The sequence below is a fragment of the Nothobranchius furzeri genome, chromosome 3 (assembly GCF_043380555.1).
Source record: "Nothobranchius furzeri strain GRZ-AD chromosome 3, NfurGRZ-RIMD1, whole genome shotgun sequence".
NCBI classification, from domain to species: Eukaryota; Metazoa; Chordata; class Actinopteri; order Cyprinodontiformes; family Nothobranchiidae; genus Nothobranchius; species Nothobranchius furzeri.
The window spans coordinates 49327063-49382846 of record NC_091743.1 but is presented as its reverse complement, the minus strand read 5'-3'; the positions used below and the strand labels follow the sequence as shown (position 1 = coordinate 49382846).

The 55784-nt window shown below is 39.6% G+C and overlaps 4 protein-coding genes and 1 long non-coding RNA gene across 49 annotated transcripts in view; 2 read left to right on the top strand and 3 right to left on the bottom strand.

Moving 5' to 3' along the window:
• Positions 1 to 789: 789 nt before the first annotated feature.
• calcoco1b (calcium binding and coiled-coil domain 1b) lies at positions 790 to 12084 on the bottom strand. Of its 4 annotated transcripts, XM_015959646.3 has the most exons (14): positions 11959 to 12084; positions 11362 to 11510; positions 9042 to 9144; positions 7510 to 7712; positions 7207 to 7419; positions 6969 to 7117; positions 6823 to 6892; positions 6499 to 6753; positions 6312 to 6425; positions 5968 to 6063; positions 3471 to 3537; positions 3246 to 3394; positions 2120 to 2202; positions 790 to 1564 (listed from the first exon to the last, which is right to left on the bottom strand). In XM_015959646.3, the coding sequence occupies exons 2-14, from the start codon at positions 11491 to 11493 to the stop codon at positions 1537 to 1539; spliced, it is 1662 nt and encodes a 553-aa protein (XP_015815132.3). In that variant the 5' UTR covers positions 11494 to 11510; positions 11959 to 12084; the 3' UTR covers positions 790 to 1536. The 4 variants fall into 4 exon arrangements, with proteins under 4 accessions (XP_015815132.3, XP_070405367.1, XP_054605846.2 ...); XM_070549266.1 differs by having other exon boundaries at positions 7207 to 7712; XM_054749871.2 differs by having other exon boundaries at positions 6499 to 6892.
• A 2324-nt stretch (positions 12085 to 14408) lies between these two features.
• smug1 (single-strand-selective monofunctional uracil-DNA glycosylase 1) lies at positions 14409 to 17856 on the bottom strand. Its single transcript, XM_015959650.3, has 2 exons — positions 17415 to 17856; positions 14409 to 15114 (listed from the first exon to the last, which is right to left on the bottom strand). Exons 1-2 carry the CDS (start codon positions 17715 to 17717, stop codon positions 14584 to 14586), a joined length of 834 nt encoding a protein of 277 aa, XP_015815136.3. The 5' UTR covers positions 17718 to 17856; the 3' UTR covers positions 14409 to 14583.
• Positions 17857 to 18091: 235 nt separating this feature from the next.
• LOC139068983 (uncharacterized) lies at positions 18092 to 20406 on the top strand. The gene is made up of 3 exons (XR_011520211.1): positions 18092 to 18229; positions 19992 to 20111; positions 20194 to 20406. It is a non-coding gene; the product is annotated as an uncharacterized lncRNA (long non-coding RNA).
• Positions 20407 to 30770: 10364 nt separating this feature from the next.
• znf740a (zinc finger protein 740a) lies at positions 30771 to 52085 on the bottom strand. Of its 41 annotated transcripts, none has more exons than XM_015959651.3 (22): positions 51870 to 52085; positions 49660 to 49821; positions 49268 to 49450; positions 48820 to 48966; positions 48246 to 48366; positions 47910 to 47993; positions 46488 to 46571; positions 45805 to 45888; positions 43762 to 43845; positions 43242 to 43328; positions 42851 to 42934; positions 42171 to 42254; positions 38986 to 39069; positions 38617 to 38700; positions 38051 to 38134; positions 37574 to 37657; positions 36597 to 36680; positions 34049 to 34132; positions 33555 to 33638; positions 31777 to 31860; positions 31270 to 31388; positions 30771 to 31177 (listed from the first exon to the last, which is right to left on the bottom strand). In XM_015959651.3, exons 2-22 carry the CDS (start codon positions 49807 to 49809, stop codon positions 31004 to 31006), a joined length of 2157 nt encoding a protein of 718 aa, XP_015815137.1. In that variant the 5' UTR covers positions 49810 to 49821; positions 51870 to 52085; the 3' UTR covers positions 30771 to 31003. The 41 variants fall into 41 exon arrangements, with proteins under 41 accessions (XP_015815137.1, XP_015815139.1, XP_015815140.1 ...); XM_015959653.3 differs by having other exon boundaries at positions 43245 to 43328; XM_015959654.3 differs by having other exon boundaries at positions 48850 to 48966.
• Positions 52086 to 55011: 2926 nt separating this feature from the next.
• The window catches only part of LOC107385643 (LIM domain and actin-binding protein 1), a 15359-nt gene continuing 14586 nt past the window's right edge, over positions 55012 to 55784 (top strand). Inside the window, exon 1 of one of the 2 annotated variants that reach the window (XM_015959679.3) lies at positions 55012 to 55118. The gene's annotated coding sequence lies outside the window, so the exon portion shown is untranslated. The remainder of the gene's footprint in view (positions 55119 to 55784) is intronic. The other variant, XM_015959680.3, reaches the window with a different exon arrangement.

The following is a 55784-nucleotide window of genomic DNA, read 5'->3' as shown; positions in this document are numbered from 1 at the left end:
GAAAAACAGATGTTTGTAACATTTCTCTACTTCTGGTATTAATGCTGTGGACATTTTTATAAATCTCATTTGGTTTCCATGATGGACTTGAATGAATGTGCTTCGTTACATCACCTGTTCACAACTACAGTTTAAAACTAAAGATGTGGAACATTTGAACATTAGGAAGTCATTTGAAGGGACATAAAACAGAGGTTTTCGTTTTATTTTAAAAAATGATTACAGGAGATAAACTGATAAATATCAATCCATGTTGTCATCACTCTTAATTAAAAGGCCTGTCAGTTTGGTTGTGGGTCCGCAGATCCCAGCGTGTGAGCTCAGTGAGCGGTGCTGTAACAAAACTAGAGATTATATCGTTTTTATAGAAAGATTACACAAAAACAAGCTTGAACACGTAAAATATGTCTAGTTTAAAATCATTTTTGGGTCAAGTCTGCGTTTTACTTTCATCCAACCCAAAAAGTTTTAGTTTTTGTGGAACTTAAAAGTCTCAGCCTTCGTCTGTCTCACTTGTAATTTTCAGCTCTTTTCTGCTCTTAATGTCAAATATTTAGCGAAGTTTCGACATCACACAATAATCAGGATATTTGTAATGAATCTGTTTGTTTTTCTGAACTTGACTTGGTGCAATAAATGAATCAGCCATAAAAAGAGGTCGCCGAGGCCTCTGCTCTTTACACGTGAACATAAAAAATACATAATTAAAAGACCAAAGACAGAGTCTGACGCTGAGGAGCTCCTGATTTATGATCCATTTTTCTTCATATTTTGCTGGATTATTTTTTTTGTGTGTGTTAAAATGATGAAGCAGAACTTTATTTTTTTTTCTCCACTTTTTACTGCAAACACTTTGTCTCCATGTTCAGGGATGTCTTCATAGATCCTCTAATAAAACACCTTTGATGCTCTCGGCTGCACAAAGAAGCTGGGTCCACGTGTTCTGGTTACATTTTTATAAGAAGCTAAAAGGACGTTTGCTTTTTTACCGTTTGCTTTTATGTTTTGTTGTTGGTTCTTGTATTTTGATAAAAGCTCTTTTTGTTCTCAGACCTTTTGGTGTCTCTTTTGTTTTGCACGTCGTTTCTCTTTAGGATGAACTCTGCTCCTAACAAAGGGCTCTAATAGAAGGAGAAGTATTCCTGACAAACATCCGTGTTCTCCCAGTCCCACATGCAGCTCTGAGAGCTGAAACAGATCAGTTCACACTTGACCGTGATCACACACACCCACACATTTGACACGGTTACAGGAGTCACGCGCTCATGCAAAAAACTCTGGAGCCAAAATTGCACCGAAACGGCACGAAGCATGTCAACATTGGGCCAAACGAACATTTCTCACGTTACTGTATGATCTACAGGGATTAAGACAACAGCGACTGAAAATAAAACCATAGATGCTTCTAGAAACTGTCAGCTACAGTTTAAAAAAAAATGTAAAGTGCATTTTTCACCAAACAAAGGAATTTTCATTCCTGCAAACCAAAGAAACTATGGAGGTCTGACAGCACCCTGCAGCAGGTCTGTTCCAGTGTCACCACATCGGAGAGTCGGCCAGCTCGCTGCAAAGGGGGGAAGATCAAAGTGTCACAAACACGTGTAGAACACTAAATCTTATGTGGACCTTGTGGTGAAGTTTGCATGCCATCCACAGATTGTTGCACATCTACAGCAAAGTAAGTGCAAACGTCCTAACCAACACTGATTCTTTTCAGATTTTGTTTCCAAACAGCAGGTTTTCTTAAAATCTACATGGGCCTAACCCTTTGCAGAAGATATTTGGGTTTTCCGTAAGATTTTTCTTTGACTTGAGCTTTTGATTCAAATTGTGTCCATGGCAGCTCAGTGTGCAGTCAGATGGGGGCAACACAATGGGCCTATAGTGTCCTATGGCAGCATGACTCATGATAACATGTCTGGATCTGATTAAAATCATCACATGATCATTTTTAAGAGAGGGCGCTCTGTGTGTGTGTGTGTGTGTGTGTGTGTGTGTGTGTGTGTGTGTGTGTGTGTGTGTGTGTGTGTGTGTGTGTGTGTGTGTGTGTGTGTGTGTGTGTGTGTGTGTGTGTGTGTGTGTGTGTGTGTGTGTGTGTGTGTGTGTGTGTGTGTGTTACCTCAGAACAGGATTGACAAGTTCAGGCAGGATCAGCTGTTTCCCGTCCCCAGCAGGATTTTTACTGATCTGCGTCGTCTCGTCCTGATTTCATACAAAAAATGTTTGAGTGACACTGAGCCCCTTTTCCAAATAACTTAAATATACATAATATTGCGTGTCAGTTTTGCTTAATTGTGTGTTCCTACATGTAATCTGAATCATTTACACATTGTTTTCACCAGCTGTCGCTCATTAAACAGAGACTTCTCCCAACAGATATCACTCCTGGGGCGCTGGGGAAAACGCTCGTGAACTGCAGCTAATCACAATTGGTTGCTAGGGGGTACTGGATCATTTTGAGGCAATCAGCATCACTGAATGGGCGACAGCGCCCCTGCTACGGCTAAATAGCTGGCTAGAAGGTGCTGGATCTCCTATCCATTCCCTCATTCACACAAACACACTGGTGGGTTACATAGACGGAGCTTAAATCAGCTGCAACAAAATGTGCTTATTTGTTCTCATTTTATGTTGCATGTTGTGGTAAAACTGAGTTTTGTGTTTTCAGGTGCGCATGCTTAGCCTAGTGAACTAGATCAAATTCTTGCTTTGCAAAGTAAATACTACATTTATTTAGTCTGGCTTGCCAGGCTAGTGCATGCTGGCACACAGGCTGGAAAACAAACTGCTGTCAAAATAAAAAGTGAATGAAAACAAAACTGAACATTATGGACTGCAGTTGCTCTTGAACAATTGGAAGAAAAGCGTACACAGTAGGCTTGTGTATGTATATGAGTAAAATTCAGGTCTAATTTCACTTTAAATCTGATAGTTGGCTTTATCCGTCAAACCGCTGATTTGGAGATGGGAAATAAATGATTGTTGTAGAATTGTAGTCATTTTCCAACTGTAGGTTTGAATATTTAAAATGCACTAAGAGGGAGAGTTCTTTTGCAAATGACCCCGACAAGATTTGTTTTTGCCAGCCAGCCAGCCACTACTGCTCTGCCCGGACCTGTTCCTGCAGCAGCACCGTCCCAGGTGTTCAACAATAGAACCGGGACAGCAAAGTGATGAATCTGAAATTGGTCAAATATTTAGCTTCTTGGATTGTTTTGGAACCAAGTGCAGGTGCGCCTGAATACCTGCGAGTCCAAGGCCGGCTCGTCGCCTCTGCTCAGGCTCTGAGTCTCAGATCTGTCCTCCAGGTGAGCGGGCAGGAAGAGTGGTGAGGAAACTGATCTGGAGGAAGCTGCTGGAGCATCCTCGTCTTTCTCAGAGGAAGGGTGGGCAGCTGTTCAAGGAGACGAGTCAATTTGATGCTTATTAACAGAAGAAACAAATGACTGGGAGATTTTCTCTGTTCTTACAGATGCTGTTGGATTTAGTTTCAGCCTTCAACTTCTGCTCCAACAGATGAATGTAGTTCAGCAGATCCTGGAGGTTTAAAGAAGAGAGAACAAAAATCTTTTCTTGTAAAATTCTAATAAAATAACTAAAAAAACTCATTTTAGAATCAGACTAAAATAGTCTGAGTAAATACAAAGTACATTTACAAATGATGATGATGATGATGATGATGCAGTCATGCATTTATGCTAATGAGTCTCTCATCACTGTGGAGGAGTTTTGTACAACTCGTCTTCACAGATTGTTATATTTCAGACACACCAGAGGGTTTTCCCGCAAAAATGTCCTGTTCAAGGTCAAAGGTCAGATATTCTCCTACAAAGCAGAATTCATGATACCATCAAAGTCCTCAGATTCCTTTTAGAAATGACCACACAACAAGTTGGAGGAATTTGTTATCAGTACAGCATGGCATGCTCACGTCTCTCACATCAGTTACAGCAGCCAAGCGGTCCAAGACCATCACACTGCCACCACCATGTCTGACTGTCAGGATGATATTCCAATTCTTAAGCGTGTGTGTGTGTTATTTTTACACCAGATGCAACAGGACACACACCCTCCACTATTGTCTTGACAGTCCAGAGAATATCCTCCCAAAGATCTTGAGGATCATCAAGATGCTTGTTTTGTTTTTTGATAAATGCAAGATAATCCTCGTTATTTTTGTTAGTTGTAATGGAAGTTTTATACCTTTAAAATGCATTTGCCTTCGAATAAATGATGCAAAAGACAGAATGTTCTCTCTTTATTGTGTTTCCAATCAGTTCAGGTGAATATTTTCTACAACATAGGTCAGAGGAGTTCATGAGCTCTGACCTTAAAGGGGAAGTAGGCAGTTTTGGCTTGCTTTTAGCACCCCCTAGTGTCCATTCAGTACAATCGAATGCAAAACGTATCTCTTTGCTGTGTGTTTGTCTTTTTAACACCTTAATCTAACAGCTGAAAAGTCTCCCCAGCCTTCATTAGTGTCTACAGGAGTGATTCATCACTAAATTAAACCAATCAGTTGTGTTCATGATCTAAAATAAGCAACAAACATGCTGGAAGAAGGCTGCAGCACCAGGTATGTCAGCTCCATTTTTTTCTTCTGGACCGATGTAGGTCCAGGATCTGCTCGGCCTCCCAGATTGCCTCGAGGTCCTGCGCCTGCCGATGAAGTCACACTACGGCAAATCCACTCGGCTTTCACACAGAAGTTTTGGAAAGAGTTTTGTGAAATTCTTGTTTCTTACCGCCTAAACGTTTTCTTCATAACTGTAGCTTTGTAATAAAACACCATATTGTCTTTGTAGAGAATGTGAAACTACATAAAACCAACATCAGACTGCCGAAAGAGCACGGCAGTTCTTATATGTGAGCAATTTTAAATGTAATGTGCAGAATTAGCAGCCATTTCCATTTGTATAAATGTGGAATTCTTCAGTATGTTTCCTTAGTCCTTATGTAAATGAATCCATTCATTCATCCAAAATGTTGCTTGCTATTTGTTCAATAAAGTTATTTTATTTTGTTTTGCCCCATTTCATCAAAATCGAGAGCTGCTGAGAGTCAGTTGATATTTTTACTTTTATTTTACGTTTCCTTTGGCAATGCAAACATTTTCCCCAGAAAAGTGTGTTTTGGACTACAACCGCAAATTTATTCGGACCTATCAAAATCTTCAGTGTCAACATGCTAACATAACTTTTACGAACGCGGTATCATAACTTGCGTGAGTTCTACATTCAACCAATCATCTACCACTGGCAGGCGCAGGACCCCGAGCCGATCCGGTGCCTACACTGGCACTCTGAAGTTGCAAATGCCGTACTCTGGCCAAAGAGGGCGGTGGGGGTCTGAGTGACATTTCATTAACAACATAAAAGGGTCATTTTAGCACATATTGGCTCACGAAAATGATTTGAAAATATGAAAAAGTTGCAAAGTATACCTTTAACCTTAGCTAAGACAGAGGTTTAGTGCTTAACGGGGTGTTTTTGAGCTTGAGATTCTTAAGACAGGGCCAGATCTTTGAGATCTTTTTTGCTGCTTAGGTCATTTCTTGCTTCTACAGGTTTGAACTCATAATTTATTACTTAATAAAGCGGGATTACTTGCTGCTGCAGCTACAGATTTCTTTTTGTTTTTGTTTTGTTTTTTGTAGAAATGAGGACTCTTATGAACATTTTGAAGGACTTACTTGTTAAAAGGGAGTTGTCCTCTCCACTGTCGCTTTTTGCTTGCTTAGTGTGAGGATTGCTGTATAGTCACTGACACTAGTCAGTGACTTGATGCAATTTGCTGGGTTCCTTATATAGGAAACATTATGTCTGATTGGCTTAATGAACTGACCTGAATTGGAATGTTTATTATGTGAAGTGCCTTGAGACGACTCTTGTCGTGATTTGGCGCTATATAAATAAACTTGAATTGAATTGAACTTGTTGTTTACCTGCTCTAATGCCAACAACTTGCCTGTGTGTGCAGTTGTTCCTCCTCTCTCTCCTTCTGGAGCTTTCTGAGTGCAGCCATCAGATCCTGCAGCTCTCGCTTGGCGTCACTCAGCAGCACCTGCAGGAGGCCGTAACTTTACACTTTCCTACATCGTGACCTCCTCCTCCTCCTCCTCCTCCCTGCTGGTCACATGCTGATGTGAGGAAATGTTTACTCACTGTTCATGGAAGCGTGTCTATTTGTGCCAGCGTGTGAGTAAAAACAGCGCTGGGCTGGACTTCTCCAGTTTCCAAAAACATATCCTGAAGCTAAATAGAGTCTGGAGCTGAAGGTGTTTGCGCGTTAAATAGATGATGATAACCTACCTTCTCCTTCCCGAGCTCTGCCTCCAGGGCGTCTCTCTCTGTCTTCTCCTCCTGCAGCCACTCCTCCTTCTTTTTTAGCTCACAGCTCAAATCTTGTATTTTCTTTTTATCCGTCTGCACAGAAACACGGTGAAAGAGGATCAGGATGAGTTTGCATCAACATCCCAGGTTCTTGTCGGATCCTCACTTCTGCTGCCTGTCTGCACGCCTCTCTCTCCAGAGCTGAGTTGGCCCGCTCCTCTCTGAGGAGCAGGTCCTGGTCGGACAGCTGCAGGGTGAGCTGGGCTACCTGCAGCCTGGCTTGGTGCAGCTCGGCATGGGTGTGGCTCTGCCTGGTGCCCAGCTCTCTCAGCTCTCGACGCAGACTTTCAGTTATATGGTTGCTGGTCTCCAGACGCTCCTGCAGCCCTCTCGCCTCTGCTGCTGAGGCCTCCACCTCCACCTGCAGGTTTAAAGGTTTGGTTGAATGACTCGATGGACCCTGAGACGTGAGTTTTGTGACATCATCTACCCGCAGAGACTTCCTCTTCTCCTCGTCATGCTGCATCTGACTGGACATCTTCTTCACTCTGTCTTTCAGCCTGTTACAACAAAGATCAGCTCAGTTTCAGGCCCAAGAAGCGACACAAAGTAAAGTCGTTGTTCAGTCCTTGCCACCTCTCCAGGTCCTTGTTTGCTTCCATCTCTCTGTCCACCAGGACCTGGATGTCCTCCTCCAGCTCTTTGACCTGCTGCTGCTTCTCATCCTTTTCAGCCATGAGTTTGCTCAGCTCAGAGTTCAGATTCTCCTGACTGTATTTCACATCCTGTCATTGTTCCAAACAAAAACAAGATGGTGTTTTCTGCATTTTGGAGTGGCCAGTCCTGGGTTACTCAGGCCCACCTGATCACTAACCTTGTGTTTTCCCTCCAGTTTCTTCAGACCCTCGCAGCTTTGTCTCAGGTTGTCTCTGAGCTCCGCGATCTCCTCATTCATTGCATTTCGTTCACTCTCCCACTCCATCCTAGCTCTCCTGCAGCCCTCCTTTTCAGCCTCTGCCTCCTTCTTTGCTGCCTCTAAAGCTTGCTTTAGGTCTGCTTGTTTGTTGAAGCTCTCCTCCAGTCGGCTCTGCTTGAGAAGCAAAAATATTAGCAGGAGGTTTTTTTTTTTCAGGACAGCTTTAATGATGTGTGTGTGTACTGATGTTGCTTCCCTGACCTGGAGCAGCTGAGCCCTGGGGATGACCAGGAGGAGCTCCTCTCCTCCATCCTCCTCATCTTCTACTTCCTTCAGCGTCTCCAGCTCCTCCAGAGGTTTGGGAGTGCAGAAAGTAAAAGAGCGACTGCGGGCGCACACGTCTCCTGTCTTATCCACGTAAACAAACTGGTACTCTGCAGCACTGGGCCGAGGCAAGTAGGACGCTGTGGAGGAACACTTACCAAGTTTGATTTCTGCAGCTATTAGAAGTCTTTCACTTTAGGTTTAAAGAGCAACTTTTTTGCTGATAAACTTTATAAATAAGTGTCTAATTGTGCTGTGTAATTAATAATTTGGCACTTTGGTGCATCTTAGTTAATATTTAAATATTCTGCCTAAAACTGTCAGTGTAGTGCCCTCTTCAGGTAAAAACACTGCACTGCATTTGAATTTAAATCTGCCATTGCTATTGGCTAAGAGGTACCCTTTGATGTTAGCTGGGACCATATGATGTCACAATGCCACTGTGAGCCTCTGTGTGTGTGTGTGTGTGTGTGTGTGTGTGTGTGTGTGTGTGTGTGTGTGTGTGTGTGTGTGTGTTTGTGTGTGTTACATTTAGTTTTTTTGCTCAGTCATGGTTATCTCGCCCATAATACAGCAAAACTGGTTCATCGTTATCATTACACAACCACCACCGTGTTTCACAGAGACAAAAGAATATTTATAGACTGAGCATCAACGACCCTCTTCCCTGAGGTTTTATTGTAATTTGTTCACAACTTGACGCACTTTCATAAAAATGTGATAAGACTTTGTAGACTTTGTAGACTTTGTAGCTTATGTATAGCCGATTGTCTGATTTAATGCAATCTTTAAATTTCACCTTAAAAAGTAACAATTACATTTACAGAAATCTAACAAAATTAGCTTGTTTTTGCAGAAAGAATGTGACTCTGTAGATAAATGATCATAAATCATAACAATGAGGAAGAAAAGAGTTATTCATTGTTTATTTTTATGATTTTTTTATAAATCTGATGACAAAGTCTGAGATAAAGCAGAAATCTCGAAAAGTGTGTAGTACATTTGTAATTAAGCTGTAATTAGATGTTATCATGACAGCTTACAAAAGAATTGTAATATTGAATTAAAAGAATTGGATTAAAGCAGCTTTTGGGATCCTTCATGCTGTTTGTGTTATTTAGACTTTACAGGGAAAACATTAAAAAATAAACAACAGAAAACACCAGGAGTTACTTACAGGAGGACTCCAGAGTCTAGAGCAGTGCTTCTCCATCCTGGTCCCGGAGGGTCGGTATCCAGCATGTTTCCATTGTTTCTCTGCTCCAGCACACTTGATTCAGTGGTTGAATCACTTGTGCAGCAGCTCTTGCAGAAGCCTGGAAATCACCTGCTGATTGACATCAGGTGTGTTGAAGCAGGGTTGAAGCTTAAACATGCTGGATACCGGCCCTCCAGGACAAGGATCAAGAACCACGTAGTGTTCCAGCGTGTTTCTGGTCTGGTTGGGTGGTATCAGACTGAGTTCTTACCCTGAAAACCTGCACAACCATCCACACTGGTCCCCTCAGTGTAACCCTCAGGAACGAGAGCCCATGTGTACGTGTGGTACTGTTTGAGTGAAGACCAGCCTATCTGTGGCAGAGAACAAAAACATTGTCTGGGTTTCTCTCAGATCCCTCCAGAATGCAGACAATACACACCCACACTCTGATCCACACATTAGACACGTGTCTACTAAACAGTGAGCTGTTTTTGAACTTGTCACATTTTTCCCAGAGCTTTTGCACGCAGACTGTTTGATGCTTAACTTGGAGATTAAAATAAAAGGCAATAAAAGACAAATCTGGGATTATGGGACCATAACGGTTCACTGGTGGTTACTATGGCGACCATAATGAGCCACTGGTTGATACTATGGTGACCATAACGGGCCACTAGTGGTTACTATGGTGACCACAACGGGCCATTGGTGGTTACTATGGTGACTGTGATGAGCCACTGGTGGTTACTATGGTGACCACAACGGGCCATTGGTGGTTACTGTGGTGACTGTAATGAGCCACTGGTGGTTACTATGGTGACTGTGATGAGCCACTGGTGGTTACTATGGTGACCATAATGGGCCACTGGTGGTTACTATGGTGACTGTAATGAGCCACTGGTGGTTACTATGGTGACCATAACGGGCCACTGGTAGTAGTTACTACGGTGACCATAATGAGCCACTGGTGGTTACTATGGTGACCATACCAGGCCACTGGTGGTCACAATGACCATAACGACCCACTGACGGTTACTATGGTGACCATAATGGCCCACTGGTAGTAGTTACTACGGTGACCATAATGAGCCACTGGTGGTTACTATGGTGACCATACCAGGCCACTGGTGGTCACAATGACCATAACGACCCACTGACGGTTACTATGGTGACCATAACGAGCCACTGATGGTAACTGTAGTGATCATAATAAGACAATGGTGATCATGACAAAAAAAACTGGTGGTTACCGCGATGACCTTGATGACTACTTGGTGACTGTAACAACCCACTGATGGCTACTATAGTGACTGTAATGAGCCACTGGTGGCTACTATAGTGACTGTAATGAGCCACTGGTGGTAACTATAGTGACTGTAATGAGCCACTGGTGGTTACTATGGTGACCACAACGGGCCATTGGTGGTTACTGTGGTGACTGTGATGAGCCACTGGTGGTTACTATGGTGACTGTAATGAGCCACTGGTGGTTACTATGGTGACCATAACGGGCCACTGGTGGTTACTATGGTGACCATAATGGCCCACTGGTAGTAGTTACTATGGTGACCATAATGAGCCACTGGTGGTTACTATGGTGACCATACCAGGCCACTGGTGGTCACAATGACCATAACGACCCACTGACGGTTACTATGGTGACCATAACGAGCCACTGATGGTAACTGTAGTGATCATAATAAGACAATGGTGATCATGACAAAAAAAACTGGTGGTTACCGCGATGACCTTGATGACTACTTGGTGACTGTAACAACCCACTGATGGCTACTATAGTGACTGTAATGAGCCACTGGTGGTTACTATAGTGACTGTAATGAGCCACTGGTGGTTACTATAGTGACTGTAATGAGCCACTGGTGGTTACTATAGTGAATGTAATGAGCCACTGGTGGTAACTATAGTGACTGTAATGAGCCACTGGTGGTAACTATAGTGACTGTAATGAGCCACTGGTAGTTACTATGGTGAACATAATGAGCCACTGGTGGTTACTATGTGACCATATTGGGTCACTGGTGGTCACTATGACCATAACAACCCACTGATGGTTACTATGGTGACCATAACGAGCCACTAATGGTAACTGTAGTGATCACAATAAGACAATGGTGATCATGACAAAAAAACTGGTGGTTACCGCAATGACCATAGTGACTACTTGGTGACTGTAACAAGCCACTGGTGGTTACTATAGTGACTGTAATGAGCCACTGTTGGTAACTATAGTGATCATAACGAGACACTGGTTACTATGCTGACCCTAGTGTTGCACTGGTGATTATTAAAGTGGCCATCAGAAACCAATGAGGATCACTATGGTGACCTTAATTAGCAAGTGGCAACAGCATTAACATTTCTGTTTGTATGTATGTCGATGGTTTATACTTACATGTCGTACAGTTAATGCATCACTCTATAAATTATTAAAACTTGTTCCAAATTATTGTTGGGGCTTATTGAAGAAAGTAGACAAATGTACGTAGTCGCTTCATTAACATCCCTCAATATTTCCACATATATGAAGTCATCTTTGTTTAGTAGGGTTCTAACGTGGTTTATTCTACCTCAAAAATCCCAATCCAGTCACTGCTGCTCCACTGATGCTCTGACGTCAGACTGTAATGACACTCCACCCGAGTTTGGGGGAAGTACAGTTGCCCCACATTTCGAAACATGACCGTGGACTGTTTATCCATCGTAATAGGAAGCTTTGCTGTTGAAGAGGAAAACACACAGATCTAGTTGGCATGTGCCTGTTCCTTTCTGGATGAGAACAGCTGGTGAAAGGTGACAGCAGGGCTGCAGGCTTATGACATACAGCTCAGTAGTGGGATTAAAAACAAGGCACTCACTGACCGCTGAAACACAGATGGAAATATGAAAAAGAGAAGCTTTGATTGTGAAGATGAACCCAACTAAAATGGCAATGCAATTAATGCAAAAATGAAGACGTTATTTGTATTTAAAATGTGCCTCGGATGGAAAAATCCCTTTGAGGAAGAAGAACATGGCAATAATCAGATTAAGATTAATTTTAATTTTTAAACCAATATTATTAATGCTCATATATAAATAATCTAGATCTAGATCTAAAGTCAGCTTCAAATCAACCTGTGCAGTTAAGTAACCTCATCTTGAATCTTCTGTTGGGTGAATCATACCTTAATCCGATGAGGGATAAATCTTTCCAGCTACCCCGAGAAAGCTGTGGGTGTTTCTGCTGAAAGCGATGAGAACCCCTGTCAGGTGCAAAAGTTTCAAAACATCTCCTGGACCATGTGGACTCCTAGAAACATGGAGATGCACAAAGGCTCATGGGAAATGTAGTTCATGAACTCAAAGCTCATCACCCTGAAAACAAGACCTCAAGACTTCAACTCCCAAGGAAAGCACAACCTGTGTGTGTGTGTGTGTGTGTGTGTGTGTGTGTGTGTGTGTGTGTGTGTGTGTGTGTGTGTGTGTGTGTGTGTGTGTGTGTGTGTGTGTGTGTGTGTGTGTGTGTGTGTGTGTGTGTGTGTGTGTGTGTGTGTTGGGGGGGGCTACCTTTAGTTACCGAATGTTGCAACTCACAGCTGGGCTGCCAACATTTACAAAAGTCTTGGAGTGGGATTTTCTTTACAGTGATTTTTATTTCTTTGTGTGTGTGTGTGTGTGTGTTTGTGTGTGTGTGTGTGTGTGTGTGTGTGTGTGTGTGTGTGTGTGTGTGTGTGTGTGTGTGTGTGTTTTGGCAAAAACAAAACATTATTCTGGCAGAGACAAAAAGGGATGTTTAGGCTGAGCCAAAACGAATGCTGTAATCATTGTTTGCTATGTAAGAACAAGGGTAATTGATTATGAGCAAAACACATCACATACATTGAAAAACTGTGGAAAAAAACAGTGAGTGCAGAACAGTTATGTCACATTTGTACTTTAAATCAGTAGGCTTATAGCACACAGGTGGCCAATTCCTGCAGAAAATATATTTAGCTACATTCAGGATTAAATACTGTCTGTATTTATGTCAGCGAGCTAGCTAAATACATCATCTATTGGAAGATTACTAAAGATTTGCAGACAATATAAGTGATTTGGATAAGTGTTTCCTCTACCTTCAGTTGTGATTTAAAAATCTAGTTAATTCTTACTTGTTTTAAATTTTGCTCTTTAAACCATATAATCATAATATATTGAAAATACTTAAAATGTTTCTTTTATCTGATTAAACAGGTTTTCAAATTAAAGAGCAAGTTAGCCACAAACAATCTTTTTTTTTACTGATAAACTGTATAAATGAGGGTCTAACTGTGCTGTAGACACATGTAATAATTTGGCACTAAAGTTCGTCTTCGTTAAAATGTAAATATTCTGCCTAAAACTGTCAGTGTTGCACCGTCGTCAGGTAAAAACTCTGCACTACCATCGCTATTGGCTAAGAGGTACACAATGACATTAACTGGTACATTATGATGTCACAATATCGTTGTGAGCCTGTGTTCGTGAAAATGTTAGCGGCTCCGCCCTCTTGGTTTGCCAGGCAACAGCATTTGTTGCCTTTATCAATCAGGAAGTGGGAGTGAAATAAGACTCTGGTGACTTGCTCTTTAAATAAGATGTGATGAAATATACTGTAGGATGTTTATTTGATGCAGTCAGGTATTACAGGCCCAGACTTTAGTTCTAGAATTTCTCCACTAGAGGGCATCATTTCCCCACTTCTTGTTCATTTTAAGGTAAATTTAAAACAGAACTTATAGCGCTGTCACTCCGGGTGTTTGTGCGTGTGTTTATGTTTATGTTTATTCATTTTGCAGACGCCTTTATCCAAAGCGACGTACAATTGTGTGTGTGTGTGTGTGTGTGTGTGTGTGTGTGTGTGTGTGTGTGTGTGTGTGTGTGTGTGTGTGTGTGTGTGTGTGTACAGTAGCGCAACGCGGTGTGTAGTCCAGATAGATTACCTATTTTTCAGCACAAGAATTTGGGGGTGTGGCGTGCGTGAGAGCGCGTGAAGACGGCCGTGTCTCACGCTCATTGCTGATCACAGTTGGGGAGGGGTCATTGTGGGGGTGGCACCACCGATGATTCAAAGAATAACAAATGATATAAAACTGCTAAATCTGATTAGTTTAATCTGAATGCTGAAAAGTCTCCATGTGAGAGAAAATATATGAAGTTTAATGTTCAGAATAAAAAAAAGCACATCTCATCTCAGGCTCAAGCGACCTATCCCATCTTTAGACACTAGATGGCAGTGTAGCACCAGCCCTCAAATGATCAGAATGTTCGGTTCTTGTTTCTGATGTAATCTTATAAACCAAAGTCATGACTGATTTCTTTTGAAAAAATGACTCAGGTTGAAACATTTATTTAAACAGGAGTTTTTTTTATTTCAAAAGTATAAACCCTGAGCAACAAAAGAGCTGGCAAGACATTGTGTACAAAAAATTATAATAATAATAAAATGTATGCAAAAGGGAGAGTTGTATATTAAGCTGTACATTCATGTTGTTGTTGGATTATTTACAAGTTGAGAAGTTTCTAAACTTCAGTATAATCTGAGTTGAAGGTGAGAGGTAGAGAATATAATTTTACCAACATGTGAAACATGATAAAAAGCTGGAAAAGACTAGATGTTAATAATGTTTAGCATTCAGTAAAGGGTCAGTATAAATGCAGCATGTTTCTTGAGCGTCTCAGCTAACTGACTCAGACTTCAGACACTCATCAGCTGATAAATGACGAGCCTGGTTGGAAAAATCAGGTTTAACTGTTGAATAAATAAGAAATCATCGTTACACACAGGTTCATTAGCTGCTACTCAGCAGAGAGAGAACACCCAGTTCCTCCAGTTTGGCTCTAGCTACTCCTTCCCAGCCCTTATTGGCCAGCGGGTTTCTGGGTGATGGATGCATGATGCCTTCCACTCGCACATCCACACCTGCAGCAGACAGAGCTCGTCGCGCCCGCTGCTCAGCCACCCTCCCCACACCGATCACCATGGAAACGTTCAGGGCCTGCACAACCTGACACAGAGCGGAGTCACACAAGGACAGCAGGGCTTCTCGCTCAGCTGCAGGCAGCTCGGGCGGGGTCAGGTTCTTCCCAGTGGCGCTCATGAAAATCAGCGGGCACAGATTGTGAACGAAGCAGTGCTGGAAGAATCGTGTGGGTTCACCGCAGAGTTTTCTAAAGAACCCCCAAAAACGTGCCCCGCTCACTTCACTCTGAGTGCAGCTGAGGCCCGTGATCCGCCGCTTTGGGTGCTCTTCATCAGGACGACCCACCTCTCCCAAGATCTTCAGCCAGTCGACCACAGACCTGACCTCACCAAACGGGACCTTGTGGAGCAGAAAAGGGATGTTTAACACAGATTTAATCTAAACTGAAATCATAGTAACACAGGAAAAAAATTACATTAAAATGATTATTCTGCTTTACAATATGACTACCTTTATAATCAAATAATAAAAGTTATTAGTACACGTATTAATAAAGCTGTAAACGTGTTATAAATATCTCGGTGACTTGTTCGTGAGTGAGGGAAAGCTAGATCGGGAGACTGATTTGAGATTGACTCTCGATTTACCGGCCGATCTACGTTCCTATATCCTCACCTATGGCCACGAGCTTTGGGTAGTGACTGAACGAACGAGATTGCGGAAACATCGGCCAAAATTAGTTTTCTCCGCAAGGTGTCTGGGCTCTCCCTTAGAGATAGGGTGAGAAGCTCGGTCATCTAGGAGGAGCTCGGAGTAGATCCGCTGCTCCTCCACATGGAGAGGAGCCAGTTCAGGTGGCTCTGGCATCTGATTAGGATGTCTCCTTGGTGAAGTTTACTGAGTACGTCCAACCGGGAGGAGACCTAAAGGGAGATCCAGGCCACGTTGGAGAGCCTGTGTCTCGCGGCTGGCCAGGGAACACCTTAGGATCCTCCCAGAGGAGCTGGAGCTGGGGGGAGGAGGAGGAGGAGGAGGAGGAGGAGGAGGAGGAGGAGGAGGAGGAGAAGAAGAAGAAGAAGAAGAAGAAGAAGAAGAAGAAGAAGAAGAAGAAGAAAACATCATTTCTATAGCGCCTCTCAAGATAAAAATCACGAGGCGCTTCACAAAAACAAAAACAAAAGTAAAAATATAAAAAAGCATTTAGAAAATGTTTAAAAATATATTTAAAATGAGCAAAAATAGGCAATTGGGATTTTTAAAAAATGTTAAGAAAGAGAGAGAGTGAATAGGAAAGAGGGAAATCAGTGGATCCTGAGGAAGGTGGAATAGGTGGGGAGAGCAGAATAAAGAGAGAGTGGTGAAGAAGGTCATACAAAAGCCAGCTTGAACAAGTGAGTCTTCAGCTGCTTTTTGAAGGAGACCACTGAGTCCACTGATCTCAGGCTCAGGGGGAGAGAGTTCCAGAGTCTGGGGGCCACAGCAGCAAATGATCTGTCACCTTTGGTCTTTAGCCTGGTGCTGCACAATCAGTAGGCTTTGATCACTGGACCTCAGGGACCTGCTGGGGGTGTAGGGACTAAGAAGATCACCAATGTAAGATGGTGCTTGTCCATGTAAGGCCCTATAGACCAGAACCAGGATCTTGAAATGAACCCTGAAGTTGACTGGCAGCCAGTGAAGCTGGAGAAGAAGCGGGGTGATGTGGGTGTGTTTGGAGGACTTGTCAGAAGCCGAGCACAGGCATTCTGAACCACCTGTAGACGGTTCAGGGAGGTTCTGCTCAGACACGTGAAAAGAGAGTTACAGTAGTCTAAGCGTGAGGAGATGAAGGTGTGGAGAACAGTCTCAAGTTCAGAGCGAGACAGAATGGGACTCAGCTTAGCAATGTTCCTGAGATGGAAGAAGGAAGAGCGAACAAGAGAACTGACATGAGAATCCAGGGTGAGAGCTGGGTCAAAGGTCACACCAAGATTCCTGACAGAAGGTTTGGTGTGGGAAGCAAGCTGACCAAGAGAGTCTCTGACTTTGGGAACCAGCTTGTCTGGGGCACAGATGAGGATCTCAGTCTTATCTTCATTCAGCTGAAGAAAGCTCCCAGCCATCCAGGTTTTGATAGAGTCTAAGCAGGTGTGTAACAGCTGCAGCTTAGACATCTCATGGGGCTTAAAGGAGATGTACAGTTGGATGTAATCTGCATAAAGATGGTAGGAGATTCCTTTGAAGGAGCTCAGGATGTGCTGAAGAGGAAGCAGGTAGAGGAGGAAGAGCAGAGGCCCCAGCACAGAACCTTGTGGGACACCACAGGTAAGAGAGAGAAGTCTGGGCCTCCCTGCTTAGGCTGCTGCCTACGCAACCTGACTCTGGATAAGTGGAAGAGAATGGATAGATGGATGTTATCATGGATGTAATTTTTTGGGGGGACAGGGGGGTCATGTCCCCTCCACTTTTTACAAAGTCAAGTTTGGACCCCTGCACTCTTTACCATCCAAAAACAATATTATGATATATTAACTAGATACTGGTTGAGCACTAGGATCAAGCGGGAAACAACCGTTTGTGTTGAGCCTGTTTCCCATTAGAATGCACTGTAAATACACCTTCTGACAGCAGAGGATTGTGATGCATTAGGTATCCGATGCATCATTTATTTTAAATGTTTTATGAGTTTGTTTGAGAAGAGTAATCCCACTGCGGCTCACCCCGGTCTGCGCCATGCCGAACGGTCCAGGATTCATCCCCAAAAACAGGACCCTCTGTCCGGGCAGACAGTACTTCTCCACGTAGCAACGGTGGGTGTCCCAGGCGTAGTCCAGCGGGTTGTAAACGTAGCGGACCGGTTCGCTGAATGAGAGCCGGCGGAGGTGGGCGTTTAGCTCCAGCTCAGCCTGCAGGAACCGGGAGGCGGGGGTCCCGTTTGCAGCGTTGGAGACCAGACCCGGTTCTGGTTCTCCTCCAGCGAGTCCCTCCGTAAACGCAGCAGGGTTAGCTAACATAGCGAACATTTTCCAGAGTAAATAGGCTTTTCTTTGTTCAATTAACCCGCAACATTAAGTTACGTTTTAACAGCGTTTCTTTCTTTCATCGGATGTGTTCTTTATTTTCTGTTTTTTTAACCGAACCCAAACGGAGTAATTTCTTCTTCTATCCTGCATTCTGACGCTTGGAGGCCTCTGCTGCCCCCTGCTGCAACATCAGTGTAATTACAGCCAGTGACAAGAGTCAGGGCTGCCTCAAAGCATTGGCGGTTCTAGGGGCGGGGCCACAGGGGCACTGGCCCCTGCTGAAATATGATTGGCCCCTGTAGTGCCCCTGTCCTGTCACTCATCTGTCCTTTGTGCGGTGATGAGATTATAGGTGGATGCAATTCCGAGTCTAAACACTAGTGGCCGTGTGGCGCTAAGGAGCAAAATAGTGTGTGAAATCCAACAGAAGAAGATTTGAAAGATTCCAAGAAGGGAGAACTTTTCAACCGACATCGGATCTGATGAGAGTCCACGTTATGAGGAATTTGTTGGTAAGTCACGAATCACTGTTTACTCACAGTTGCCATGTAAGTCAAGTCTGACAATAAGTCCAATGGAAAGCAATGCCGACATTAGTTAAAGGTAATGTTAAAAAGGGCTTGTGAAAAAACGTTAGCCCTTGCTAATCCATGTACTTCTTTTGTAATCTGCATTTCGTGTGTTAATAGTTGGCACTGTCTGATAGAGAACATGAAAAGAAAGGGTCAGATACAGGCGGGAATTCTGCAGTTTTTTCCCAAGAGAGTGAGTGTGTCAGCTGGTGAAAACGAGCATGGAGAAATCAGAGAGAGAGCAGCAGGAGGCAGTAGACCAGAGGCTGGAACAGGGCAAGGGACCTCCATTCCCCCTTTATCAGGTCAGAAAGAATATAATCTTTATTGTGCAACAGTCATGTCAGATAAACACGAGAGACAGCCTCTTGTAGGACATACCATGCTGGGAAATCAGCGTACGTGTAATATAAACGCGCCGTGGCGGCATGGTGTTGCGGGAATTTTGTGGCATTCGTGCTGCCACGGTTGATACTAATATCACCGCAACGCCGGACTTGTGAATGCATATTACAACTTGGCGCAACAGAAGGGGGTATCATGATCACGTGGGCAGTTACTGCCGAGCTCCGGCCGGCAACTATATTGAAAATGAAAGTAAACATGGGCCGTAAGTTTGGCTTTTCTAAACAGAATCAGCTGAGATGATGGCCGGGGAGCCTCTCCGTAAGAGTTGAAGCTCAGATCACCAGAGACTGCACGGGGACAGACACCTTCTGGAGCGGCTTGTTAAAAAAGCTTAATGAGTGTGGCTTTGATCGCAATAAAAAGCAAGTTATGTCCAAGATAAACTGAAGTCCGTGGCAGCGCAGAGACCGCCCCCAAGCTCCCTTTTCACCGCCATCGCATAATCTTTTGTAAAAAGATCATGATTGCACCACATTATCCAGCAGGACGGACTGACCACTTATAAACGACCTAATGCTGCCCAGTGTGTTCTGCTTATAATTGAGGATAACCTTTTCCCATTTTATCTTGGAGCTGATCCAGTTAATGTGGAGTCATTTTCTTGCACAGAAAATTTGCATTGAGCTTTTTATATTTATCAGTAATAATTGGGTCAGTTATTCCAAGCACCAAAAATAAAGGATTATTGTTTAAATTGATAGAAGTTGTTAATCGTGACAAATCATTAGTGGCAAAGTTGCTTCCCTTTAGTAAATGATTTTACGTTTCTCAAAGCATCTTTCCATTCATCATCAGTAATGTTGCAGTTAAGTTTCCTTTCCCACAATTCCTTCAAGGTTTCCCTAAATTGTGACATTTTGATGTATTGTAAAATGTGTGGGAAAAGTCCTTGTTTGAAACACTGAATTTTCTAATTGGTTGATTAAGTAAGGTCAAGGTTAAGTTTTCCAAAGAGATTTTGTGTTTTGGATATTCCTTTGTTAGTCCAACTTTTCCTGCCATTATTCTAGGTAAAAATAAAAAATCACCATTATCTCAAATTTGTTAAATGATGTTATCTTGTACTAATGGCACATATGTTTACTGAATTCTTCCGCTTCATGGTGATGTGATTTACTATAACATTAACATAATGGATTTAAATTGTATTGGTTTCTTTGTCTACATCTACCACATCTCATCTTTATAGTCCAATCTTTGAAGTCTTCAATTTCAAATAAATAAAAATGTGGTCTCATAGAAAACAAAGTTTTGGCTGGATTTAGCTGGAGTTTGACATATATTTGTATTTTAGCTGCAAACTGGGACAAGACTCTCTCCAATTCAGACAACCAGAGTGAAGTTAATGACTCAACCTTCCATCCTGCTGGGCCACCAGAGTCACCAATCAATACTAATCCTGCAGGATCAAATGGTAAACATTGATCTTTGAAAGTAATAAATGCTTGTGTATGTATTTGGCTTATGTTAGATAATTTCTCATTTGCTGTTTTCAGACATCTTCCAGTGTGATGCACAGAATCCTGCGCAGACATCAGAACGGTGTTCTGTTCCAGTAGGACCTGGTGGTGTGCTTCTCATTTTGTAAAGGCTCTTTAAATTTAATTGAATTTTGCAGTCAGTCACTTGCAGATTCTGAATGCCATGAATGTTAAAGGTTGAGAGATATAAGCAACTGACTCAGACTTATTTAATTGACTTCCCACCAGACATTTCCCAGTCAAGAGCAGAAGGTCCTGTGATATTCTTCTGGTGTTTTTTCCACACACAAACATATTTTAACCTGATATTTGTGGCTTTGCAAAATAAATTGAATGCTAAAATTTCTCAAATGCTGTGTGTGGTTGTATTTTGTCAATGTACAGTAAAAATTGATGTACAATTGCATTGATGTTTTTCAACATGGTGTTGGGGTAAACTGTATCTACCATACAAAAACTGGGAATAGTATGCAAGTATGTTGGACTGTACGTGGCCCCTCTATAAATATTGTGGCCCCTTGATGGCCCCACCCTCAGAAAAATCCTAGATCCGCCACTGCCTCAAAGCAATGAGCGTGAGACACACGCATTTGACTGTCTTCACCCCAGCGATCTGTGTTTAACAGGATCAGGGGACTCTTTAACCTACCATGCCCAGAAAAATAAAGGGAACATTTAAACGACACAATGTATCTCCCAAGTCCATCACACTTAAATCAACTGTCCACTTAAGAAAATTGATTGACAATCAATTAAGTAGCAAGACATCCTTAATAAAGGAGTAGTTCTGCAGGTGGAGCCCACAGACCACTTCTCAGTTCCTGTGTTTTCTGACTGATTTTTTATTCACTTTTGAATGCTGCCGGTGCTTTTGCGTTAGTGGTAGCATGAGATGGAGTCTACAATGCACACAAGTGGCTCAAGTGCAGCTCAGGATGGCACAACAGTGTGAGCTGTGGTAAGGTTTGCTGTGTCAGTGTAGTGTCCAGGTCCGCCATGTTGCACTACAGACCGACAAGGTCCAGATTACCATCCACCACCTCATCACGACACGTCCAGGCGTTGTAGGGAGGTCATACAGGCATGTGGAGACCACACAGTACTGAGCCTCCTTCTAACTTGATTCAAGGACATTACATCAACATAAGATCAGCCTGTACTGTTATTCCAGTTTAACTTTGAGCATGACTCCAAATCCAGCCCTGCACAGGTTGATAAATTTGATTTCCATTTTGTGGTTTTGTTGTCAGCATTCAACTATGTCGTGAACAAAGGTATTTAAAAATATTTCTTTCACTCAGATCTAGGATGACCTTTTTCGTGTTCCCTTTATATTTTTTGTGCGTTGTAATTTAAAATACAATTTCATGAAATGTAACTTTTTAATATTCTATCCACAAGTACATTAAAGCCTGAATACACTCCACTAGGGACACTGGTATCGGTAAAAGGTTAACCGATACCAATGCAGCTGCCTGAAAGTGGCTTCACTGTAACTTGTCATTTCTGTTCACCTAATATTTTAGTTTTGTGATCATTTCTATTATATTTTTTATCCACCTCAGACTTTTCCTGATGAAAGCAGAGAAGAAAATTAAACCTGGATTCCAATTCATTGCTTTTTGTGTGTGTGTGTGGTAGAAGCATCGGTATCGGCGAGTACACAGATCCAAGTAATAGTATTGGGTCGGAAAAAAGTGGTATAGGTGCATGTCTACACTCCACAATTACATGAGTAACACACGACTATAAATATTTGAAAATGATTTGAAATATTTGAAAATATCAGATATATGTCCCACTACATTCTCAAAGACCATCGTTTGACAAATTACTGAATTGTCTAAAAGATGTTAAAAACGGGCCACAATTGAACCTTCTCACTTTAAATGACAAAAAGATGGAAATTGTCCTTTTTGGGGACCCTGGGCTGTTGCACGGGGTAAACAGTGTATTTGGCCCTTTAGGATCCTTTTGCGTGTCTCAGGCAAGAAATCTGGGTTTTCATTGATGGCCATTTTAAACTTGATAAACAGATAAGTTCTGTGGTCCAGAGTGTGTTCTTTCATTTGCGTGTTCTTAGTAAAGTCAAGCCCTATTTACCACTCAAAGACTTTGAAAAGGTTATACACCTGCTAATCGTGTCGAGATTAGACTACTGCAACTCTCTATATCATGGACTGGAGCAGTCGTCGATTCATCGCTTGCAGGTGGCTCAGAATGGGGCAGCCCGCTTGCTGACAGGTAGGAGGCGCAGGGATCACATAACACCAGTCTTACAGGCTCTTCGCTGGCTCCCGATCACTTACAGGATTCAATTTAAAATGCTACTGTAGCATCATCAAGGTTCTCTAATTTGTGGCAAAGGTCACATTTACCCAGTTGGGTCAAGCTGGGTCAAGCAGTACTTTTAAATCCAAAGATTAACCAAGGAGCGATGATGTCTGGAAGAACATATCACCTATCTGCTGCTGTTCCGTCCCAGGAGGAGGACACTTCAAGTTCAGGATGATAATAATTAAATGATAATATTAATAAAATATATTTGATTTTAGTACTGTTTATGAAAATCATCATAAATGATCACTTGGTTCAGTATATGTATTTTAATTACATGAAATGAATTTATGCGTTGGGTATAATAATGATTAAGATGATTATGGTTGATGGCAGTAAAAGATGTGTTCAGCAAAGAAGGTCAGTTTCACCTTATCCATCTAACACAGAGTCCAGATAAACGATAACTGCATCACATGTTTTGGACGCATGACCAAGCTTTCTTGCTGAGAGAGCAGGAGTGTCCTGAGAGCTATTGTAAACTAACCATCACAGCTTCACGTTCAGTTCTTGAACCAACATCACGGAGGAAGGGAACGCCGTCCCTAAACCTCTACCTGCTGTTTTGTCACGCCGTCAAGAATAGCTAAGAATAAACGAAACTTTAACCAGCTGACGAAAAAACTCCTGACAGAGTTATTGCTTTCTGAGTTAAGTTAAGACGAAAAACTCCTTCAGAGTTACGGACTTTGAGACGCCAATAGTTCATCAGTCGTGTGACCCACAGAGACAACCCAGGACTGATTTGGTCGCATAGAGGTCCTTCTACCATCCTCGTGCCCGGAGGACATCATCTCCACTTGACATCTCGGATCCAAAAGGGGGTCTCCGGAAACTGGGTGAGGTAGACACTATAATCGACAGATGACGTCCGATGCTGTTCTCTCTAAATAACTCAGTTAGCCGCAAAACATCATTTCCATCCAGAACGCTTCTTCTCTCTCTGAAAGAAATCTTCTGATAATTCCATTCACGCATCCAAACTCGTATTTCCAATTTAGCTTCCATCCAGCTGCAGGTTTGTTCTTTTAAAACAAGTTTAATATCAAAGCTGTTAAAAATTGTCATCCATGAATTGTCGTTTCAAATCGTAAAGTTTAAAATTGTTAGTAATAACATTTCTTCATTTTTAAACTTGCCTCATTATTGAAACGAAACAGAAAAGGTATAATATTTCTGGTTATTGAAAAGCAAAGATTCCTAGCTTCTGATTCAAAAATAAACTTTTGCTATTAAATTTAATTATTTAAATTAAACATTGATCCTTGGATTAAAATTAGACCAAACAGGTTGGTGTTTGAACTTAGATCGACTATATAAGTATCTGGGATATTTATACACGATCTAAGCCTTATAGGTTAATCTGATTGGTCATTCTCAGAATCTAACAACTGATAGCAAACAGTGTTGATTCTAGTGTGTAGTAATCTCTACACTCTGGGACGTAATTTTGGGGGGGGACGGGTGGGACATGTCCCCCCCACTTTTTCAAAAGGCAGTTTTGGTCCCCTGCACTTTTTTCCGTCCAAAAACAATGTTACGCTCCATTAAATGGATTTGGTTGAGCACTAGGACCGACACGGAAACCGGTTTACTATTAGACCCGCCCAAAAGCTAATCTATTGGCTCTGCTGATACTTGCTAACGTATTATTGGCTGTTGCTGCTGTCACTCAAGTTGGAAACAGTCAGAACGTGCTCACGTTGTTTTGCTAGTTTGGAGCCGCTAGAGAACACCGGTACTGAGTCACATCGTCAACTAGACGCTGTGAAATATCAGAGCTCAGCTCAGCTTCCATTACATAACATTTGAATAAGTGTTCATTTGTGAGTCTTTGGTAGTTAGGCACAGCCAGGAGGCAGCATGTCAAGAAAACGAAAAGTGGATATAAGAGACTTCTTTCAAAGTCAAAACGTAAGTTGGAACATGTGACAGACCTGCATTAAGCTCAGACTCACCTCCTCCTTCACACACATACTCAAAACTAACTTTTACAAACTCATCTCCTCCACATAACTGACTCCTCAGACACATTTTGTTCGTATTATTATAATAATTATTTTTTTATTGTTACTATTATCATCATAATTATTATTACTAGTAGTAGTAGAAGTGTAACTTCAAAACTTTTATCATTTAACTTTATTGTAAACTTATCTATTGCAATGTATATTTTCACATTAAAAAGCTCTGAAAAATGAACAGTATCATCATCGTCAACAGATTTTTTTAAGCTTAATGTCAAAGATGTACACTTTTCATTAGATTTATCTTATTTTTTCCATTTATTTTTTGTGTGTTGAAATGCAACAACTGTTTACACACTTTTAAGGGGAAAAACATATTTAATATGTTTTTATACACTCAAATGTTAGGGTGATGATCATGTGTAAAACATTAGTTCAGCATGTCCTCTAACACAGCAAATGAACAAACGGCCAGATCTCAGGAGGGACCGTTTATGTATAAATAATTTTTATACTTTTGAGTAGGCCTGGGAATGTAACAAATTTTGCTGGACGATATTTTGTCCAACAAATTGTTGATGATAAACGATATTGTCAACATTATCTAGACCAAAATAACCACTAATATAATGTTAATATATCATAATAATGCAAGTACACCCTTTAAAATGCAACAAATAAACCTTCATTTAACATTGAAATGTCCAGAACCAGAACTTCTAAATGAATAAAAATAACAAACAAAAATTGAATAAAAAAGGAATCTCACTCCCTGTTAGAAAATGTTGCACCAAAAACAATAAAAAAAACCCAAAACAATAAATACAATGGCCTATCCATTGTCAACAGCCAAAACTGCACTTCAATAATGAATGAATGAATGAATGAATGAATGAATGAATGATCAATTTATTCAGTCAGTTATCTTAAGATAATGTACATTAACATGTCATACAATTAGATACAAATACCATTTCTCACTAACATATGCCTTGTTTTTTATATGGTGTCTATTTGGTATATCATGACTGAATAGGTTTAGGCAGAAGCAATAGCTTATATAATTGCCTAACCTACTTACAAAACATTTTTTTAATTTCCCGCAATGAACCAACAACCCAAATAAAAGTAAAACACAAATCCATCCATCAACATCAAATTAATACTCTTCAAAAATATTTTTACTGATAAGTTTTTTAAGAACTGAAAGAGAAGTTGCTAATTTTAATTCTATTTTAGCCTCATTCCAAAATTTTACTCCCATTAGAGATACATCTCCTTTTCATGCCCTTTTTGGCTTTTTGTAGAACAAACATACATACACCTCTTAAATCATATTTACTTTCCCTCTTTACAAAGAACATTAGTATATTTTTTGGCAGAGCTGTTAATTTTACTCTAAACATAAATTGCATTATTTTATAATAATATAGATCTTCTAATTTCATAATCTGTGATTTTAAAAACAACGGGTCAGTATGAGCATAATAATTGCTCTTGTTCATAACTCGAATAGATTTCTTTTGTATAGATTTTATTTCATGTATATACGTTTTAAAAGTTGAACCCCATATTTCTATACAATATGCCATGTATGGTTGTATTAGTGAACAGTATATTAGACGTAAGGCCTTATGGTTTAGTATGTCCTTCAGCTTATATAATAGACCCAAAGATTTGGCAATTTTTCCTTTTATGTAATTTTAATGATGCTTCCAGGATAAGTTAGAGTCAATCACAACACCAAGAAATTTTATTTCAGACACTCTTTCACTTTCAGTATCTGAAATTGTTAATTTAAAGTCCCCATTTTTTACCTTCTTATTTCCAAAAATCATAAATTTAGTCTTTTTTATATTCAGTGATAGTTTATTTACATCAAACCAAGATTTGAGGATATTTAACTCTTTTTCGGCCTTCTTTAAAAGTTCTTTTATATCTTTACCTGAACAAACTAAATTTGTATCATCTGCAAACATTATAAATTTGAAAAAATCTGCCACGTTACATATGTCATTTATATATAAAGTAAATAATATAGGACCTATTACTGAACCTTGTGGAACTCCACAACTTATTTCTCTAAATCCAGATTTTATATCTTTAATTTGTACATACTGTTGTCTGTCTTGTAAGTAACTCTCTATCCAGGACTTCGCTATTCCTCGTAGGCCATAATTTTCCATCTTTTTCAATAATCTCCTGTGGTCAATGGTGTCAAAAGCCTTCTTTAAATCAACAAATATGCTAATAGAGAGTTCTTCGCTTTCACTTGCTTGGGCTATTTCTTCTACCATCTGCATTATCGCATAGGTAGTGGTTCTGTTTTTTCTAAATCCATATTGACTGTCACTTAATAATTTATTTTTAGTAATATATACGTCTAGCTGGTTCACAAATAATTTCTCGAGTATTTTTGAAAATTGTGGAATAATTGCTATTGGCCTATAGTTTTCCATAGAATGCTTATTTCCAGTTTTAAATGTTGGGATCACTTTTGTTATCTTCATAGTTTTAGGAAAATGACCTTTTTGTAGTGATAGGTTATATATATATGTCAATGGTCTCACAATAGAGAATATAACTTATTTTATAATTCCCATATCAATTTCATTTATATCTGTGGATTTTTTGTTTTTAAATTTTCTTACTGTATTCACAACGTCAGTCTCACTTATCTCATGTAGAAACATTGAGTTGATATTACTATTTATCAGATTATTAAATGTATCTGCATCAGGTGGGACTGCTATCTCATTTGCTAATGAGGGCCCGACGCTTACAAAAAATTTGTTAAATTCTTCCACTATATTTATTAGATCATTTACTTTATGATTTGAACTATTTAGAAAGTAGTTTGGCCATTCCAAAGTTGTCATCCTTTTTTGAATTATATTATTTAATATTTTCCACGTCCTACGAGTATCGTTTCTGTTTTTATCTAAAATTTCATCATAATATTGCTTCTTTCTGATCCTAATAGCTGTAGTTAATTTATTCTTATATTTTTTGTAATTGTCTTCATTTTCACTTGTCCTATGTTTGATGAATTTTTCATATAATACCATTTTCTTTTTACATGCCTTTAACAGACCTTCTGTCATCCACAGCTTTCTTTTATAATTTTTCTTTGATAATAAATAAAAATAATAATAGAGTTGTACATTTTTTAACTTTGATATATATATATATATATATATATATATATATATATATATAGAGAGAGAGAGAGAGAGAGAGAGAGAGAGAGAGTGAGAGAGTGAGAGAGAGAGAGAGAGGATGGAAAAATTATTGAGATGGGCACGTGACGTGTCAAGGGGTCTTTACATAACACCCCCCACCCCAAATCCGCACAAGCCTGCTGTGTCCCCCCCACTTCTGAAATCAAAATTTCGTCCCTGTCTACACTACTGATGTTTTAAGGCACAACACAATTTGGCCCCTCCTTATCTGTCAGAACTTTTAAACACTCGTGTCCCCAAACGAAACCTCCGATCATCCGCTCTACATCTACTATCTGTTCCCAAGTCTAGGCTGAAGTCTAGAGGCGACAGAGCCTTTTCTGTGGCCGCTCTGGAACAGCTTTCCCCTACAGATTAGGTCTGCTAACAGCCTTTCTGCTTTTAAGTCTCTTAAAAACCCTACCTTTTTACCCTTGCTTTTAACTGATTTTATCGTTAAGTACTTTTTGGGTCTACTGGATGGTTCTCAGTGTTTTATCATTTTATTTTAACTGCTTGTCTGTGTACAGCAATTTGTGCAGTCTCTGATTGTTGGAAATGTGCTATATAAATAAACTTGACATTGACTATTATATGCTGTTAAAAACATCCAGAGGGTGTCAACAAGGCTACCTTAGGTTTGGAGAAGCTCCTTTGAAGTAATAACTAATGCAGGTTGATATACTCAGTTGTCTGAGCAGCTTTTGAACCTTTTATTTTCCAGGGACGGTGCTTTGGTCCATCATGTTGCCAGAGATGAAATCAGATGTCAGCAAACGTTAACACGAGTTTACCCGTTGACATGAATGATCTCTTTTCAAAATACTTAACAAAAACAAGGACATCATTTGACCTGAAAATTGATTTTTTAATCAACATTTTAATTTTAAATCACATTTTTCTGTCACATTTTTGTTAGAAAAAAAAACATACAAGTCTTTTACAAATTCTTTATTTTAGCATAATAGTAAGAAGCCTCTCTCCAGATTTTCATACAGTTGAAACTAATTGGATCACAATGGTACATATTAGTAAGCCCATTTTACAATAATCAGTAACATCTTTAGGAAGTTATTCTTATGCACTCTTTTTCCTACACAAAATAATCAATATCAAGATCCCATCTTAACTGAGGACCATAACTCCGCATGCAAGACTAATAAAAGAAAACAACTAATCTGTGATAGCTACTGTTATGCTGCTGTTCATCTAATACCATTATCAATATAATTTACTACAAATACCAGGGACTGTATAAGATAACAGAACATTTTCCTGTGGTAATACATCCCATAATGTCAAAAATTACAGAACATACCGGGCTCCCAACTGTACTGATCCAAACTGTCCCATTCACCTTCTGGGTAAAGCTGAGCAGAACAAAGGCTTTGTCTAAAACTAAAATCTAGATTAAAGGGGGGAGGGAAAAAATCCTAATTTTCTCTCATCTTCTTCCTTTCACTCCAGTGTAGTTTAATCAGAATAACAAAAAAGGTCCTTGAAACAATCATTCATATGAGATTTGTCTGAAAACAAAACAAATTTTTTATAAACATGATTTCTATTGCATTTTAACAAAAGTGATACTAAAAATAATAAATGACAAACAGGTTTTACTAAGAGACAGTTACTATATACGGTATTGCCCTTTTGCCTTTTTCTCCCTGCATGTGCACACACTGGAGACGTCCCTTCCAGAGTGGGAATAGTGTTTCCTAAACTTCTCTGTTGGGACGTGAAACCCGTCACAAAACCCTCCCAGCACAGCTCTGGTCTGCTATCAAATCATCATGAGATGTAATGAAGAATGCAGATCCTCCCCCAGAGGCAGAAGACATGTGGACGCTGCAGGTTTGTGATGAAAGTGCTCATCTTCATCAGCATTGGTTTGATGGGTTAGTGGATTGCTCCACATCTTTAACTCTGCAGCAGAACCCACCCTTACCTCCACCTGTGATAACGAGCTCATCAGAAACCAAAGGAGTCACGTTTGAAGCAGCTCTTGTGGGCTCTCTGACCGGAGAGGGATCTCCACTCAGGGTCATCGTTACAGCGATCGCTCCTTAAGGCCACCGTTAGTGTGCAGCAGACCCAAACTCAACGTGGGAGGCCTTTGGGACGACACGCTGCTGCTGTTAGCAGTGACATTAACTTTAAATATTCGCTTTCCCATCAAGTCCACCTCTCAACAGGAGAAAGCAGTTCAGCACCGCCGTAGCCGTCAACATTCACAAACCTCGACAGCTTTAAGGAAAACAAAAGCACGAGTAAAAAGGCTCGTTGACTCGTCTGATTCGCAGTAATAAAACAGCCAGAAAAAGGCAACAAAATAAAGAAGAAACTGGGAAAAAGGAACATACTAAGGCCACAAGATTTTGTACTGTTGCTAATCTCACAATGTGACAACCTGTACAAACGACAAAGTGGCCGACCTGCATCATATCCACCAGGAGTTCACCAGAAACACTGGAAGTGATGTTTTTTTTTTCCTGCAACAGCAGAGGAGACCTCTGGTATTTACAGAATGGACAGCAGCGAGTAGAACTCCTAACACACTGAGGTCAGAGCAGGAACCTCCGGTTTACATATATGGAGTTTATTTTTTATGACAGAAACTCAGGTTCCCTCAGGTCTCAACAGCAACAGTGGTAACAAAATATATTTGAACCTTTGACCCATTTTGTGCACATAACTATCAGCCAAGTTATAGTTTAGCCATAGTTTTTTTTATATTTACACAAAAACATGATTACATCTGAACTCCCTCTGATCAGACACAGTCTCAGGTCAATTTCTGCCCTTCAGCCAGAGGAAAAGGTCAGTTTTAATCCATTTAACTTGACTGACAGATTTATGAGTCAAAATGGATCATTTAGGAAAAGAATGATGGAGCAGCTCAAATGATTTCTTCATCCAAATTTTCACAAAGACATTAGGACGAACAATAGCCAGTTCTTTTCCCGAGTACCACTAAATGACAATATTTTTATTCTTTACCAGTAAAAACTCTTACTTTGAAATAAGAAAACAAAGGATTTAGTAAAAAAAAAAAAAAAGGGGGACCACTGTTCATCACAGAAATGTTTCTTCTTTAAAAAGAAAAAAGGAAGAAAGGGGAACACAGTAAAAAAGTTGACAAAAACACACAAATGTCCGACTGTCGTTACAAATCCCAAACCTGGAGCTGCGAGATCAGTTTGTGCTAGAATGCGGCGCCACTGTGCACAGAGGTGGGAGGAGAAAACCCTGCACGGCTTGTCCCGTCTCCGCTGGAGCTGTGGATGCAGAGAAGGCGGGATGTCAGACAGCCAGCCGCCCCGGGGGAGGGTGCAGGGGGCTCCAGGTGGGGGGTGCAGGTGGGGGCTCCTGGGGATACGGGCGTGGCTCGCAGCAGGGCTGATTCTCCACTTTGGCTACGCCGCGGCCCTGGCACAACCGCCGGTGTCTCAGCAGCCGGTCTGTGCGTGAAAAGTTCTTCAACAGACAAAAACCAGGAAGACAAATGAACACCAAATCATTTTAAAACACCAATAATCTTAATTCTGTGAACCAATCTGAGTCCACACCTGCTGGCACCTTTCGCACTGGTAAGGCTTCTCCCCACTGTGGACACGCTTGTGTCTCTCCAGGTGGTAGCGCTGAATAAACCTCATATCACACATGTCACATGCAAATGGCTTCTCTCCTAAAAGAGCACACAGATACAGTCAATGCATCAATTTTAGAGTCGCACGACAACAGCTTCCATCAAATTATCTTCCTTTCAATAAATACATGTCCAACAGTTACAAATCAGCTGGAAAAGCCACTGATCTATCAGGGTTCAAGCATCAGTGCGCTCAGAAGCCTCGTCATCAACTCAGTATGTGTAGATCAGAGTGGAATTCATTCATTTTCTCACGGGCCAGATCTTTGCAACATAGCAGCCCAACAAAACGGGGCAAATTTGTAGTTTTTAGGCTGGTTCAACATCCCATCAACTGACTTGACAATCCAAACTCGAGTTTGTTGCAATCCTTCGAGCAGCGCTGCCTGTTCGGAGTAACACAAGGGTACGGTAGAGGAACGCATACCCGTATGAGTGAGGCTGTGTCTCTCCAGGTGGTTACGCTGAATAAACCTCATGTCACACATGGAACAAGCATACGGCTTCACCCCTACACACACAGAGCAACATATTAGCCCTAACACCCACAAGAGCAACACACACAAGTTTTAGGCTCAAGCTAGCCCTAGCGCACAGCTACCTGACAGAATAATTAGTTATGTGCATGTTCTCGTTTAGAAACGGTGCGGATGTGACCAAAGATGCAGATAAGTGTATTTATATCCAGTGCTGTGCTGCAGTCTTGGGTCACCCCGTATAATTATGATCCTCCTTAAAACAAAACACATGCTGGGTTTTTATTAAATATTATTTTAACTATTTAAGTCACAAATATGTTTTTTATTTGCAATTTCAACTTTTTCAAGGTTTGAGAGAGAAAAAGATGTCTTCCTCCATCTTTTGAGCCAATTTTCTCAGAGGCTTAAATGAACACTAATAACTGCATAAAAAATAAAGGATGACATTCCTGGATCACATAATACCCCCTTATGATGACATTTTTATCCCATCTTCTCGGACTTTTCCTAACGTGCACTAAAATTTTAGACTGAAGCACTTAGAAAACATGTTAAAAGTACATCATGCCCAAAATGATAAACTTTAAAAGCGATTCATTTCAGATGGGGGTTAAGCAGCCTAATAATAATAATAATACATTTTATTTACAATGCGCTTTACATTACAGAAGTAATCTCAAAGTGCTAATAAACAGAAGGACTTAAATAAAAATGAAATATATATTAAAATAGACAAAACCTAGGCAGCCTTTATTTGACTTTGCATAGACTAATTAGGGGGCTTGCGACTTTGGCACAGCACTGAGAATGAGCAGGAAACACAAAAAAAGATATATTTAAAGTCACACTAAGATGTGTTTTTTCTCATGTCTCTCAGGGGTAGAAGTCAGAATATGTACATGTATGATCAAAATTTAACCTTTTTGTTGTTTTTTCTTTTCCAGATTTGATATAAGGCCACAACACAAGCAGAGGCCAAAATAAATGGAAAGAAATAATAATAAAAAAAGACAGATCTGCAGAGTTTTTAGGCTGATTTATAAAATTCAATGTTAATTTTTACTCTTGATGCATTAAAAACAGGGGAATTTAATGATTTTTAATGATTTAGTAATGACTTATACCTGAAGTTTTAAGGATAAATGACAAGAAAAGGTAAACAGCTAAAAGGACTGGAATTGTCTCAATTGTTCTTTACTTGGTGAAGGTTGTAGAAATTACAAAAATTATACTAAACAAAATTAAAGCAGACCTTTTCAGTCCTATAGGATTAACAAACTAAGATGACGACGTGTGTTTGTAAACAAATGGTTGTTAAAAATATTTCTGTTGATAAAATTTGACTGTTCTTTCCATCATTTGTCAGAATCAGCTAATCTCCATGTAGAAAAATAAAGCACACAAAAGGATTTACAGTACTGTGAAAAAGCTTCAACGATCTGAATTATCACACGTCATTTGGCCCAACAGCTGGTAATACAAAAGGTTCTCCTTTCTGCATTATGAGACAGGCCAGGTTCAATCTAAAGTATTTGTTCCAAACTGACCTGAAAACAATCCTGACATTAAACAGGGAGCTATGCTCTGTCTAATAAATCTCAAGAGTTTGGTCAGTTTTCCTGAGACTGTGTTAATAGCTCCTCCACTTAATGAAATCAGTCTACTTTTACACATTTTAGTGAGTAAAACCTTTGCACAGTACTGTTTATGATGCAGGTGGGCGTACCCGTATGCGTGAGGCTGTGTCTCGCCAGGTGGTACCGCTGAATGAACCTCATGTCACACATGGTACAAGCAAACGGTTTCACACCTGAACGCAGAGCATCAATATGTTAATACCAGGAGCTGAACTTTTGACTCACAATCCATCAATCACTTGTGTCGTGAACTTCCATTAACAATTGATGGGTTGCTAACCTTTTTATTTATGTGATAAAATGTTTAAAACATAGCCATTAACAATCTGGTGCTCTCTAAAAGCAGTTAAATAGTCAAATCTCCCAAACTGTGACTCCACATCTAGACATCTCATGAGCTGATGATATTTCAATACCAGATTTACATTATATTTATTGTTTTACACACCATGCATGGTGGCTGGATATAAGTATGCATCTCAGTTTGTAAAAGCAAGAATGGCCTTTGAGAAATAAAGCAGCATCTGTAATGATGTGAGAACAGCTGATTTCGGTGACATGGGTAAGGTGGGCGGACGCATACCCATATGAATGAGGCTGTGTCTCGCCAGGTGGTAGCGCTGAAAAAACCTCTTGTCACACATGGTGCAAGCATAAGGTTTCACACCTAAATACAAAGTATTATTATTACACCACTTCAGCTCAATTTCTCCATTATTTAACAAAAACACCCTAAATAATTGGTTATTAACCACACATTGGCCACGTCATGCAAAAGAAGAGCAAATGCCAACTTAATATACGATGTGGTAGATCAAATGTGCTTTCGATGCACATTATTATACATCAGAATTAGCTTGATTTTTATCTGCTGTCCCTAAAACACTACAGAAATAACCAGGCTTAATTCACCAATCAAATCCTTCTCAGAGCTAATCTAGTACCACTGATCATGTATGTAGGTTGGGACACAGGTTTATTAACCAACACATTCTAAAGATCATGATAATGGATGCACGACATGTTTTATCTAGTATAATCAAGCAGCTACTTGGCACTAGCAGTAGCCCAATTTTATGAAGATTTTGATGGAAAAAACTTTAAGAGGTTTTAAAAGTGTTTTAAATAAAAAGGAAGCGCAACAGGAGCTACTCAAGGCACTACAAAGTTGTTAATGAGGCATGTCAGTTCCTAACTTAAAGAGGTCCAAGAACAATTATTTTCTTTTTGCATTTTGAAACTGTTCTAGAGTCTGTATATAACATATGAAACTTTGTTGAAGCCCAAAATAACCCAGGAGCCCCGATAAATGGCCAAGCACAAGCCCATAATAAAGGCCTACAATGGAAAGAAGGGTTGACTCCGCCCACTCAACCAGGACATGATTAAATGAGCTGTGTGCTGACTGGCTGGTTTACCACGATGGCTCCATCATGCTGCCTAAAGCTACACATGCTGTGTACAGCTGTATACAGTACAGGACAACGAATTGGACAAGCTATTGATCCATCTGGCATTCACTCAGTCTGAATATTCCCAGTTCATCCTGGAGATCCTGTTACATGTGTGCTTCGTCCTTCTCCTTAGTTGTTTTTCTCTCTAGCTGAACAAGAACTTTATCAGTATCTTGGGCTAGAATTAGCGGTAGCTCTGGCTAGCATTAGTAGTAGTTCAAGCTAGGACTGGCAGCAGCTCAGGCTATCATTGCAGTTAGCATTGCCATCAACAAAGAAGTGGGTTGGGACATGCTAATTGAAGGTGGTGTGTCTAAGCTTATGTAATAAACCAGCTTTACCCAGAATGAATTGCTTCTCTGTGGTCATTTCATCACTGCTAAAGCCGTTTTTTTAAAACAATGCCGTCAATTTGTCGCAAGGCCACGGCGACATGAGGGAGCCATAGGTCATTTTAAAGTGGTCAAACCACGGCGGTAATGTTGCACAATTGTGTCCTTTTTTTATAAAAGATTAGGCGATGGCAGCATGAACAGGGTATGGGGGCTGTAATCGTTCATTTTCAATATAGTTGCTGGTTGGAGCTTGGCAGTAACTCCCAGGTCAAGGCGCAATCGCCGTTTATAAGACAGACAATTACAATTACAGCTATATTACTATCAAGTGAGGCAGAAGGAATGCCGCAAAATTTGTGCATCGCCATGCTGGCATGTCGCGATTAGAGACAGACCATTGTGCTAATATTACACTGATTTGCTGACAGTGTAATTTGTAAAATTGGATTAATGCAGATTAACGCATAAAAATGCAGGTTGGAGACATCGGACGTTTTGGTATGCTACATAAAGCACACCAATCTAACAACATTCAACAACAACAACAAAATAAATGTGGCTTTAAATTCTAGGACCCCTTTTTATATATTTTGTTTACAGAAAAGCTACCTCGAACAGAATAACATTCAAGCTAACTTTGCACGTACTGTCATATAAAAGTAGAAACGGAGTTATTTACCGTTTCCTTTAATACGCTGTAAAATGTCATCATTTAGCAAAAAACAGTTACGACGTCAATACATGATTTTTTTATTCATCCCAAACATTATATTACAGATTTATACCATTTTTATTTTAGACCCAGAGATTGTAGATAAGGGTTTTCCTGTTCCATTTATCATTTTAATGTATTTAAAAAGAAAAAAATATCTTGTTCAACAGTCTTAACCTGCATTTTTTTAAAGATTTTTCCAGACAGATTAAATGTTAAATAAGATATTATGTAAAAGTTTATTATAAACTTATTTTTAATTAACCCAGATTTTAGATAAATTATGAATATTAGATTAACATGCAATTCTACTTTTTAATAATTTAGAAACCTCCAAACAGGCAAATCAGAACAATGCAAAAATAAGACTGTGGAATTATCAACTAAAACTACAGTCAGTGCTAAAACTATGTCTTTCAGGATAAACAAAAAAGTGAAAATAATTTAGACACAATGAATTATACCAATAGTGAAAGTTACAGCAACGGGATAAAATATTTTTTATTGAACCCGTAGAATTTGTTTTATCAAGTTATATTTAGACTTCATGTTAGCTGGTCAGCTGCCGCTCCAGGTGCTGATTGAACAGAGATCTGTATATTGTGAGAGGGTGAGTGCACTGAGGCGTACCCGTATGAGTGAGGCTGTGTCTCGCCAGGTGGTAACGCTGAACAAACCTCATGTCACACATGGTACAAGCATAAGGTTTCACACCTAAACGCAGAGCATTAATCGTTACATTCAAACTTTTAGAGGAGGATGTGTTTACAATCCATCAATAGTCAACTAACTGCAGCTAAGTGAAATCGATGGGTTGTTAACCACAATAAAAATAATACAATTTTGGGTTTTGGGGTGAAAATAATCCAAATCCAAGTTTATGAACCAATTTAAATCCACACTTTTAACACATCACGTGAGCTGATGATGTAGTTTGCAAGGGTATCTGCAGGTTTAAGGGAGCCAAATTTAAGACTTTTAAGACCTTTTTTTAAGGCCACTTTGACCAAATTTAAGCTATTTTTTAAAATTTCATTTAAGCTATAATTTCCAGCTATTGCTTGAAACCGGTGCTAACCACGTCGCGAACGTGGGATTAACCATCCAGTTACCATTAAACTTGCACTTCCCCATGGCGCAAGCTCCCACTAGCTTAACCAGCTAACGTCCTCACTTAAAATAGCCCCCTTTCACAACCAACTGAATGAGTACAGTTCCGCTTATGAAAATATGATACACATAAAATGCTGAACACTAACTAGAAATTCACGAAAATTTTATAGAAATAAAAATTTCTTGTTTATTGGGTCTTTGGTCATTTAAGACCTTTGGAAACTGTATTTAAGGATTATTTGTCATTTTTAAGGATTTTTAAGGCCTTAAATTTGGAAAAGCAAATTTAAGACTTTTTAAGGACCCGCGGATACCCCGAGTTTGTTGTGTTAATTTAAGCGTAACATTTCTGCATGTAATGTATGTCGGATCAGTCCTGTAGCTAGTTTGAGACATTACTGACAGCTACCCCAGACTAATGTACCTTCTATCTAATAGAAATGCATGAATACAGTTTGATTTTTGTGACATGGGTAAGGTGGGCGGACGCATACCCATATGAGTGAGGCTGTGTCTCGCCAGGTGGTAGCGCTGAAAAAACCTCTTGTCACACATGGTACAAGCATAAGGTTTCACACCTAAACGCAGAGCATTAATCATTACATTCAAACTTTTAGAGGAGGATGTGTTTACAATCCATCAAAAGTCAACTAACTGCAGCTAAGTGAAATTGATGGGTTGTTAACCACAATAAAAATAATACAATTTTGGGTTTTTGGGTGAAAAATAATCCAAATCCAAGTTTATGAACCAATTTAAATCCACACTTTAACACATCACGTGAGCTGATGATGTAGTTTGTTGTGTTAATTTAAGCGTAACATTTCTGCATGTAATGTATGTCGGATCAGTCCTGTAGCTAGTTTGAGACATTACTGACAGCTACCCCAGACTAATGCACCTTATATCTAATAGAAATGCATGAATACAGTTTGATTTTTGTGACATGGGTAAGGTGGGCGGACGCATACCCATATGAGTGAGGCTGTGTCTCGCCAGGTGGTAGCGCTGAAAAAACCTCTTGTCACACATGGTGCAAGCATAAGGTTTCACACCTAAATGCAAAGTAACAATATCATATTACTTTGCCTGAAATTTCACTGTTTACTATATTAAAAAAATATACAGTATTGGTTATTAACCACACACAATTGCCAATTCCTATTAAAAAAAGTTTTTTTTTTTAGAATGTTCTCCTAATAAAGCCTTTATTAACATCATGTTAAAGTTAGCCCAGTATCTAACTGGGCTGCCACTGCTGGAGACTAGTTAGAAACAAAAAGTTGGAAGAAAACATGCAAATCCAGAGTCCCGAGACTCGTTCGATTAAAGAAAGAACCCTCGGAAATGCTTGAAGATAATAAATCATAATAAGATCATAATTTGTGGCCCACCGCCACTACCCGATGAGTTAAGGACATAAACAATCAAAAAACTAATTCATTCATCTTATTTTGACTAACAATGCCTGACACGAACTAGATAAGTAAAGGAGGCCTAACAATGAATGTCATGGGTACGATGTGCGGACCCATACCCGTATGAGTGAGGCAGTGTCTCGCCAGGTGGTAACGATGAAAAAACTTCATGTCACACATGGTGCAAGCAAAAGGTTTCACACCTAAATGCAGATCATTTAAGAGAATTATTGTAGATAAAAATGATCTAGAATCCCATCAAAAAGCCAATATGAAACGGTTTTCTGTGGTTAATAACCAATGTCAAACTGTGCAATATGGGTTCAACGCTGATTTTAGATTACAAAATGAGGGCCACTGTACAACAAAATAAAATCTAATGGTAATTACACTATCTGATAGTCTATAAATACATATATATTATGACTAGGTCAAGCATACTGTAACATCCTAATCTCGTGACTGGTTTAAGATTGGCAGACGCATACCCATATGAGTGAGGCTGTGTCTCGCCAGGTGGTAGCGCTGAAAAAACCTCTTGTCACACATGGTGCAAGCGTACGGCTTCACCCCTATGCACACAAAGTACCAACTTTAGCATAAAAAATTAACTCAACTGCCAAAAATGATCGACATTAAACTTTACTAATTGCTTTAGTAAAGTTCGGCTGCACTCATCAGCGCTTTGTTTGAACTGGAAATTCCAGCATGCTTCCGCAATCTGCTATTCCAATTAGGATTTGGTTTTCCATCTCTGTTATATCTGTGACTGCTGATTGTCTTGGGCTAAAGTGTACACTGAATTATAAACTAAAATTCTCCCAGGTAGAAAGCAAAATTGTCTCATTACAAACCAAAAGCCACCAGTCAAGCAACTGAGGCCCAATGGGCCCATGCCAACTAGCACAACATGCCAATAAATGCTTATCCTGATTCCAACACTCACCAAGAAAATCTTTAATTGTTCTAAATTATTTTTGTCACGCTGATCGCAGTAGTAAAGACAATTTTAGGCAGTTGGCAAACAACCACGTTGAACACAAGTTTACATTTGCAAGCAATAGTCGGGCTTTCACAGGATATTACAAGTAAGACGGATTTGGGTTTTTGTTTGAGCAAAATTAAACCATGTCATTGTTAAATAAAAAATAAATTATTAAACATAAGAACCAACTGACAAAACATCAAACATCCTGTAAAGACTTAGATTAAAAACAGGAGAAGAGCCATTTCCGACCATACCTTTGAATGTGAAATGACACACGACAAAGTTGTGAGTATTGAGGGCAGATTTGAAATGTAAAAAAAAATAATAATAAAGTTTATTTATTATTATTATTATTAACACAGATTTACATATGTTTAATCCCCATTTAGCAGATTAGGCACCACAATCTGATTCCATTGTCTGAATACTTAAAAATATACTTCTGAGCCCAATCATCAATCGTTACAAATTATTTTAAATAAAATTAAAAAAAAAAAAGCACAGCATCTAAGCACAAAGAGTCTTTTGCACTTTGCTTCCGTGTACCGAGAGGGCAAATTCACCAATAAATGAATGCAGTTTAGGGAAGCTTCACGTCTACTACTGATTACTATAAAATCACATACAAATGTGTTTTGTATCAAACCAATTCTGTCAAAGTATGCTGTAATTTATTCCATTTAGGGGACGGGGAGCGCTATGTGACATAAAAAGGAGCATTCAATGACTATAAGAAAGGTCGTTTTTTATAGTGCTCTGTGGGGAAACCACAGTGGCATAAGTCACAATGTTTGAGTAAATACCCCAATGCAAGCTGGTCCCTGAAATGGGCTGGAAAGTTCTGTAAAACTGAGACATGCATGCTGTGAAATTCTGGTAGTACATACACTGGGATGCAAAAGTTTGGCCTGCCATGTTAATCTTCATGATTTTCCTATATAAACTGTTGGTTGTTATGATAAAAACTTTCAGTTAAATTAATCATAAAGGACACACGAACAGTGATATTCGAGAAGTGAAACAAAGTTTATAGGATTTACAGAACGTGTGCAATAATTGTTTAAACAAAATTAGGCAGGTGCATACATTTGGGCACAACACTTCGAAATTTACTCAATATTTTGTGGATCCTCCGTTTGCAGAAATAACAGTCTCTAAAAGCTATGAAACATCTCTAGTTCATTCAGGCTTGACGACTTCTGAGGATGGACAGCTCTCTTTAACGGACACAACAGATTTTCAATAATATTCAGGTCTGGGGACTGAGGTGGCCATTCCAGAATGTTCTACTTGCTCCTCTGCATGAACGCCTTAACAGACTCTGAGCGGTGTTTAGGGTCGTTGTCCCGGTGCAGCTTCAGCTTTGTCACAGATTCCTGGACATTGGTCTCCAGAATCTGCTGATATTGAGTGGAGCGCATCCCTCAAGCTTAACAAGATTCCCAGTCCCTGCACTGGCCACACAGCATGATGGAACCACCACCATGTTTTACTGTAGCAGGTATTTTTCTTGGAATGCTATGTTCTTTTTCCTCCATGCATGATGATCTTTGTTATGCCCAAATTTTAGTTTCATCAGTCCACAGGACCTTTTTCCAAAATGAAGCTGGCTTGTCCAAATGTGCTCTAGCAAACCTCAAGTGGCTCTGCTTGTGCTGTGGGTGGGAAAAAAGGCTTCCTTTGCATCACTCTCACATACAGCACCTCCTTGGGTAAAGTGCGCTGAATAGTTGAACGATGCACAGTGACTCCATCTGTAGTAAGATGATGTATAGGTCTTTGGTGCTGGTCTGTGGGTTGACTGACTATTCTCATCATTCTTCTCTTCTGTTTATCCCAGATTTTTCTTGGTCTGCCAAATGAACTGTTCCTTTGGTCTTCTATTTCCTCAATATGTTCCTAACTGTGGAAACAGACAGCTGAAATATCCAAGACAGCTTTCTGTGTCCTTCCCCTAAACCATGATGGTAAACAATCCGTTTTCAGGTCATTTGAAAGTTGTTTTGAGACCCCATGTTGCTACTCTTCAGAGAATATTCAATATCGGAATCAATAAAATGACGACAATACCCAAATATATACACCTGCCTAATTTAGTTTAAACAATTATTGCACATTTTCTGTAAATCCTATCTTTGCGCAAAAGACGGTGGCAACTTCTGGTCCGCGTTAGTTTTCACCGAGACGATGCAATCCCTTCATGCAAATCCTTTGTGGGCTTTCAGAGATGGAAAACATGTGTAAACACCAAAAAAAATAAATAAAAAATAAAACAAAAGTAATTGTCTAAATAAATAAATTGCAGCCTACATGTCTGTCTATAGCATGTGATAAAATGTATTTTGTTGTCCATATTTTTATTATTTGTGTTTAAATTTAAATCAGGAACGATTAAAGTTTTGTTACAACACAATACCCAGCTAGGTTTATGTTTCCAGGCTGTCAGTAATATAATCTCTGTTAATCATGGATGAGATTTTTTTCATGGTTGTCATGTCATTTCATAGACAAAGTATGGGGGGATATCATAACACAGGCGGTTATGAGGACAAAAAGCCAGACAAACTCGAGTTTGAAGCAGCCATGTTACCATTAACTCATATGCAGAACATGCATGATCAAAGCCAGGAAGCAACATGTCGGACATTAAAGAAGAGGAGGAGGAAGTGGAAAAGGAGGACATACCTGTATGAGTGAGGCTGTGTCTCTCCAGCTGGTAACGCTGAATAAATCTCATGTCACACATGGTACAAGCATATGGCTTCACTCCTAAATGCAAAACAACACCAGAAGTGTTTCAACTCACAGTAAAATTATAAAATCATAAATTTCATTCAAATCGTTTAGCTTGGCATGCTTCAATAACTACATAATTGTGTTTTGACACATTACACTAAAAACGTTGAAAAGTACTATTCAGGAGCAACAACGAAACGGAGCGCAGACTACTTTTATTAATATTCAGTCAAAAGGCAGAAATTGTTCAAATGTGACAAAACACCAGTTTGAATTTTATGTTAAAACTCGTTTAAAATCCTATAAATTTTGCTTCTGTTAAATTAACATTTTAGATCATTAACGACTGCACTCAAAGCACTTTAGTGTAATGTGTCTTTCACTGAAAACAATATAATAAGCAATACACATGCTAACGTACCATTACAGAGTTCTATAACTCAAGGTAACTGACAGATTCACTTTTTAGTGGACAGTTTTCCAACAAAGCCTAAAAACTTTAATAAATGCTTAAACAATTATTAGGTTATAGTATGTCGATGGGCTTATGAATGCAAAAAAAGAAGAAAAATAAGTTTAAATTTACTATGTGAAAGGTGAGTGATAGGGGAACAATAATTCAGTCGTACCAGTATGAGTGAGGGTGTGTCTTGCCAAATGGTAACGCTGGAAGAACCTCATGTCACACATGGAGCAAGCGTATGGCTTCACCCCTAAACGTATACAGTACCAAACTTTAAAAACAAATATGTTTCTGGTGTGCACAAAATGTTTCATTTTACAAACATAGATCATTGTTTTATCATTACAGGGTCTCATTAACTTTAATAACCAGCTAGTTTCTGTTCAATCGAGGCATCACAAGTAAAATACAGTCACTAAAAAAAGCTACAAGAACTTAAAATAGCTATCATGTCACAACCAAGAAGAAACTTGCTTTGCACAGAGGAGCCCCACAAACAGACGAACATCTAAAAGCCCTAATGTATAGTTTTTAAAGAAACAAGGACAAGTAACTTCTACCAGTGTGGGTGAGTGTGTGTCTTGCCAGGTGGTATCTCTGGAAAAATCTCATGTCACACATGGAGCAAGCATATGGCTTCACCCCTGCACACACAGAGCAAAGGACTTTGTAAAATAAATATAAATTAAAATTACAATACAGTTAATTCATTAAGACACAATCACGTGTGTTGTGCATTAAATTTTGGTTAAAAGAAAGAAGGCAGCAGAATGGAGTGAAAAATAAAAACGTTGAACTAACGTTTCCTTAAGTATCTGTCAACATTCATGTAAGGGAGAACTTTATAATTTAGGGCAACTTTTCACAATCAAAAGAGGTTACTAAACTCCAGTCAGGCATGTTTCCCTAGTGCTGATTTAATAATAAAGCTGTCAAAAATACTACTTTTAATGATCGGGGCAAACCCCAAAACGCCTCATTAGTTGCAACAACTTCCTGCTTAGGGATGCTTAGTTTCACAAATAAGAGACCAACAGATGTGGGTATTTGGGCACTAATGAAGTAAAGAACCCGTACCCGTATGAGTGAGGCTGTGTCTGGTCAAGTGGTAGCGTTGGAAAAATCTCATATCACACATGGAGCAAGCGTATGGCTTCACCCCTACACACATAAAAGTATATAAATATGAACTAGAAAACAGAAAAATAAATACGTATCAACATTTAAACATCAACTCTTCCCTTAGAGTTGCTCTCCTTTAGGTTCTACAAATACTAACACCCAGAGGATTGCACACACATCTGTTTGGAATACTTTGATTTGTCCAAAGTTTATTTTATCAGGTTTGAAAACTGGTAGTGCTGAAGTAGTATTTGACAAGAACGAAGTAGAGCATTCAACAGGGGGAAAAGCTGAAGTTGTTTATGTGCAGATGCTCTATTTTGTGCACACGTTTAGGATGAGAACAAACTATTAACATGTGCTGGTCATAAAATTAGAATATTTCAGTAATTCCATTCAAAAGGTGAAACTTGTATATTCTATTCATCCATTACACACAGACTGATATATATAGTGTCTCAGAATATTGTAAAAAGGTTCATTATTGAAGACCCCTGGTGCCACAATCTAATTGGCTAATTAACACCTGGAAAAGCCCTTAAATGGTCTCTCAGTCTACTTCTGTAGGCTGCACAATCATGGGGAAGACTGCTGAGTTGACAATTGTCCAAAAAACGACCACTGACACCTTACACAAGGACAAGACACAAAAGGTTATTGCCAAAGAGGCTGGTGATTCACAGAGCTCTGTGTCCAAGCACATCAATAGAGAAGGGAAGGGCAACATTTGGTAGAAAAAAAGTGTACATGCAATAGGGATAACCGCACCCTGGAGAGGCTTGTGAAACAAAACCCATTCAAAAACGTGAGCGAGATTCACAAAAAGTGGACTGCAGCTGGAGTCAGTGTTTCAGGAACCAGCACACACAGGCATCTGCAAGATCTGGGTTTCAGCTGTCGCATTCCTCATGTCAAGCCACTCTTGAACAAGAGACGGCGTCAGAAGCATCTCGGCTGGGCTAAAGGCAAAAAGGACTGGACTGCTGCTGAGCGGTCCAAAGTTATGTTCTCTGATGAAAGAAAGTAAATTTTGCATTTCCTTGTAAATCAAGGTCCCAAGAGTCTGGAGGAAGAGAGGAGAGGCACAGAATCTAAGTTGCTTGAGGTCCAGTGTAGTTTCCCATCAGTGATGGTCTGGGGTGCCATGTCATCTGCTGATGTTGGTCCATTGTGTTTTCTGAGGTCCAAAGTCAACACAGCCTTCTACCAGGAAGTTTTAGAGCACTTCATGCTTCCTGCTGCCAACTTACTTTATGTAGATGCAGATTTCATTTTCCATAAGGACTTGGCACCTGCACACAGTGCCACAGTACCTGGTTTAAGGACCATAGTATCCCTGTTCTTGATTGGCCAGCAAACTCACAACCCCATATAAAATATGAGGTATTGTGAAGAGGAAGACGCAACACGCCAGACCCAACAATTCAGAAGAGCTGAAGGCCACTATCAGAGCATCATGGGCTCTCATACCACCTGAGTAGTGCTACAGACTGATCGACTCCATGCCACGCCACAACAGCACCAACTAAATATGGAGTGCTGTACATGCTCACGCTTTTCATGCTCAACATTTTTTTTTCTTTTTTTTATGCTCAACATTTCTAATATTCCCCCTTAATTTTATTGGGATGGGGGAGGGTGTCATAATTTTTATTCAAATTTTCTGAGATACTGAATTTGGGATTTTCATTAGTTGTCAATTATAATCATTCAAATTAAAAACACAACCATTTGAAATACATCAGTCTGTGTGCGATGAATCAACACAATATGCAAGTTTCACTTTTTATTAAATTATGGAAATAAAATAACTTTATCATAATGGTTGAATTTTATGACTACCAACTGTATATTTCTTTATTGTAAACCATGTTTGAACACATCAGAAAAGTCGGCATTTTGGCAGCAGTTACACTCGCTAGCAAAGCCATTTTTACTGGTTTGAGTTGGAAAGTTAGGAGACATCTATGAGACACACTAGGGTAAGTGGACGCATACCAGTATGAGTGAGGGTGTGTCTTGCCAGATGGTAACGTTGGAAGAACCTCATGTCACACATGGAGCAAGCGTATGGCTTCACCCCTATATACACAGATTTTTAACATATTAGCCACGGCGTTGTTTTAGTAGAAGACAAATCTAGTAACAAATCTAGTAGCAACAGAAGATCATCATGATCTGACTTTTACAATTTACTTCCAGTTGATAAAACATAAGGCTTTGAAGAATTCCCTCAAGTCCAGTGGAATACATCGGAATATCATCAGAGTTTCAGGCAAGAATAAACAGATTTCAGCAGCACATCTGGGACAGTAGCTGCCCAGATGAAGCAGAATCTTTAACTCTTAACTCGCTCAACCACAAAACTCTTTTCACACCAACCTACTCGCTTTCAACTGTAAGCTGGAATGTTTTATATACAACTATTGAAAGATTTGACACCAAATATTTTCTGTTAGGTGTGTTTATCCAAAAAAAAAATGGAACCCGCTTTATTTTGATCTGTACAGCAAGCTGCTAGAGAAACCAAAGTTCAGATGAGTGGACGTCAGAAGTCCCTTTCTGTGATAAAACCGATGTGTTCGCTTGTGTTTGCTCGGATTGGAAACTTTTCTGATTTCTTTGACCAGATAATTAAATGAAAATTTTTTTAATTCTGGGTACGGTAAAAGAACCCATACCCGTATGGGTGAGTCTGTGTCTCTCCAGGTGGTAACGCTGGAAAAACCTCATGTCACACATGGTACAAGCGTACGGCTTCACCCCTACACACACAGAGCATACAATTATTAGCTAGTCAGTGCGGTGGGCACGAGATAAGTGGTCAAATTAAATCCACCAAATGTATAAAGTGTAAAATGGAAATTACAGACAAATGCAGTGTTGACAGAAAGAAGTGCTTCATCAAATATACTAAAATCATACTTAGGCACACATAAACCACGTCAACGTAGCCAATTGTCCAGCATCAGTTAAATTTGAATGCTTTTTTCCACTGGGAATAATGTGGCAGCAGTGATTAATTTGGGAGAATTACATAAATGGACTTACCCACAGCACTTCTTCAATAAACAAAAACAAATGTGTGAAAAGATGAACAACAAATACTGAAACTATGAAAGAGTTTTTTTTATAAAACCCCTAAAGTTTTCATTTTATAGTCATGTTATCTTCATGCAGATTTTTGAAAATCCCAAAGTAAAAATGTTATTTTTATTTATTTTTTAATCAAATTTGGTTTCAATTTGTTGTCCACAACTTTGGTTTTGGGTTAAAGTCCACTATCAAAAAGACTTTAGTGTTTGTAGAGATGTTTTAGATAAAGATTGAACATTAAAATAGAATAACTGGTAAATAAAAGCACAGAATGGTTGTTATTGTTGCGTTATAATAGAAAACTACAGCTAATGTGGCAGAAATGTTTCACTAAAACACGCTGTTTTCAAATATGAGTTCAAATCTGACATATTTCTAACACCCATGAAGAAAATAAGACTAAACACTCATGAATGAACCCTTTTGTTTACGTCTGATACCAGAAAACAACTCATTAACTTCAATGTAAACCCACAGTGACCATATTGCATCAGGACCAGAGAAAACAACAAGTTTACTGGAACAAACTGATATTTCATATTATTTCTATGTCCACATGAACAATAACCAATAAAATCTTGGTTAACTTAGTCTAAAGGAAATGCAACTTCCAGTATTTTACACACAAGTCAGAATAGCCTTAGGGTAAAAAAAAAAAAAAAAGCCTTTAAAGTTTTGATTTTTAAAATATAAAATGCTAAAATAATATAGACGATGTATTTCATGCCAATTTATAACTCTAAAACAATATTAAAATTATTTTAAACCCAACCCAGAGTTTTTAATAGTGGACTAAAGACAGTAGGACTACTGATTGAGACGTTGAGGACAAATTAAAAAAAAATACTGCACTTTATGTTTGAAATGAAGAGATTTAGGGGGTGGCTTTGTTGGAAGTTACTGTCCACAGACAAAAATGACTCCTCAGCATCTGTTCCTTGGTTTATGTGAAAGACTACATGCGTAGTCAGATTTATGTTAAATGGGTACGGTTGAAGGACGCATACCCGTGTGAATGAGGCTGTGTCTCTCCAGGTGGTAACGCTGAATAAACCTCATGTCACATACGGCACAAGCATACGGCTTCTCCCCTAAACCGAAGAGCACCAGTTTTAGTTCAAGTCCCCACAGATACCAGTTAGCTGTGAGGCAAAGTTACAACCACACAAGGCTTGAAGCAGGCCATTGCAAACGCACACAGCTGCTGCACACTCCTAGATTCAGTCCAGCTCAAGCCCCCCCCCCCCCCCCCCAAAAAAAACAATTCATTCAGATATTCAGTGAATTAAAAAGCTACTTTTGGCTTTATTGAGAACTCAAGTTGTTCCAGCCGCTAACCATACCTGTGTGAATCAGGATGTGTCTTTTTAGGTGGTATCCACTTTTAAATGCTCCGTAACAATGATCACAAATAAAATTTTTCTGCACTTTGGACGAGGGGCCATTTTCATCTCCATCGGCGCCCTATGGGGGAACGGCAAACACAAACATTTTAAATCAAAACAGCATTAAAGTGTAGCACATTTTAAACAACACGTCTCATTTACTTCTGGTATAAAGACCGTTCTAACTTGTTCTTATGTATCTGTGTAATTGGTATTTGAAGTGAGAAATGCACCACCAGCCCTTCCAGGGGCCTAATGCCCTCATATTACTGCTCCCTGTTATTCTCACAACTGCACTTATTGTGCTCCACTTCACTCCCCTCCCCCCCTTCCTCTCCAGAGAACCTCCACCCCCTCCACATCTTTCCTGTGCTCCTCCCTCCACCCCCACACAGACAAAAATGTGCACCCACGAACAAGCCGAGCTGGTCTCACTTCAGTGAAGTTAAACGCGGTTAGAAGGCCCGTTCGTGGAACCGCTACGGTGAAATCGGCAAAATAAATCCCAGTTTTAACGATTCCAGCTACTGACCTTCCCAACCCTCCCATCCTGTTCTCTCACTTTGCAGGGCGTTACTGATTTCCTGTTCTTTTTTTTCTGCTGCATGTCTTCGTTGGCCCTCATTTCTTTCTCGTCCAGCAACCGGGGGGCCGGGAATTCACCTTCCTTCCGGATGAGCTGGAGAACAGGAGAAAGTCAATTATTTTCTACTTTCTTTACTGTCAAACTAAACAAGAGTCCGACATGACAGAAACGAGTCTTTATGGTTGAGGCTTATGTTACTTGTGGTTTCAGAGGCAAACTAAAAAGGGCATAAACTCACTGCATAAAAAAAACTAAACACAAAGGTTGTTTCAAAGCAAGAAATGTGATCATTTACAATGAAACTCCCTTAAAAATCTACACTGATGCTTAATCAAACCAAAGGATTTGCAGCCTTCCCACTAATAAAGGCCCCATTTCCCATGAGGATGCTAACCAGAGGCGGACAGCTCATTCCAGATGGGAGGATCATGTGGCTCTGGGGAGCACGGTCTGGGCCCTCTCTCTGAGGCGGGACATGGCCGAGTGGAGCCATCATTTTCTTCGGCGGAGCAGCCATTGTACTGGCCTGCATCAGGGCCATACTGGAGAGGACAGCCTCACAGCCAAGCAGCCCCGCCTGGAAGGAAGAAGAGGAAAAAAACAAAAAAGACTTAAGAGTAACACTTTACACACGGTATCTAAACACTAAAGGATCTGCAATTTGTGATTATCTAAGACAACAGTGCCAGTGACATGGCTTTTGCCAAGGTAGTCATCAACGACACCATCCTGAGTGACACAAGACTGCAAGTTATTTGTAACCACTTTGGAGTTGTCAAAACAAACCCATTTCATATGGTCGCGGACTGAGCTGCTGGGCAGATGTGACATTGCTGTGGTGTATGTGAGCGCAGGGACAGGGGTGGGGACAAGGTCATCCAGAGATCCGTCAGTCAGGATGGTCGGGCGGTGGGAAGCCACACCCACCTCACTCATCTAGTATTAAAACTGAGGAAGAGGAGGATGTGGATGAAACAAACATACAATTACAACTGCTTCATTAGCTGCCTTTATGATCAGACAATCCATAAAAAGATGCATGCACAAATATAATGAACACAAAAGTTTGAAAATTTCAGTCTTTTGGGAGCAAGAAAAAGTAATGAGTGAGTTTGGGTTTCCAATTAACAGTTTAAAGCTATTTTAAACATTTTTTTAGGAAATCATTAAGTTAAAATTACATTAGTTTTCAATTACTTTAAAGTCTGTGTGGTTAGAAACTTTCTGGGCAAAAACAGTGGGCACATGTTTTTATATTATTACTTTTATCAAATCCGACAAGTCACAGACTTTAAAACATCCAACACGGACTTAGAGGTTTTGGAGAATCAGAAAGACTTGAATGGAAATAAATAACTCTTAGTTTTTGACACCCTAAATTAGTTACGACAGATTTTTTTTTTAAATTTTGTAGTTACACATTTACTATTAGTGAATTGAAAAACTTCACTTTTACAAAGAAATGAGAAATAGATTAGGCAAAAAAATTGTAAATGTATATATTTTTTTGTATTTAAACTTTAACACTGAAGTTCAGTTGTTCCTTAAGTATTTAAATCTGTTTCTCAAGGACATGTGGCAATAAACAATGCTAAATTACTCATCACAAAAAAAATCTGGGTTTAAATAATTAAAGCAGGGTTAGTGTAGGCATGGAAATCAACCAATCTGCTCTTATACTTACCTCAAATCTAGAATATTTTTATTTAATTAAAAGCTTTACTTTATTGAATCTATGTAAGAGGTTTAACCCGAAAATGTAATTATAACAATATACCTGCAATATAAAAATAAAATTGGCTCTTGCCAGTTGTTGACTCTTTACCAGGGGGCAGCAGACATGTACAAGACATGATATGGCAGGTTTATGATGAAAGTTCTAATACTCCTGGATGCTTTAAGGCCAGAAGTGATTTGATACTAATGAGCAAAAACGGTCTATAGGGAGTTAAATAATTTTCTAGGAGACGCAATCAAGCCAAATTTCTGAAATCAACCCCAGATTACAGTGTTTGTCAATAACACAAACACGAGTGCTGCAGAAAGTAGAGTACTTGACTGTACTCTTGTGCAAGCACTTCAAACTATCACCAACAAAGTTACCAAAATCATGTGTTTTGTTCAACAAATCTCTGAAACCATTACAAATCTGCCTGACCACAAAAAGGCTATTTAGGTATGTTTAGCAAATTGTATCGTGTTTGTGTTTTTCTTTGCTGATGAGCTGTAAAGCAATGGCTAATTAGCTGATAAATAGATCGAAATACCCGGATACTTTATGTCTCATGTAGTAAAGTAAAGTGAAACCTTTGTTTACTGTTATAAAAGTTAACTGATGCAGTCACACATTAATGCTACAATGGTTTAGAATTAGTAATGTAACGTTGGGACGAAGCTAACACATTCGTGCTGGGAAATTGTACTTTTAAATGAACTTCGTGACAGTCGTATTTATTGGAAAAAGTGAGAAAACCTGATAATTGTTGGAAATTAAAATGTCGTTTTTTTTAACACTGGCTGAAGTGGCCTTCACCCTGCCACCTAACCTAGCGTTAGTTTCGCTGTTTAGCGAGCGTGCTAACATCACCTAGCTGCTAGCTGGCGCCCTCGCCCACTCTTTAACATTGAAGGCAGATAATCGACAAAATACATTTACCCCACCTGGTCATCGATTAAATGTAGCTGCATGACAAAACTGTCTCACAAACGGTACTGTTTAATATTTTTTGTCCACCAGACTACATAAAGAGACGATCTCAACTGGTTCCAGACGAGGCTGGGCAATAAAGACGTTCGTGATGGCCGTCGCTACGAGTGCCTCCCCCTCCCTAACGCTAAGCTAACATTTGTTAGCCACCTAGCACTGGCTAACACTAACGGTATAACAATGTGTAAATCAATTCGTTGCCTTTTCCGAGCATAAAATTCCAATGTTAAGGAAGCAGACTGCACATTTACACTTAAGCGACCGTCTAAAAATAAGTGATTTTCCCTACCTATCCGGCTCACTCGCCGACGTTTTCTGTACCGTCTAGTTTACAAACACAGGAAACGCCACAGGATGTAGCCCACTCCCCCACACAGCAGCAAAAGCTCCTCAGGCGAAGAAAAAAATAACCATCTTCTTCATGCTCCCCATGAACAAGGGGGCATCAACTAAACCTGCGACAGCGGAGAAAACTGTGTTGGTCCATTATTATCACAGATACGGAGACATGACTCCCACTAACATGGCGTTAGGGTCTCTGTGGCCTATCTCCGCTGCAGATTCAGTCTGAAGGGGCGCCGAAGAAAAAGATGGAGCGAATGACAGAAAACAGGGACGTGTGAATAAACAGCCGGGGTGGACAGGGGTGGGGGGGGGGGGCATTGTGCACTGCCCCCGACTCGGCCAACTACTTATTTGTAATGTACAAGAGTTAGTTAGAATCATAGTAGTTTCATTTTTATTCTTGATAGGATTTGATCAGGGTGCACATAGAGATTAAAATTAACTTTTTATTACATTTCTGTATTTTCAATGTTATTTTGCTTGTAAATCACTAAATATCTAAATTTTGGATTTTCTGGACCCTTTAAAACAAGGATCAGTCCATTCATTCATCCATCCATCTTCCTCCACTTATCCAGAGTCGGGTTGCGGGAGCAGCAGACAGGTGGGCCCATATTCCATGCTGTAGTTCTTTTTTAAAACACAGAACAGTTTTGTTACCTGTTTTCCCGCTACATTTCAGGAAAATGATCAAGTAATAAAAAGCCAGACTCTTCTAAGGCACCGAAATATGGCCTCGCCCACCTTGGCTTGCGACTACGGAAGGCTTTATGATTGTATTGTTGAACATTCTGTTCAGTTTCTGGATTTTGTTCAGATTTTGAACCCAGAAACAGCTGTAGGCAGTAAGGTAGCAGGCAGAAGGTTCTGGAGCCACCAGTGGCTCCACCTATCAGGTTAGCACATAGAATCCACAACGATGCAGGTATTGAAATATTGGGGGAAAATACCAAAACACGCTGTTGGAAAAGGTTGTCAAACCGAACCGCCCATTGGAGTTACCTGGGTGCGGTTGGAAAACCTCATACGACTCCCAGTCCTGTGCTTTTCTGCTGACCCTTCCACTGGTCCTCTGACAAACTCCCGCCCTGAAACAAGAGTGCAAGAGCTCTTTTTCACCATAGAAAACATTTGCAAGGCAATCATTCATACTAGAGACCACAAATAATTTATTTAAAAAACAAGTGAATGTGACTTTTAGTTAAATTTTATGACCTTGTCCTCTGTATATTTTCCCCTGCAATTATTTTTTAAACTTTGTTTTTATCCTAAGTAATACTTACAATTTACTTTGTTCTTAGAGAAAATAATCACATATTAAATAGTTTTAATGGATACATTTTTTGGGTAAATTTTGTTACTGTCATTTTCTTGGGATTTTCAATTACATCAATGAGGAGGTCTTTGCCACTGTATTTAGATGCCTCTTTAGTGCCACCCATGTAAAAAATTCTAGATCTACATCAACACCTTGCTGGAGAAAGAAAACTCTCCACCATTCTAGAAATACTTGTGGGACCAAACAAAATCACTCCAAGGGTCGCAAATGGCCCCCAGGCCACACTTTGAATATACCTGCCTGATACATCAAATAGCAGTAAGAAACTATTTTTGTGAAAAGATTTATCTATTCATATATTCATATTCATGTCAATAAACATTTACTGAAAACATTTTATCTGGTAAATATGTACGTAAGAGGAAAAAAAAGAAACAGAAATTAGATTTTTTTTCTCAGAATTCTGACATTTTTTCTCAGACATCAGACTTTTTTTCCTCAGGATTATTAAAGTTAGAATTCTGAGATTAAAGTCAGAATTCTCCTTTTTTTACTTTTTCTTTTCTTTTCAACGGCCCTAATCTTCTTCTGTAGATATATAGTATTACAACAGTTAACTAAATATAATTGACCCTTATCTCGTGCAGTTCTTAGATCAACCACAAGGGGCAAACGGTTTAAACAGAATAGCAGAAGTTTGAGGAAAATATTACTGGAAGTCCAAGAAATGTAGGAATGTATGTATCAGATATGATACATTTGGCTTTAAATTATTACAATGGTTTTAAATAGGGAAGTATTAATTATCTAAAAACCTATGGTTTTATTTTACTTATTTATTTTTTTTAATTTTATTACTGATATAAATATAGTGGTAGTAGGTTCCACTTTCTCCTGCTCACAAATCAATTTATTTAAACAATTTTTTTATTTTATAAATTAAAAATTGTGATTTCATCATCATCATCATCATTATCATTATCGTCATTTTTATTTATATAGCACTTAAACAGTTCGAGGGAGATCCAATTAAAATGCTACACTGCAAACAAAAACAATTATTTATATCAGATCTGCTCTGATAAGTATGGATGGGTCTGAACTAGTAATGCTATTGTTCAAAAGGTAACAAGCGAAGTGAACGTAGCTTGCTTATTTGTAACAACAACTTGCCTTATGGGGATTGCCTTTGGGGCTGGAAAACGCTCTTTCCCAGAGTTTTTCCATGATTTCTTGAGTAGAGAACATCCATTTAGAAGGCAAATGTCATGCAAACTTCAACAAAGTAGATTTAGGCTTGACTCTAGAAGTTTTACATTGTGTCTCCTTCACATCCCCCCCCCCCCCCCACACACACATACATATAAATTTATTTTTAATCATTTTTATTTTATTTGTTGTTTGTGTGACGCGCCTCGTGACTTTTATCTTGAAAGGCGTTATATATAAAAATCGTTTCTTCTAAGATTGCTGTTCTGTAAAAATGCATCTTTAAAAATGTGAAAAAAAATACAAATTTGACGTTTGTTTAGACTCAGTCACTGAAAAGGCGAGGGCTACCTGTTTTCAGGAATTTTTAGCCACACACACACAGAGAGAGAGAGAGAGAGAGAGAGAGAGAGAGAGAGAGAGAGAGAGAGAGAGAGAGAGAGAGAGAGAGAGAGAGAGAGAGAGAGAGAGAGAGAGAGAGAGAGAGAGAGAGAGAGAGAGAGAGAGAGAGAGAGAGAGAGAGAGAGAGAGAGATGTCAGGTAAGTGTAATGCTACACTTAAGGTGATTGGCGCAGAAGATCACGTGGTGCGTCTGAACCACTCACCTTTGCGCTCGCGCTCCTCCTGGTGACGCAGCTGCAACAGCATAGTCAGGTGTGTTTCAGGTTTCGCCGTAAGCAGCGAGTCAACGAAAGTTCCCACAGGTAGGAGCCTTTCTCACAGCAAGTCTTGAAAAACTTTCGTAAATAAACTAAAGCCACTAGAATTGGCACGTGCGCTTTAAGTGTCGCGCGAGTCATGTGGTTTGTTTTTATGAAATGGGTTTTTATAAACGCACATGCGGACGCTCGGCCATGTTCTCCGCTGTGTTTAACAAGTATCCATGTCAGATCCGTCCAGCTGGAGTCTGAACTTCTAGTTTCTGCTGGAATCAAAACACGCGAGAAAACTCCGTACCTGCTGTGTTCTTAGCGCGTGTTCTGGGGTCTGTTGTCTCCGGGCCTGCTCCTGAGTAAAGTTACACCTGTAATTAGCCTTTTACAGGTGACATGCTGGCTTTAGAGCTGGGATGCTCCTCTCCAACTCTTTTTTTATATTAAATTCTTCAGTAATGACTTCAGATGAGACTCGCCTTTGTTCTTCTGAACAATCAACTTGAGCTGCTTCTGTATGGAATTCTCAACAGTCAAATTATGGATTAGGCAAATTGGCCTCCTCCCTTCTTATATTTAATCTGGGATCTAAATCTACTTGTGCTTGCAAAACAAAAATGAAGGTTAAATACCTTTAAATTTGAGTTTAACTTGGAATAATCCGATAGAAACGTTAGAATCTGCAATTAAAATGATAGAAGAGAGAGAGAGTGTGTG

Excerpts from the sequence above, each read along its gene's own strand:
- smug1 (XM_015959650.3), bottom strand. The coding sequence starts at position 17,717 with ATGTTCGCTATGTTAGCTAACCCTGCTGCGTTTACGGAGGGACTCGCT. Across the intron at positions 15,115-17,414 it reads TCGGCATGGCGCAGACCGGG|GTCCCGTTTGGTGAGGTCAG; the intron begins GTGAGCCGCAGT and ends CTGCTCCACAAG.
- calcoco1b (XM_070549265.1), bottom strand. The coding sequence starts at position 11,493 with ATGGATAAACAGTCCACGGTCATGTTTCGAAATGTGGGGCAACTGTAC. Across the intron at positions 7,118-7,206 it reads AACTGGAGGGAAAACACAAG|GATGTGAAATACAGTCAGGA; the intron begins GTTAGTGATCAG and ends GAACAATGACAG. Across the intron at positions 3,395-3,470 it reads AACTAAATCCAACAGCATCT|CTGCCCACCCTTCCTCTGAG; the intron begins GTAAGAACAGAG and ends CTCCTTGAACAG.
- znf740a (XM_015959651.3), bottom strand. The coding sequence starts at position 49,809 with ATGAGTGAGGTGGGTGTGGCTTCCCACCGCCCGACCATCCTGACTGAC. Across the intron at positions 42,935-43,241 it reads CACACTCACCCACACTGGTA|GGGTGAAGCCATACGCTTGC; the intron begins GAAGTTACTTGT and ends GTATACGTTTAG. Across the intron at positions 31,389-31,776 it reads ACACAGCCTCACTCATACGG|GAGAGAAGCCATTTGCATGT; the intron begins GTATGCGTTCCT and ends GTGCTCTTTTAG.